This window comes from Quercus suber, unplaced genomic scaffold (genome assembly GCF_002906115.3).
Source record: "Quercus suber isolate HL8 unplaced genomic scaffold, Cork oak 2.0 scaffold_207, whole genome shotgun sequence".
NCBI classification, from domain to species: domain Eukaryota; kingdom Viridiplantae; phylum Streptophyta; class Magnoliopsida; order Fagales; family Fagaceae; genus Quercus; species Quercus suber.
The window spans coordinates 656,188-728,276 of record NW_027069665.1 but is presented as its reverse complement, the minus strand read 5'-3'; the positions used below and the strand labels follow the sequence as shown (position 1 = coordinate 728,276).

Here is a 72,089-nt window from a genome sequence, read left to right as displayed (position 1 = left end):
GGCTGGCGGATTGGCCTCGCGACTTGACTGAGCCGCGAGTTCAAGCCACGAGGTAACTTAACGGTCAGTCTGGACTTTTTGTCCTGTAATGCTCCAGCTAGCATGAAACTTCAACTTCTTCGCATGCTTGGCACGTGAGCATCTTCTGGTGGCTTGTAAGTCGCGAGCTACCCATGAGATCCAGTTGCGAGTCCCTGCTTCACTGCACAATCTTATGCATTTCTTCACACTCTCTCACACACTACCCTTACATGAATCCCACATAAATACTGGGTTTTTAAATGCTAAAATTCAAGTAAATTTGGCATGGAATAAAACCAACAGAATGGTTGATTAAATTCAACCTTACAAGGTGTAATATAAATATATAATAAGTAACTTTTAAAACATCATTAGTCCATGATCAATTATGCATATATATTATATTGTGTGTATCTATCTTATATACTACTAAAAACATTATGAGTAACTTTTTCTTAAGAAAAAAATCTTATGTAATACAAACATGAGAGTAAATTCATATAAATTACACTTTCCATCCCCTCATTTTTTTTTTCAACCAAACAAAAGAAATTTATATTAGTGTTTTAAATTTCTTTTTTAATTTATTTCACTTTTCCATCCTTCTAACTAAGCACATACAATATGGTGGAAAACTAAAATGTTTTTTATTTTTATATTTTTCTATCCTTCCAACATTTTCTATTCTCTTATTTTTCCATCATCTTGACTAAACAAGGTGTTAAGTAGTTAAAAAATTATAAATTAATTATTTAACAATTATTCTAATGGAAGATTGCACGTGTGGAATCGTGCCAAACACCAATTGTGAGCGATGGTGGGCTACAAGACGATGTGGCTTCTAATTTAAATGATGAGATTGTTTTGCTAGACAAAAAAGGCCATTGTTTGAGCTCCCATGACGTTTCTAGTGAAGATAGTATGGAAATAGATTAGTTAAAGAAATTAAGACTTGCTTAATATGTAAACGTGGACAGGTGGGTTTGTAGAGAAATTGGCTGCCCAATTGCTCTCCATAAGAAGTGTGCTAGTTGCGAACCTAAATTTAATGACTTCTACTGCCCCTGTTGTTATTACAAACAAGCAATAGTTACAGTCTTACAGATTCAACAATTGAGGGAAAAGGCTATGGTGGCAAAGAAAACTTTATTGAATGCTGTAGGTACAAATGCAGAAAGATGGGGAAGCTAAAAGGAAAGAGCCCTTAAGAATTGGCAAGATGATGGTGGTGTCCATAAGGATTCTGTTCTAGTGGGGGGTCAAAACAATGAAAGGGATGGTGTACAATTAACCACCCATGCCATTATCAACATCAGTTAGTGGTTGATGATGAAGTGCAAGCAAATCCTTCTGCACCCATTGCCAATGATAGTATTATTCATAGAGAAGAAAGATTTGCACTGGAGATTTAGGCCATCTGGAAATCCATAACAAAAGAAAATTCCAATGAGGAAAACATTTTCTATGCATATTAGTCAGAATTTGCAGAAGATGAAAAATTACAAGCGGAGGTATCATGACAAATAGATGACAGTCACGACGGGGAAATTGTTGAAGATGAAGAGCAGGCAGAGCCTTTGAGTACCAGCTACGTAGATAAAGAGATGATTGTAGTAGGTGCACTTTATGCATCAAAAGAAGGATCTCAGGATGGTCTAAAGGTAATTAGAGTAATGCTAGGGATGCAACATTTTGTACAACATTTTTCACAAGCGCTAACATAGCTTAAGAGCAATCACATTACTGGTTGTGGTTGCAAAAATTTGCAAAATACAAAAAGTGCTCAATTTTGCACATTTTGAACCAAAAAACACTCACATCAGTACTTGTAAAAATCTGCAAATATACAAAACTACTACAGTAACCGTGCATATATGCATGGTTACTGTTCATGTGCACATGATTTTTTAATTATTTTTTTCTCTCTCCCCTTCATCTTGCTCTCTCATTTGTCTTCTTCTCACAACAAGGAAAGAAAGAGGTGGGTGGGGCCATGTGGGTAGTGGTTTGCTTGATATAATTAAAAAATTAAAGAAATATTATTATTTAAATAAAATAGATGATAGAATAGATAAATTGATGTGAGTGTTTTGTAAAAGTGGATGTGTAAAATAGAAAAAAATATGTTTTTTCTTGTAAAATAGACAAGAATTTTGCATGGACTGATGCGGTTGTTCTAATGTGATTAGAATAATATTACTTTCACTCGAGTTCACCGCTTATACTATTTATATTATGCATCAAACATAATGGATTATGTCAACAATTGTGAAAAGAAGGTGCGCCTCTAAACTTATTGTTTGAAGAATGGGCAAGATTTAAGTACAGTACTTAGGTGCTGTTCCTTAGGTTCCCCTCTTAAAATTCTGCCATGTGGATTTTTTGTTATGAGATGGAAGTGTATTTTTTAGTTAAGTAGTCACATGTCTGAATCTTAAGAGGAGAACCTAAGAAACAGCACCTAAAGTACTATACATAAATTTTGTCCTTGAGGAAAACCATGGTAGTAGGAAGGTTAAAGAACAAATGCAGCCAGAAGCACTAAAGGTGGCTTATGCTAGTGTTGGATTTGGAACTAATTGATTTAGATACAGATACACTCTTAACTTTAGGCTTCTTGGAAAAAATTGACATTTTTAATCTTCCAAATTAGAGGAAAATTTGTTCAAAATAATAGGTGTTAAGTTAGATTGGGCTAGTTCATGGTTGAAGCTTCAGACACTCATGTTAGAAGTTGGATCCTGATGAGGATAATTTTTGATTGATTGACACAGGGTGCAAAACCTTCCCAATACTATCGTCGGTCTCTTACCTTAACTGATCCTAAGGGGATGACCGACCCCATGGGTTGTCGGGTCAGGATGGTGGTGGCGATCCACTCCCCAATACCGATGACCCATCACCCTAGCGTTTCTTATGGGACTCGCGTGGGGCCCACTCATATGTCCCTACATGGAAATGACTTGCACACCATGACGAAAGGTTGTATCACACAATTAGATCTCCTATATATGGGAAGATGATCCCTAATATCTTGGGATCCTTTTCTCTATAAGGAAATTCTCCCCGTATCAAGGGATTTGAGTAAGCTTTCCGCTACTATATAAACAACAAACCCTAACCTTGTTGAGGTATGTGAATTCTCCCTAACTTTGGTACTCTAGAGTTTTTAGAGATTCTTTTATCATTGACTTAACCTTCAGAGGGTCTTTGGCCAGCTCCCCACCAGTGCTCTCTATTTGGTTCTTTTCTTTTGTTCTTTAGGTGCACCCATTAGCATGTATGTAGACAATCAACTCACTGACAATTTTTGTGCATCATTAGATCCAATGATGGTTGTAGCTAGAGGATGCCAAGATAGAGGGGGATTGAGTCTCAGAGAAGTAGACACCCCATTTTACAACCTGCATTTAATTTAACCTCATAAAGAGGGTAAAATGGTAATTTCACACCCAGAGGTAGCATCTTAATTCTAGCCGTTTGATCCTTAATATTTCCTTATCAAAATGACTGGTCATGGGCTTTTAATTTTAGGTGCTTTCCACCTGTAGTAGAGTTTTCATATATATTTTTTCATAGTCTTTCAACTTACTTTTTGCAATGGTTAGATATTTATTTATTTCTTTTCTTTTCTTTTAGAATAGGTAATAAAAGAACCTTTCTTGAATAGCTAATAATGTAGACACCCCATTTTTGCAACTCCCATTTGACCTAACTTGTATTGCATTGTATATCATCACTATCTCATGTCTTCAAGGCAAGACTGTAATTTTGGTAATTTAATCTCCAAATACATTTGATAAAACAAATTTTGTGATCATGACAATCAAGAGGATAGTTCATGAGCATTAATTGGACCACCAAATTAAAAGATATCAATGAAATAAGTTTTAATGGTTAAGTGCACTTGCATGAATCAAATTTTGATCATAGGTAATTATGATTGGCCTATTTTTAGTCCAATTTAAATTAAATGATGTGTCATAATCCTATTGACTGAGGGTAGGATTTATGGTGAGATTGCATGCACCAAATTTAATCCAGGTCAAAGCATTTATTGATTTCCAATAGAATAGAAAAATATTGATTAATTATATAAATAAATAAATAATTATACATTTTTTTTGGAATTAATTTACTGAGAAAAAGGAATTCAAAATTCGGAGGAAATTAAGTTTATATTGAAAATGTAAATAAACGAAACAAAATAGGAAAAGATCTAGAGGTTCTGAGATCAAGTTGGCACTTGGTCAGAACCTCTAGATTTTCTTCCTTGTTCTATTTGACTTGCTCCCCCCATAAGTTGATCTTAATTCTTACATTTTTTTTGCTAAAAAAGCCTAAATTTTCCTAAGTCCCACATTACTTAGTGTAAAGTTATTATTTACAGTTATTTGTTTTTGTTGGCTTATATTCTGTGCCAAATATGATTGTAATTATATTCAATTTGTTGTACCTTGTATTTGTTGTGGGATTTCTTTGTAAGGATTATGTGTTAGAAAGAGAGAGTGTGAAGACTCAAGCATTTGAAGATTGAAGAATTCTCGCGGGTGTCTTATGACTTAGCTTCCTGCGAAGTGATACATGTGCCCTGCACATGCTGGAATGCGAAGATTCTGTCCAGGTGGAGACAGTTGTGTCTCACGAGTATCTCGCAGGTAAGACCTTCCCGCGAGACACCTGTGAGGCATTCTGTTCTGCCAGCCTGCCTAACCTGGGTCACACTTTTTGTACCCACACTATTTATACCCATATTACCCACATTTGAGATGAGAGCCTCTGAGAGAAAAACCCTAGCCAAACACGTTGAGAGTTAGAGATTGTTATACTCACAATCCTCTACACATTTGTTTTGAGAATTTCCTCATCTCCTACCTCTTCATTTCCATACCATTGAGAGGTTGATAGCCCAAACACTTATCATACATTTTCAGAGTGTGAAGTGATGTTTTGGTGCTACTGGGAAGCATTAGAAGAAGCCGATGATGGCAGATGCAACATGGAGCTTGTTACGGGATCTGGAGAACTAAGACAAGACACGGTTCCGAGAAGCCTTGTTGGAGTAGGAGCTTGGAGAGCTTAGGTACATCGAGTAGATTAGGCTTGGAGGGTCTCTTGCTAACCCATATATCCCAACTGATTGTCTAGTGAATCGATTTTCGCTTAGAGGGCGGCAGAGAGGTTTTTCTTCGAGTTCTTCAGTTTCCTCTTCGATAATACGTCTCGGTGTTATCTGTGTTTGCATTTCTCTTCCCTACTCTTGTTCATTTCATTTTTTTTGTTGTGTTACTTTAAATATGGATTAGAGTAGTTGTTGTGCTTATACGCTTGTATTTACACTATTCCACACTTAGTACTAAGTTAGTGTAAAATCAACCAAGCCGTAACTTTAATTTGGGGGTCTAAATCGCTCATGTGTTTACGACACATTTCCAAGCTTTCAATTGGTATCAGAGCGGGTACACTCGCTATGGTTTAAATACCTGAGTGTGATCCTTGACTCTTTTTGAGATGGATAGGTCTCAATCCCTAAATGTTCCACCATTTTTTGATGGTAACAATTATGCTTTTTGGAAAGTCAAAATGAGGGCATTTTTATGCTCTATTGATGATACCGTTTGGGATGCGGTTGAAGTAGGTTGGACCAGGCCGGAGGCTACAAAATCCACTTGGGATAAGGCAGCTCTTGCGGTGGCTAATGCTAATAGTAAAGCCTTAAATGTTATTTTCTGTGGCGTGTCTCCAGATGAATTCCACAGGATATCTCACATGATAGTTGCTAAGGAAGCTTGGGAGATTTTGGAGACTACATATGAAGGTACAAAGAAGATTAAGGACATAAAGTTCCAGATGCTTACCACCAAATTTGAAGAGCTCAAGATGGGTGATGATGAATCGTTCGATTCGTTCTATGGGAAGCTCAACGAAATTGTAATTGCTAAGCTCAATCTAAGGTGGTGAGAAAAATCTTGAGGTCCTTACCGGAGAGCTTTCGAGCAAAAGTCACAGCCATAGAGGAAAGCAAAGATTTGGATGAAATTAAGATCCAAGAGCTCATTGGGTCTCTTCAAACGTATGAACTTGGACTGCCTTCCCATAAGACGAGTAATCACTTGCTCTCAAAACCATCACCGAAAGAATGAATGATTCCTTCGAAGAAGATGGAGTGGAGAAGGAAGTAGCATTTCTTGCAAAGAACTTCCGCAAATTTCTGAAGATGAAGAACAGTGGGAAACCATTCAACAGAGGGAAGTTTTCATTTTTAAGAGGTGATAGGAAAGAGTTTAAGAGGAAAGAGGGGAAGGATTCTCAATCTCCTTCAGACATTGTGTGTTATGAATGCAAAGACCATGGACATCTCAAGAAAGAGTGTCCAAATTATCTAAGAGGAAAGTGTAAGACGTATGCCACAACGTTGAGTGATTCAGATTCTTCAAATTCGGATTCTAAAGAGAGCTGTGACGGAGAAGGAAACTACTCCGCATTCATGACCATTGCTCATGTGGATTCCTCAGATGATTTGAGTGCATTTGTGAAGGAGCTTGGTGAGCACTCTGATTTGGAATCAATCAGAATAGTTGAGGAATCTAAAGACGAGGTAGACGGAGAAGAAGTAGGTCTGCAAGAGACTTATAATTCCCTCCTTGAGAAGACCGGTGGATATGCAAAGGTGGCTAATGCAGCCATCGAAAAGATGAAGAGGGCTGAGGAGGATTACAAAAGCCTTCTGATGCGATATAAAGAGGTAAAGTGTGAGATTGAAACACTAAATGGTGAGCTATCAGAAGCTTACACAAAAGTGAGATTTCTTGAGCAAGAGGTAGTGCAAGCACAAGCCAAGATAGAAAGAGTCTCTTCCAAGAAGGTAAATGATGTTATTTCATCTCAGAAACACGCTTAGACAAGTCCGGACTGGGATATACCGGAGAGAGCAGCTCATCAGCCAGTGTCACCAAAGAAGTGAAGTTCGTGAAGGCCAAAGATACGGTTGTAGAAGAGCCGACACCTGAGAAAGTTAAGGCTGAAAAGAAGAAGAATGTGGCTGATCAACGGGTGTTTAATTAGTCCCGTAATCAATCAGAAGCTAGATTTGGATCTAGAGGAAGATCATTTCCAAGATCTCAATAGGGTCCTAGAACGAACCATGTGTGTCACTTTTGTGGATTACAAGGACATACAAGACCCAAATGTCATAAGCTGAGAGCATTGAACAATGCAAGTGCTCCTCGGTTACGAGGAAGGAGAAATGACGAGAGGACTTAGGGTGGTGAGCAACCAAGAAGTCAAAACTGTGATCTCGGGATGATGGACATGATGAAGATGATTGGTGCCTTTACTAATTGTTTGGAAAGCTTTACAGGGAGGTTTGAAAGTCCTAACTCTCGTACCCAATCCGTCAAGGATATCACCCCAAATGCACGTGATGTGTGGGTGAAGAGGGGTACTCATGCATAAGCATTATAACATGTCCATGGACTAATTTTTTCAATGATTAGGGACATTTGCTGTTGCATCCTTTCATGCATTGCCTTCATTTTATAGTATGTTATCTTTTACTTGTTTTGGTTTGTACCAGTTGTTTTCTGTTGATCTTACTTTTCTTGTTCTGTTTTGGGTGTGTTCAAAAAATTCAAAAATCCATAAAAAATTGAAAAATCTCAAAAAGTTTGATCACTTGTATTGTGTATGTCACATGTGAGTTTGGCCTAGTACCTTCGTACTCATGGCGTAGTGCATTTACAGACTTAGCTTGTTATGTATGCACTCTTGTCTATGTGGAAGAAATCTTGAAAATTATGTGTGATTCTTGTAAATAGATCTTCAAACTTGTCATGAATGATTGGCCAATAGTCCTGATGGTCTTGATACATGCATAGACTTGTGTCTATATCTCTTCCCACTTTATTTATTTTTGCAAAATAGCTCACTTAATGTAAATTTCCAAATGAAAAGAGATATAGAGCTGTAAAAGCTTGTCACACATATTAGTATTTGACTAGGAAAAAGGGAAAGTGACTTGTGTTCTGAATTGTATGGTGCTCAAAAAGTCAAAGGCTAATCATCAATATTGAAATATCAAAAATTTCAACCACCGATCTCAAAAAGGAGATGTATCATCCAAAATGGATCAAAAGTAATCAGTTTATGATTTATACAGAAGCTAAATGAAAAGCTTCTAAGCTATGTATTTAATTTGTGGGAGGTCATAAATACTCATTTCTATAATTGAGATAGTTCACTTGATTTTGTATTAGTTGAGTATGATTCGATTGAATTGATCATTGAAGTTTTACTTTGGTTTAAGGACTATTTCACACTTGACACTCACCCACAACACACAAGACTTTGATTCAATGAATGTTTATCTCATTTGTGTGATTGTACATGTTCAAATGTGATGTGTATGCTCAAGAACTTGTTGATCAAACCCAAAAAGATTTTTGAGTGTTTTATATGTTTTTGAAAGTGATTTTATACTTTCGTGTTTTTTGTTTTTGTTCAAAATGCGTTTTTGTGTTTTTCTTCAAAAAAATTGGTTCAGGGGTTGTTTCGCGAGAAGCTCGCGACTTAGAGCTTCTCGCAAAAAGTGTTTGAGGGAAATTAATTTTTTGCAAATTTACACAGAGACTTTCGCGACTGTCTCACGACTGTTTCGCGACCAACAGCCTCTCGCGAAATGCTGTTAGGCAAAAACTGGATTTTTTTCAAATTCAGACAGAAGTATCGCGACCTATAGCTTCTCGCGAAATTTCATGTGCTTCAGTGGCCATTTTCGCGACTGTCTCGTTATTGTCTCGCTACTCTCTAACCCGTGAAAAACGCGTGTTTTTAGTTTTATATAGCAGATGTGACAGTTTTTCAAATTTCAAACACTTCCCTCGCATAACCTCATTCGAACCCCTTTTCAACCCAAAATCAATTTCTTTCAAAATCCCTTCAATCTCAAGCATTCTTTTGCAATTTCTACTTCAAGGTTTGTTTTCTTCACCATTTTCTTCATAATTTTCTTGGTTTTTGCAGTAATGTTGTTAGGGTTTCAAAATTTGGGTATTTTTCGAAATTGATTTGGGTTTCGTTCTAAAGTGAATTTTTGTTTTTTTTTAATTTCTTTGATTGGGCTGTGTCCCACTTGTCTTTTGTGCATCTGTGTTGGCCCCTTGAGGTATTGTAACTTGTATTGAGGGTAGATTTTCCCATGTTCATGCATTATTCATGCTTAGAGCACATTTGTGCATGCTAGGTGTTTGACAAAATGTCCGTGTGACATTTTTGTGCCCAATTGGAATCAAGTGATTTCAATCTATGGGTTGTGTGACCATGTTTCACTTGGTGTGGTCATTATTCATATGTTTCATACACTTTGCTCATGGTGAACACACTAGGCACACACCTAGGCACCCCTCATGCATCTGGTGCTGCAGTCTCATGCATCAACACACGCACCCACATGCATCAGCACATGCACACATTAGCACACACATGCACAGTTACTTATTTTCATGCATTGTGTTTTTGTTTTATAGATTTGTATGTTTAAGCATGTTGTTAAGAGTCAACTATGCTTTGTTTTAAATTCGTTTAACTTTGTTTTGAACTAACTTGAATCTAATCAAGCTTTTTGTGTTCTGTTTTTGGTGTTTGTGCACATGTTCTCTTTCTGCTTTGTGAAATTGTGCATATGTCTCCCACCAAGCATGCAGCTAAGAAGAAATCATCTTCTAAACGTGCACGCACCGATTCTGAGCATTTCAAATCAGCAGATGCTGATATGAAGTTCAATGACTGTTAAAAGCACAGAATAATCATCATGGAAAGGGTAGTTCAAATGGAATCTCTAGAGGACACATTTATTCCCGATATTTTCAAAGAAAGGACATGGACCAAATTGTTGACACCAAGTGGAGTGGTCTACTCAGAAATAATTAGAGAATTCTTCTCAAATGCCTTCGTAGAAGATGATCACATCAACTACTGGGTGAGAAGGAAATAGTTTGTCATTACGAAGGATAGCATTCAAGATTTTCTTGAAGTTCGTCCTCCATCTCAGCCTATCACCACCCAATATGAGGATAAGTTAGGTTCGATTGCAGAAATGGTGGAAACACTTGGTGGACCAATGACAAAGAATGCCATGAACACAATACCATTCTCACCAAAGATGAGAACCTTAGCCTATGTGATGATTCACAATTTGTACCTAGTAACAAATCTAACTACACTGTCTGCGCCGAAGACCTTCTTCCTATATGATCTCTTCACTCACAAATAGATTGATATCTGTGGGCACATCTTTCACTTACTAAAGAAGAGTATTAGTAAGCAGAACTCCAGGACTATCATGCCCTTCCCCACTCTTATTATGGGCCTTATTGCAAAAGAGAGACTCAAACTTCCAAGTGGTCTTATGGTTGTTCAGAGGGACTATCCTATTGGTGCTCATACCTTATCTAGGAGCACAGCCCACATCAGAGGTTCCAGGATTGGTGTGCATACCATCCCACAACCTCGTGTTGAGCAAGATGAGGGTGGAGATACAGAGGAGGAGATTGATAGATTCACTTCTGCTCCAGAGACTTCAACACAGCCATCGTCTTCTGCTCTATCACAAGGTTTAAGCAAACTTGATCAATTATTGGCTAAAATGGATCAGATGTCTACAGTGCTGGATTTCATGTACAGCACACCGTGAACCAGTTTGCATACCTTCAAGGACAGATCACCGCATTATCATCACAGATTTAGGACTTGTCCTCCGCACATGGATCAGACTCCGAGTCGGATCAGTTCTAGCCTCTTTGGCCATTCCGGTCAAAAAGGGGGAGAAAATTTTGAGGGGGAGCTGAGGAAGAGCTTGCACAGTGATAAGGGGAGCATAGTTTTAGACTTTTAGCATTGGTTATTGGTTTATAAACGGTTTAGTTTCTGTTTTTATAACTGCTGTTTTATGTTTATAGTCTTTATTGGTATTGCTTTTGTTTAAAGCTTTAAATACTTTGTTTTAATCTCAGTTTTATTTTAGTCTATTTTGTGATTCTCTCAATGCTTTTGTAGCATTTCTTTTGTACTTTTAAGATATTGTTATTATGTCTTAAGTATCTCACTCTTGTGCCCATGTAAGACTTTTCCTAGATGCACATACTTCATGTACTGTGCATTGGTTGAGTGGTGGTCATTCAAGTGATTTGCCTTGTGTTTGTTAACTTGAATGTCCGGATGTTCATTCCAAGTGTGAATGAGCATTGTGATCACTTTTGTATAAGTGATTGCATGTTTGGTCAAGCCATGGTCTAGTACTTTATTCCATTTTGCTTAATCGCATTATGCTTGTTCCATTTTTCATTACAAGTTTTCTGCATAACCATGAACTTATTGTGTTGTTATGTTTCAGGAGATACTTGTCACTATGGTTCAAGAGCTTCACAGTTTCTAGATTAGGTGTGAGTGAGTTTTGCTAATGTTTCCAAACTCACGTTTAAGTCTAGAGTATGTTTTAGGGGTTTTGTCACGGAATAGCTAAAGGGGGAGATTGTAAAGTTATTATTTACAAATATTTGTTTTTTTTCGCTTATATTCTGTGCCAAATATGATTGTAATTATATTCAATCTGTTGTACCTTGTATTTGTTGTGGGATTTCTTTGTAAGGGTTGTGTGTTAGAAAGAGAGAGTGTGAAGACTCAGGCATTTGAAGATTGAAGAATTCTTACGGGTGTCTCGCGACTTAGCTTCTCGTGAAGTGATACATGTGCCCTGCATATGCTGGAATGCAAAGAGTGAGGCCAGGTGGAGATAGCTTTGTCTCGCGAGTATTTTGCGGGTAAGACCTTCTCGCGAGACACCCGCGAGGCATTCTGTTCTGCCAGCCTATCCAGCCTGAGTCACACTTTTTGTACCCATACTATTTATACCCACATTACCCACATTTGAGATGAGAGCCTCTGAGAGAAAAACCTTAGCCAAACACCTTGAGAGTTAGAGATCGTTATACCCACAATCCTCTACACATTTGTTTTGGGAATTTCCTCATCTCCTACCTCTCCATTTCCATACCATTGAGAGGTTGATAGCCCAAACACTTATCATACCCTTTCAGAGTGTGAAGTAATGTTTTGGTGCTATTGGGAAGTATTGGAAGAAGCCGATGATGGTAGATGCAACATGGAGCGTGTTGCGGGATCCGGAGAACTAAGAGAAGACATGGTTCCGAGAAGCCTTGTTGGAGTAGGAGCTTGGAGGGCTTAGGTACATTGGGTAGATTAGGCTTGGAGGGTCTCTTGCTAACCCATGTATCCCAATTGATTGTCTAGTGGATCGATTTCTGCTTGGAGGGCGACAGAGAGGTTTTTCACCGAGTTCTTTGGTTTCCTCTTCAATAACACGTCTCGGTGTTATCTGTGTTTGCATCTCTCTTCCCTACTCTTGTTCATTTCCTTTTTGCTACTGTGTTGCTTTAAATATGGATTAGAGTAGTTGTTATGCTTATACGCTTGTGTTTACACTATTCTGCACTTAGTACTAAGTTAGTGTAAAATCAACCAAGCCGTAACTTTAATTTGGGGGTCTAAATCGCTCATGTGTTTTCGACACATTTCCGAGCTTTCACCTAGAGACATAACCCTAGCTCCCCTACGCCTACTATAAATACCCCCCTTTCACGAACACAAAAAGTAGGCTGAATTCCTTTGAAGCTCCAAAAATTTCAGATTTCTTCTCTCTTTTAAGGTGTTGTGCATGTCTGTAAGGTTTCTAAACCTCCTCTTTAGCTTTTTGTCTTAGTTATATAGATTCAAGCATGTTTAGTTTCTATGTTTTTTACATGTTTTTGTTTGATTAGCATTTTAGATCTAGGTTACTTTCAGTCTTTGCATGATTACAATTATTCAATTCAATAACATGTTTACATGGTCTTAGAATTAGGGTGTTAGTAGATTAATAATGTTTTGGATGATATAAACTCTTGAATGATATGATATGATTAATCTACTCTTGAATGATTTGAAAGAGAATATTACAAGCTCTTAGACCAATGGTTAGTAGATTAGATTTATCCTTATAATCTTCTCTTTATAGAATATTGTAGCTAGAAATCAAAGCGATGTACTTTTGTTTTAGATTGTATCTAGGATCAAAGCCATGTAATTTTGTTTTATTATCAAAGAGATGTACATTTTCAATTCATCAATAAGAATGATACACTTTTCAATTTGGTTTTCTTATTTTTCCAATTAAATAAGTGGCGATACCATTGTAAAACTCTTAACTTAGGAGAGATAATAACAACAATAGAATATTAACACTATCTTTTGAGAGGCAACCAACATGACTCCACCCCATTTTCGTGGGACAAGTGGTTGTTAGATTCTAAGGATTTAGGATCTAAATGTTTTAGAACTTCAATATGTAATGTTGGCAAACTATGATCAAAACTTAGAGTCTAGATTTAGGCTACTTAAAGTATGTTTATTGTAAAGTTGGAATCGAGTAATTGCAGAAAATTACTGTTCACTTTTTGCAAGTCTTGTTTGATCGAAAATTAGACTCGATCGAAAATTAGACTCGATCGATTGAACCTTGTGCATAATGTTTTTTTTGCAAAATTTTCCAACTCATCCTAAGCCCATATGACATGTAGGGTTTTATGTTTTACCTTAAGTATAAAAGGAAAAACCCTAGCCACATTTTGAAGTTGTTGTTTATGCTGTGTGTGTGAATCTCTTGTGAGATCTAGAGGTGTTTGCCTTCATTCATACTTAGGGTTATCAAGATCAAGATTGATGTCGAGAGCTTGGTGATCACTTCAGTTGCTGCATAAAGAGCTTAAAGAAAAACACAAGTGGAAGTACTTGTGGTTGCTGTAAATCCAAGAAAGAAGTAGTCCATGCCTTGGAGCTGTCACATGGTCGTAGTAGTAAGTTTTCTACTCGAGGTAGCAATAGGATGTTAGTGGTCTAAGTCACTATTGTAAAACTTCAATTCTTTCATAGTGGATCTGTTTTACCTTGAGGATAGCTAGGTTAAATGCTTCCCGGGTTTTTTACAAGTTTGGTTTTCCTGGGTTATCATGTCGTTGTATTCTTTATTTTCTGCATTGTTTACTTGATATGATTTACTTGTTTTAACCTAGATTTGTATAATTTACCTAAGTAATTACTTGGCTAAATAACTAGGTTAAAAAACTTGTGTTTTAAGGAGTCTAAAAACGTTTAGTGGCCAAAACCACATTTGAAAAGGTTTGGGCCTAGGGGCATGGTCTCTCACAAATAACAACACAAGCTTGTAATTGATCAACATGCTGATCATTAATACTACAATAACAAGATTCCAAACTGACACAATATCAATATAGGTTCAAATAGAGAGGAACTTATTACAAATACATAAAAAATATCTATGGTACCATTGTCACGAACTTAACAATAATTGACCTACAGAATAAAAACAACCACCCAAACCAAGTCAATAATATAATCAAAGTTCCACTTTGTTTAATAAATACAACACTTGCAAAATAATTGCTGCTTAAAACAACTATGTAGTAGTCAACAAAGCCCTCAAACCACCAAAATTACTATGAGAAGTTAGTTTATTGATGGGATGCAATTGATGATCTTTAGGGAGTTGGAGATTGTTAATTCGAAGTAGCACCACACTAAATAAAAATTATGATTAGTTAATAAATTCATATAAAAACCATATTGAATAACACTACAATACTAACTATAACCAAAAAAAAAAAAAAAAAAATGAAAATGATCTGGAGAACTAAGACAAGACACGGTTCCGAGAAGCCTTGTTGGAGTAGGAGCTTGGAGAGCTTAGGTACATCGAGTAGATTAGGCTTGGAGGGTCTCTTGCTAACCCATATATCCCAACTGATTGTCTAGTGAATCGATTTTCGCTTAGAGGGCGGCAGAGAGGTTTTTCTTCGAGTTCTTCAGTTTCCTCTTCGATAATACGTCTCGGTGTTATCTGTGTTTGCATTTCTCTTCCCTACTCTTGTTCATTTCATTTTTTTTGTTGTGTTACTTTAAATATGGATTAGAGTAGTTGTTGTGCTTATACGCTTGTATTTACACTATTCCACACTTAGTACTAAGTTAGTGTAAAATCAACCAAGCCGTAACTTTAATTTGGGGGTCTAAATCGCTCATGTGTTTTCGACACATTTCCAAGCTTTCAATTGGTATCAGAGCGGGTACACTCGCTATGGTTTAAATACCTGAGTGTGATCCTTGACTCTTTTTGAGATGGATAGGTCTCAATCCCTAAATGTTCCACCATTTTTTGATGGTAACAATTATGCTTTTTGGAAAGTCAAAATGAGGGCATTTTTATGCTCTATTGATGATACCGTTTGGGATGCGGTTGAAGTAGGTTGGACCAGGCCGGAGGCTACAAAATCCACTTGGGATAAGGCAGCTCTTGCGGTGGCTAATGCTAATAGTAAAGCCTTAAATGTTATTTTCTGTGGCGTGTCTCCAGATGAATTCCACAGGATATCTCACATGATAGTTGCTAAGGAAGCTTGGGAGATTTTGGAGACTACATATGAAGGTACAAAGAAGATTAAGGACATAAAGTTCCAGATGCTTACCACCAAATTTGAAGAGCTCAAGATGGGTGATGATGAATCGTTCGATTCGTTCTATGGGAAGCTCAACGAAATTGTAATTGCTAAGCTCAATCTAAGGTGGTGAGAAAAATCTTGAGGTCCTTACCGGAGAGCTTTCGAGCAAAAGTCACAGCCATAGAGGAAAGCAAAGATTTGGATGAAATTAAGATCCAAGAGCTCATTGGGTCTCTTCAAACGTATGAACTTGGACTGCCTTCCCATAAGACGAGTAATCACTTGCTCTCAAAACCATCACCGAAAGAATGAATGATTCCTTCGAAGAAGATGGAGTGGAGAAGGAAGTAGCATTTCTTGCAAAGAACTTCCGCAAATTTCTGAAGATGAAGAACAGTGGGAAACCATTCAACAGAGGGAAGTTTTCATTTTTAAGAGGTGATAGGAAAGAGTTTAAGAGGAAAGAGGGGAAGGATTCTCAATCTCCTTCAGACATTGTGTGTTATGAATGCAATGACCATGGACATCTCAAGAAAGAGTGTCCAAATTATCTAAGAGGAAAGTGTAAGACGTATGCCACAACGTTGAGTGATTCAGATTCTTCAAATTCGGATTCTAAAGAGAGCTGTGACGGAGAAGGAAACTACTCCGCATTCATGACCATTGCTCATGTGGATTCCTCAGATGATTTGAGTGCATTTGTGAAGGAGCTTGGTGAGCACTCTGATTTGGAATCAATCAGAATAGTTGAGGAATCTAAAGACGAGGTAGACGGAGAAGAAGTAGGTCTGCAAGAGACTTATAATTCCCTCCTTGAGAAGACCGGTGGATATGCAAAGGTGGCTAATGCAGCCATCGAAAAGATGAAGAGGGCTGAGGAGGATTACAAAAGCCTTCTGATGCGATATAAAGAGGTAAAGTGTGAGATTGAAACACTAAATGGTGAGCTATCAGAAGCTTACACAAAAGTGAGATTTCTTGAGCAAGAGGTAGTGCAAGCACAAGCCAAGATAGAAAGAGTCTCTTCCAAGAAGGTAAATGATGTTATTTCATCTCAGAAACACGCTTAGACAAGTCCGGACTGGGATATACCGGAGAGAGCAGCTCATCAGCCAGTGTCACCAAAGAAGTGAAGTTCGTGAAGGCCAAAGATACGGTTGTAGAAGAGCCGACACCTGAGAAAGTTAAGGCTGAAAAGAAGAAGAATGTGGCTGATCAACGGGTGTTTAATTAGTCCCGTAATCAATCAGAAGCTAGATTTGGATCTAGAGGAAGATCATTTCCAAGATCTCAATAGGGTCCTAGAACGAACCATGTGTGTCACTTTTGTGGATTACAAGGACATACAAGACCCAAATGTCATAAGCTGAGAGCATTGAACAATGCAAGTGCTCCTCGGTTACGAGGAAGGAGAAATGACGAGAGGACTTAGGGTGGTGAGCAACCAAGAAGTCAAAACTGTGATCTCGGGATGATGGACATGATGAAGATGATTGGTGCCTTTACTAATTGTTTGGAAAGCTTTACAGGGAGGTTTGAAAGTCCTAACTCTCGTACCCAATCCGTCAAGGATATCACCCCAAATGCACGTGATGTGTGGGTGAAGAGGGGTACTCATGCATAAGCATTATAACATGTCCATGGACTAATTTTTTCAATGATTAGGGACATTTGCTGTTGCATCCTTTCATGCATTGCCTTCATTTTATAGTATGTTATCTTTTACTTGTTTTGGTTTGTACCAGTTGTTTTCTGTTGATCTTACTTTTCTTGTTCTGTTTTGGGTGTGTTCAAAAAATTCAAAAATCCATAAAAAATTGAAAAATCTCAAAAAGTTTGATCACTTGTATTGTGTATGTCACATGTGAGTTTGGCCTAGTACCTTCGTACTCATGGCGTAGTGCATTTACAGACTTAGCTTGTTATGTATGCACTCTTGTCTATGTGGAAGAAATCTTGAAAATTATGTGTGATTCTTGTAAATAGATCTTCAAACTTGTCATGAATGATTGGCCAATAGTCCTGATGGTCTTGATACATGCATAGACTTGTGTCTATATCTCTTCCCACTTTATTTATTTTTGCAAAATAGCTCACTTAATGTAAATCTCCAAATGAAAAGAGATATAGAGCTGTAAAAGCTTGTCACACATATTAGTATTTGACTAGGAAAAAGGGAAAGTGACTTGTGTTCTGAATTGTATGGTGCTCAAAAAGTCAAAGGCTAATCATCAATATTGAAATATCAAAAATTTCAACCACCGATCTCAAAAAGGAGATGTATCATCCAAAATGGATCAAAAGTAATCAGTTTATGATTTATACAGAAGCTAAATGAAAAGCTTCTAAGCTATGTATTTAATTTGTGGGAGGTCATAAATACTCATTTCTATAATTGAGATAGTTCACTTGATTTTGTATTAGTTGAGTATGATTCGATTGAATTGATCATTGAAGTTTTACTTTGGTTTAAGGACTATTTCACACTTGACACTCACCCACAACACACAAGACTTTGATTCAATGAATGTTTATCTCATTTGTGTGATTGTACATGTTCAAATGTGATGTGTATGCTCAAGAACTTGTTGATCAAACCCAAAAAGATTTTTGAGTGTTTTATATGTTTTTGAAAGTGATTTTATACTTTCGTGTTTTTTGTTTTTGTTCAAAATGCGTTTTTGTGTTTTTCTTCAAAAAAATTGGTTCAGGGGTTGTTTCGCGAGAAGCTCGCGACTTAGAGCTTCTCGCAAAAAGTGTTTGAGGGAAATTAATTTTTTGCAAATTTACACAGAGACTTTCGCGACTGTCTCACGACTGTTTCGCGACCAACAGCCTCTCGCGAAATGCTGTTAGGCAAAAACTGGATTTTTTTCAAATTCAGACAGAAGTATCGCGACCTATAGCTTCTCGCGAAATTTCATGTGCTTCAGTGTTCATTTTCGCGACTGTCTCGTTATTGTCTCGCTACTCTCTAACCCGTGAAAAACGCGTGTTTTTAGTTTTATATAGCAGATGTGACAGTTTTTCAAATTTCAAACACTTCCCTCGCATAACCTCATTCGAACCCCTTTTCAACCCAAAATCAATTTCTTTCAAAATCCCTTCAATCTCAAGCATTCTTTTGCAATTTCTACTTCAAGGTTTGTTTTCTTCACCATTTTCTTCATAATTTTCTTGGTTTTTGCAGTAATGTTGTTAGGGTTTCAAAATTTGGGTATTTTTCGAAATTGATTTGGGTTTCGTTCTAAAGTGAATTTTTGTTTTTTTTTAATTTCTTTGATTGGGCTGTGTCCCACTTGTCTTTTGTGCATCTGTGTTGGCCCCTTGAGGTATTGTAACTTGTATTGAGGGTAGATTTTCCCATGTTCATGCATTATTCATGCTTAGAGCACATTTGTGCATGCTAGGTGTTTGACAAAATGTCCGTGTGACATTTTTGTGCCCAATTGGAATCAAGTGATTTCAATCTATGGGTTGTGTGACCATGTTTCACTTGGTGTGGTCATTATTCATATGTTTCATACACTTTGCTCATGGTGAACACACTAGGCACACACCTAGGCACCCCTCATGCATCTGGTGCTGCAGTCTCATGCATCAACACACGCACCCACATGCATCAGCACATGCACACATTAGCACACACATGCACAGTTACTTATTTTCATGCATTGTGTTTATGTTTTATAGATTTGTATGTTTAAGCATGTTGTTAAGAGTCAACTATGCTTTGTTTTAAATTCGTTTAACTTTGTTTTGAACTAACTTGAATCTAATCAAGCTTTTTGTGTTCTGTTTTTGGTGTTTGTGCACATGTTCTCTTTCTGCTTTGTGAAATTGTGCATATGTCTCCCACCAAGCATGCAGCTAAGAAGAAATCATCTTCTAAACGTGCACGCACCGATTCTGAGCATTTCAAATCAGCAGATGCTGATATGAAGTTCAATGACTGTTAAAAGCACAGAATAATCATCATGGAAAGGGTAGTTCAAATGGAATCTCTAGAGGACACATTTATTCCCGATATTTTCAAAGAAAGGACATGGACCAAATTGTTGACACCAAGTGGAGTGGTCTACTCAGAAATAATTAGAGAATTCTTCTCAAATGCCTTCGTAGAAGATGATCACATCAACTACTGGGTGAGAAGGAAATAGTTTGTCATTACGAAGGATAGCATTCAAGATTTTCTTGAAGTTCGTCCTCCATCTCAGCCTATCACCACCCAATATGAGGATAAGTTAGGTTCGATTGCAGAAATGGTGGAAACACTTGGTGGACCAATGACAAAGAATGCCATGAACACAATACCATTCTCACCAAAGATGAGAACCTTAGCCTATGTGATGATTCACAATTTGTACCTAGTAACAAATCTAACTACACTGTCTGCGCCGAAGACCTTCTTCCTATATGATCTCTTCACTCACAAATAGATTGATATCTGTGGGCACATCTTTCACTTACTAAAGAAGAGTATTAGTAAGCAGAACTCCAGGACTATCATGCCCTTCCCCACTCTTATTATGGGCCTTATTGCAAAAGAGAGACTCAAACTTCCAAGTGGTCTTATGGTTGTTCAGAGGGACTATCCTATTGGTGCTCATACCTTATCTAGGAGCACAGCCCACATCAGAGGTTCCAGGATTGGTGTGCATACCATCCCACAACCTCGTGTTGAGCAAGATGAGGGTGGAGATACAGAGGAGGAGATTGATAGATTCACTTCTGCTCCAGAGACTTCAACACAGCCATCGTCTTCTGCTCTATCACAAGGTTTAAGCAAACTTGATCAATTATTGGCTAAAATGGATCAGATGTCTACAGTGCTGGATTTCATGTACAGCACACCGTGAACCAGTTTGCATACCTTCAAGGACAGATCACCGCATTATCATCACAGATTTAGGACTTGTCCTCCGCACATGGATCAGACTCCGAGTCGGATCAGTTCTAGCCTCTTTGGCCATTCCGGTCAAAAAGGGGGAGAAAATTTTGAGGGGGAGCTGAGGAAGAGCTTGCACAGTGATAAGGGGAGCATAGTTTTAGACTTTTAGCATTGGTTATTGGTTTATAAACGGTTTAGTTTCTGTTTTTATAACTGCTGTTTTATGTTTATAGTCTTTATTGGTATTGCTTTTGTTTAAAGCTTTAAATACTTTGTTTTAATCTCAGTTTTATTTTAGTCTATTTTGTGATTCTCTCAATGCTTTTGTAGCATTTCTTTTGTACTTTTAAGATATTGTTATTATGTCTTAAGTATCTCACTCTTGTGCCCATGTAAGACTTTTCCTAGATGCACATACTTCATGTACTGTGCATTGGTTGAGTGGTGGTCATTCAAGTGATTTGCCTTGTGTTTGTTAACTTGAATGTCCGGATGTTCATTCCAAGTGTGAATGAGCATTGTGATCACTTTTGTATAAGTGATTGCATGTTTGGTCAAGCCATGGTCTAGTACTTTATTCCATTTTGCTTAATCGCATTATGCTTGTTCCATTTTTCATTACAAGTTTTCTGCATAACCATGAACTTATTGTGTTGTTATGTTTCAGGAGATACTTGTCACTATGGTTCAAGAGCTTCACAGTTTCTAGATTAGGTGTGAGTGAGTTTTGCTAATGTTTCCAAACTCACGTTTAAGTCTAGAGTATGTTTTAGGGGTTTTGTCACGGAATAGCTAAAGGGGGAGATTGTAAAGTTATTATTTACAAATATTTGTTTTTTTTCGCTTATATTCTGTGCCAAATATGATTGTAATTATATTCAATCTGTTGTACCTTGTATTTGTTGTGGGATTTCTTTGTAAGGGTTGTGTGTTAGAAAGAGAGAGTGTGAAGACTCAGGCATTTGAAGATTGAAGAATTCTTACGGGTGTCTCGCGACTTAGCTTCTCGTGAAGTGATACATGTGCCCTGCATATGCTGGAATGCAAAGAGTGAGGCCAGGTGGAGATAGCTTTGTCTCGCGAGTATTTTGCGGGTAAGACCTTCTCGCGAGACACCCGCGAGGCATTCTGTTCTGCCAGCCTATCCAGCCTGAGTCACACTTTTTGTACCCATACTATTTATACCCACATTACCCACATTTGAGATGAGAGCCTCTGAGAGAAAAACCTTAGCCAAACACCTTGAGAGTTAGAGATCGTTATACCCACAATCCTCTACACATTTGTTTTGGGAATTTCCTCATCTCCTACCTCTCCATTTCCATACCATTGAGAGGTTGATAGCCCAAACACTTATCATACCCTTTCAGAGTGTGAAGTAATGTTTTGGTGCTATTGGGAAGTATTGGAAGAAGCCGATGATGGTAGATGCAACATGGAGCGTGTTGCGGGATCCGGAGAACTAAGAGAAGACATGGTTCCGAGAAGCCTTGTTGGAGTAGGAGCTTGGAGGGCTTAGGTACATTGGGTAGATTAGGCTTGGAGGGTCTCTTGCTAACCCATGTATCCCAATTGATTGTCTAGTGGATCGATTTCTGCTTGGAGGGCGACAGAGAGGTTTTTCACCGAGTTCTTTGGTTTCCTCTTCAATAACACGTCTCGGTGTTATCTGTGTTTGCATCTCTCTTCCCTACTCTTGTTCATTTCCTTTTTGCTACTGTGTTGCTTTAAATATGGATTAGAGTAGTTGTTATGCTTATACGCTTGTGTTTACACTATTCTGCACTTAGTACTAAGTTAGTGTAAAATCAACCAAGCCGTAACTTTAATTTGGGGGTCTAAATCGCTCATGTGTTTTCGACACATTTCCGAGCTTTCACCTAGAGACATAACCCTAGCTCCCCTACGCCTACTATAAATACCCCCCTTTCACGAACACAAAAAGTAGGCTGAATTCCTTTGAAGCTCCAAAAATTTCAGATTTCTTCTCTCTTTTAAGGTGTTGTGCATGTCTGTAAGGTTTCTAAACCTCCTCTTTAGCTTTTTGTCTTAGTTATATAGATTCAAGCATGTTTAGTTTCTATGTTTTTTACATGTTTTTGTTTGATTAGCATTTTAGATCTAGGTTACTTTCAGTCTTTGCATGATTACAATTATTCAATTCAATAACATGTTTACATGGTCTTAGAATTAGGGTGTTAGTAGATTAATAATGTTTTGGATGATATAAACTCTTGAATGATATGATATGATTAATCTACTCTTGAATGATTTGAAAGAGAATATTACAAGCTCTTAGACCAATGGTTAGTAGATTAGATTTATCCTTATAATCTTCTCTTTATAGAATATTGTAGCTAGAAATCAAAGCGATGTACTTTTGTTTTAGATTGTATCTAGGATCAAAGCCATGTAATTTTGTTTTATTATCAAAGAGATGTACATTTTCAATTCATCAATAAGAATGATACACTTTTCAATTTGGTTTTCTTATTTTTCCAATTAAATAAGTGGCGATACCATTGTAAAACTCTTAACTTAGGAGAGATAATAACAACAATAGAATATTAACACTATCTTTTGAGAGGCAACCAACATGACTCCACCCCATTTTCGTGGGACAAGTGGTTGTTAGATTCTAAGGATTTAGGATCTAAATGTTTTAGAACTTCAATATGTAATGTTGGCAAACTATGATCAAAACTTAGAGTCTAGATTTAGGCTACTTAAAGTATGTTTATTGTAAAGTTGGAATCGAGTAATTGCAGAAAATTACTGTTCACTTTTTGCAAGTCTTGTTTGATCGAAAATTAGACTCGATCGAAAATTAGACTCGATCGATTGAACCTTGTGCATAATGTTTTTTTTGCAAAATTTTCCAACTCATCCTAAGCCCATATGACATGTAGGGTTTTATGTTTTACCTTAAGTATAAAAGGAAAAACCCTAGCCACATTTTGAAGTTGTTGTTTATGCTGTGTGTGTGAATCTCTTGTGAGATCTAGAGGTGTTTGCCTTCATTCATACTTAGGGTTATCAAGATCAAGATTGATGTCGAGAGCTTGGTGATCACTTCAGTTGCTGCATAAAGAGCTTAAAGAAAAACACAAGTGGAAGTACTTGTGGTTGCTGTAAATCCAAGAAAGAAGTAGTCCATGCCTTGGAGCTGTCACATGGTCGTAGTAGTAAGTTTTCTACTCGAGGTAGCAATAGGATGTTAGTGGTCTAAGTCACTATTGTAAAACTTCAATTCTTTCATAGTGGATCTGTTTTACCTTGAGGATAGCTAGGTTAAATGCTTCCCGGGTTTTTTACAAGTTTGGTTTTCCTGGGTTATCATGTCGTTGTATTCTTTATTTTCTGCATTGTTTACTTGATATGATTTACTTGTTTTAACCTAGATTTGTATAATTTACCTAAGTAATTACTTGGCTAAATAACTAGGTTAAAAAACTTGTGTTTTAAGGAGTCTAAAAACGTTTAGTGGCCAAAACCACATTTGAAAAGGTTTGGGCCTAGGGGCATGGTCTCTCACAAATAACAACACAAGCTTGTAATTGATCAACATGCTGATCATTAATACTACAATAACAAGATTCCAAACTGACACAATATCAATATAGGTTCAAATAGAGAGGAACTTATTACAAATACATAAAAAATATCTATGGTACCATTGTCACGAACTTAACAATAATTGACCTACAGAATAAAAACAACCACCCAAACCAAGTCAATAATATAATCAAAGTTCCACTTTGTTTAATAAATACAACACTTGCAAAATAATTGCTGCTTAAAACAACTATGTAGTAGTCAACAAAGCCCTCAAACCACCAAAATTACTATGAGAAGTTAGTTTATTGATGGGATGCAATTGATGATCTTTAGGGAGTTGGAGATTGTTAATTCGAAGTAGCACCACACTAAATAAAAATTATGATTAGTTAATAAATTCATATAAAAACCATATTGAATAACACTACAATACTAACTATAACCAAAAAAAAAAAAAAAAAATGTAAACATCAAATATATTTATAAATAAAACATTAAAATTTAATACTGAACTAAATTATGAAGCATAACGATTTTGCATTTGTTGAAGCATACTATCCATCTGGGTCATTCGCTCCTCTATTTGCTTAGAATGAGTAATTTTCTCTTTCAAAGTAGCCACTCCATTCTTCAATTGAGTTATTTCAGTGTCCCTTTCTTAAGTTGATTGTATATGAATGTCCACAGTAGTATTCTAGCTACACTTATTACCCATCACTTTAGCAAAGTCTCCATCTGGTGCCCATGCAATATATATATCACTCAAGTAAGCACAATAATTATAAGCAAATAAATTCTATATACATTTTTAAAATCTAACCCTTTTAGCTAGGTTTTCAATTTTTAATCTTATAAACACCCATCTACATTTCAATAATTGTTAGGAAAGAAAAAAGAAAAACTGTAGAAGCGAAATCAAATGACTAATGAAACTATCTATCTATAATCTATAATCAATTAATATATATATATATATATATAAAAGCAAAGACCTTATGTGAGTGAGCACGAGATTCTTCCATGTGGCATTTTGTATGAGTAGTATTTCATTTAGCCTTTCACCTCACCCCATCTTCTTATCAATTACCAGTTTAAACCATAAACATAGAAGATTAAGAGATTTGGTTCTACTCCCTTTTCCAACTTCTTGAACTGTTCCACTTTTAATTTCATTAATTTTAAAAATAAAAGGTTTTCTCAATTCAATGTTAGTTTTTCATGTTATAACACATGTTATTTTATATATTCCAATTTCACAAAATATTGAAGGGCAAAAAGAAAAGGGGAGAGGAGAGAGAGAGAGAGAGAGAGAGAGAGAGAGAGAGAGAGAGAGAGAGAGAGAGAGAGAGAGAGAGAGAGAGAGAGAGAATTAGTGTCAAGAAGAATATAAATTTGGCTTTGGTTTTTAGTGCATATGATCTAAGCCTTTTAACAACAATGTCAAAACTTAATATATTGTTTCAGCGACATTTAGAGTTTCTAAAAGGTATGTTTAGGGAGATATAGAGCCTTTATCTATTCAAGCTCTCTCTCTCTCTCTCTCTCTCTCTCTCTCTCTCTCTCTCTCTCTCTTCTTCATGTCTGATGTGTCTCTTTCTCTATCTCATCATCTTTCTCTTTCCCTCTCTAAACCCATGGTTGAAAACCTAGATCGATAGTGATTGGGTGGTCTGATCAGTTCAAATTTGAAAGAGATAGAAGCATAGAGGGGATATTGATTATAGGAGGGTTGCTTCGATTGGGCTTTTTAAGGTCTGTGGCAGATCAGTGGTACCAGGTGGTTGAATCTAGGTTTGATGATGTTAGTTGAAATTTATGGAAGCACAAAGGCCTTTATCCTGATCAATGTTCTCTCTCTTTTTTCAAGTCTAAAGCAAATTCGTCTATAAATCAAGTTGAAAGGTTCCGTTGTGGTTTACTAGAGACATAAGCAAAAGCAAAGCAAATGGTGGGTATCACACGATCCATTGAGTGTTTTGCTGTTGATTGTATTTCTTATGGTTTCTATATAATGGGTGTTTTGTTGTTTTTAAGGTTGGGTTTTGATTGACTAGGTTTAGAGATATGTTGGGATGAAACTTCATTACCTGAAATTTTATGTATTTGGTTGAAGTTATGTTATGGGAAATGTTGTATTAGGATAACAATTTTTGGTTGAATGTATGATTGATTTTCGTGGAAGAATGCATACAAATTTTGGAATTGAAATTCTGTGAGCTACTATGTTCCTTGTTCTTCCTGTTAGTATTTTTTTTTTTTTTGTTTGCATTTTTGAGTTCTTATGTTTGTGTCCTGGGTTTGTGTTCTTGTGTGTTTATGTTCAAGATAAACCTCTAAATTTGTGTGTTTTTATATTTTTTTAATTAATTCAATTTTTATTTGGGTTAAAATTAATAAATTAAGTTTTTAAAATCAGATGCTAATGTGGATGCTGACATAGGCACTTTATGTGCCATTTAAGCAATTTTTGTTAATAAGATGACGATAGGGATTGAATTGAAAATTATTTCAAAATTTAGAGGCCTAAATATGAATACAAAAAATGTGGGGACTAAAGTGGAAATTGTCCCAAAATATAGGAATCAAATAGGTATTTCATCTTGAATAAGCAAAAAACTAGATTGTGATTAGTTGCCAAATACATAGTCAAAGGGTAGCAAATTGTATATTGTAGTATGACATGTTACTTTGGTGCTTGGCCTTTGTTGATGCCCACTTTGGCAAGAAGGCCCAATAATAGGAAGAAACCTAACAATATGAGAGGGAATAAAGAACAAGAATTAGCAAATTGAGAAGGAAATCACTGAGCCCGAATGGCAGGAATAGTGGATTATAGGCTAGTAAAATAGCAAAAGGGTCTCAAAGAAAGCAAGTGAGCCCAAAGAAGGCCAAAGAAAGAAGTAGTAAACCCATGGGCATTATGAGAAATGGAAAGCAAGCAAGAATAGGCCGAAGGAACCCAAAGGAAGGAATTAAGTAAACAGGGGTTGGTGGAAATGCCTATAAGCCTCGAAAGTAAAGGATATGGTAATTGGGTCGAGGAAGCCCAAAAAAACTTAGCAAAAGCCCATGGGAATGAAGAATTGGAATGGGCCGGGGATGCCCAAGGAAATGAAACGGGTTGAGGATGCCCAAAATAATAAAATGGGCTAAGGGAGCTTAAAGGGGATGAAATGGGCCAAGGAAGCCCAAAACAACATGAGTACAAGCCCATTGGTAGTACTGGGCTACTGGAATTGAGTAGAAGGAAAGCATATAGCAAGCCCAAAAGAGGCCCAACAAGGACAAGTCAAATAATAACATGACAAGAACAATGGGGTGGCATGACAGGGGTGTCTATTGACCAGCAAAGAGGTTAAGGGATGGATTGAAGAAGGAAAGGCCCACAACCAAGCAAGACCTAGCCTAGGAAAGAAGTAAGACATAAAGAATGAAAGCCCAAAGACTCATTCAAGCCACAAGAGGTCAAGAACAAGTAGCAAAATATGCAAACAAGCCCTCAAGTTATGGGAAACGCATGAACAACAGACAAGCCATGGACACACATGGAAGTGGAGCACGCATAAGGCTCAGGCACCACCCACTTGTACCCAGCCAATATATGAGTGGTGGGCCATGGGTCAGAGGTAAGAGAGGGTATGTTCTAGCGGTGGGGAGAAAGAGGAAAGCCTATTTTGGGGTTCCCGCTCAAGTTCTTTTAGGGGAAATGTCCTGCTGGGATGACATACCATCCAAAGAAGGGAAAGGTGAGCTGGAATCACTAAGTGCATGCCATAAGGGATAGTAAGAGAGGATGTCCACCCTTGTTCGGATGGGAATGCCACGGTGAGCAAAAAAACAAAATGAAACTCTTTTGTCTGGGAATGGGATGTGGCACGGCCAACACATATAAGTGGTGATAGTTGGGCAGCCAACAGGCCAGTGAGTGGTATGGGAAGGACACATATACCAGGACAAAATGGTTAAGGGGAAAAATAGTAAAAACTCATCATGGTAGGTAGTATAAAAAGGGCCTTAACTGTGCACAGGAGAGGGAGAACAAGGGAGAACAGAGGAGAACAGAGAAAATGGGAAGAAAAACACGAGATAAAAAAAAAAAAAAAAAAAAAAAAAAAAAGGGAAAAAGAAGTAACAAAAAGAGTGAAAGATAGAAGGGAAAACGGAGAGCGAGGAAGAGTGTGATGGTAGGTATGTACCAATAAGCTATCCCTTTCGCTCCCTCTAAAAGCCTACTCTCTAGTGATGATTAAGGAATTGGAGTAAAAGTCATCTAGGCCCATTCTTTCAAAGTGGGCAATTTCTATGGCAAGACGTCCTAGTGAGATTGCCCACATTGAAGGGTGGTTCCCTTTTTGGACTTGACTTCGTTGAGAAATCAAGCACAACAGACTAACCATCCTTTCTTTTATTTTATTAATCAAGCATTAATATTATTTCCTTTTCTTTTTATCATTGTTATTAACTCACTTCTGCTACATTTGTATCACTGTATTATCTCCTCCTTTACTAAGATCATGATTAAGCTTTGGCTGACAGTAAACATATTCTTCTTATTATTGTCATATTGTACCTGTTTGCCATAACTTTTTTGTAATAGTTTCCTTCGCCATAGGCACGTATCCAAGGTCTTAGCAAAGGGGTTCTAACTTGTGCACAAGCTGGCTTGGGGTGTGTTGCAGGCAAGCTAGTCCTAACTCTCCTACCCAGAACCATTAGGTCGTAACGTGACAGGAGACAGCCCAGCCTACAATTGCAAAAAAGGCCCACCACAACCCTTTAATAAAATGGGAAGATCACCAATTCACTCACAAAAAGGAATATTTGCAATTATTTTTTTGATTGGAAATCTATGAGTTTTTATTCAACTTGAAAAGTAGAAGCTACATCTTAAGTGCACGCATGCTTAATAAGGCTAGGAGTTTTCTCTAACCAAACAACTAAGTCCCCAACCTATTTAGCAAATTGGGCTAAAATACGGGCAGGTTTGTTACCAATAAAAAGAAAAAGGAATCTTTGCATAACCATATATATATATATATATATAAAAGGCCAAATTGAGCATTTAGATTGTGTTTGGGAAGTGATGAAAGCTTAAGCTTATTAGAGTTTTTAGCTTATTTTTAGTACTATTCATGAGTTTTATTGCACTTTTTAGTACTATTTATGAGTTACACTGTACTATTCAGCTAACTTTAGCTTTTATTTATTTATTTATTTATTTTTTTACAGTATTTTTAGCAAAAAAAATTCAGTTTCAACTAAATAAGTTATTACCAAACAGACCCTCTAATATGCCAAAGTTTAATTCACACTAATTGAATCCCCAACGACTTGTTTAGTTAATTGATAGGTTCAAGAGAATTTGACTGGGTAGAGTCAAATAACCATAAGAAAAATTTTGAGGACATTGGAATGAGAGAGATAAGAAAGCATGGAATTAATATAAGGGTCCTGTTAACGGGTACTCTTAGGGAATTTGTTAATAGACTATTTTTAAAAAGTTTTAATACAACTTTCAAAGAAAATATAAAAAGTTATCAAATATTCAGTTACTTTTTTCTTTTACTATAATTTTTTTTAAAAAAAAAAATGTAATAAACCAATATCCTTAAAGCATTGTATAAATAGGAATCCAGTCTCTTATGAAATAATTAAATTGAGTCTCTGACAGAATCTTGGCAATGACAATGATTCGTTTGTGATCTTAGGGGTTTATGGCAAATGCATGGTGAAATTTAAGAACAAACTTCTCCATGGTCATTACAATTGGCTGTAGCTCTAAAAGCATAGAAAATCCCAACACCCACTTTAGTGATATCAAAAACCCAACAAATATAAGAAATGAGAACATTTTTTTCTAGATGAAAGATCAGGAATCAAATCCAATGCTCTTGGATGGATGTAATCTAAATGATACTTATTTGCTGGAGGGATCAAATTGGCATATACCATTGGATAATTTCACTTGAACCCAAATATAAATTTCTTTAGGATCAGTTTGGATGGAGGGAGAGTAGAGTAGAGCTTGCCGGAAATTTCATTACTTCTTAAAAATAAAAGAGTAATATTTCATCCTTGAAACTTAAGAGCCCATTTGGATGGAAGGGGAAGGATGAGGATTGGAGGAGAGTAAATTAGATTTAGCTAAAAATAGTTTAATTTTGGGTTAAATCTACTATATTTTACTCTATTCCCCCTCTCTCCCTCTCAATTCAAACAAGTCATGAAGGAAGTTCAATAATTATTAATTAAGATGGTTTGTTGAATGTTTCTTAAAAAAAAAAAAGACCTGTTTCATAATGACAGTGGTCTGTTTCATGGCTTATATAATTAACTCCAATAAAATTTCATTGACCAGCAAGGGCGCAATCTAGGAGTGGAGGTTGGAATATTCGATGTGGTTAATTATGCTTTGATTCAGTCCATTAGAAAAGTCAAAGTAAACGAAGGAAGAAAATCGGAAAGTGCGGAAAAGTATTCCTGTCTAGCTATACGTTTCTGGTAAGACTAGGCATATACCTTTTTCGTTTAACTCTAAAGATACCCAGAAATGGCTATGCAATTTGTAATGCGAATTACTTTATTACTTCTGCTGACATATGGATTAGCAGAAGCAGCACTACCGCCTATGGCAAAACCCAATCGAACAAGTAGTGGTGGCTTTAGGAATTTTGTTCAGGATGTTTCTTAGGAAGCATAAATTACATAATCTCATTTCTTTTTAGCCTTTAGGTAATTAGGTTTGATTCAACGTTATTAATTCCATTCCGTTCCAGCCATAACGGTCAGAAAATACTGTGCTAGTAAAGAAACTGGAACAGTAACCCACCCTATTTCACTTCAGAAAAAATTGCAGATCATTCCGGTCTATTTTGGGTGTTTTGGGGTGTTTCGGTAAATACCGACCGAAATTCAATATTCAGCCGGCATGAAGTTTATGCTTAAAAAAAAAAAAATTGTTCTTAAAACCAAAACAAATTTGCATTCTGTAAACCAAAAAACCTTAAAAGGAAAAAAAAAAAAATGAAAAGAAAAGAAATGAACAAAGGTACTGTACAGCTAAAAAAAAATCATATTGAGAAATTTGAGACTCAAAACTTGAGAAAAGGCACTGCCGCATTGGTACTGGTAGAAGACACAGAAGTTATGAACAAGGAGGAAGGCAAAACGTAGATGTAAAAGTGTAGATGAAGATGTGATAAAATTTAAAAGTATGAAGTGTAAAAATCGAGGAGACAGAAGACATGTGTGGTTAAAAATAAACAAGAAAAAATAATTAAAAATAAGAAGTAAGTAACATATGTTTGGTGAGGAAAAATAATACTGTAATAAAAAATAATAGAAGATTGAAAATTGTGTTGTATTGGGTAGTGTGCTTAGTCAAACAAAGGAATCAAGCCACTACCCAGCCTGTAGTAGTTTTATTATAATTTTTTTTTTCAAATTTTAGTTCAAATTTTTTTTTTTGAGTTTTTCATTTTTGCTTGAAAGATTCCAATATATTGTTAAATTACTCAAACTATGGACCAAAATTTAATTTTATTGGAATAAAAAAAATTCAGGGTGGTCCCAATTTTTTTTTTAAAGGTAAATAAATATAAACTTTTAAATTATTATTTTTTTTTTCAGGTCAAGGTGGTTCTGGGATCACTGGCCTTAAGATGGCGCCGCCACTGCATGCATCAATCATAAATTAGCAACGTTAAAGTTAGGCATGGTAAAATTAGAGCTGTTTGTGTATTTGAAGTTTACCTTCTTCACATCCTGCAGGAAGATAAGGATTTCCTTCGTATCCCCAATCACATTGAACATAATAGCTAAACATCTTGGCGCTACTATACATAGTTGTTAGTATTGTATGATACGTATCGTGTCATGTACAAAAAGTTTCATATCGTAAGGGCGTATTGTAAGTGTTCGTGAATCATCTTATACATAGGTACGTATCATATGAATCGTATTGTATTGGTGAATCTTGCGTATCGTACGATACATAGACATATGAGTTTAAAGTGAGGTTTATTTGGTTAAAATTTGTGATTTTATTTGATTTAAACAAGTTGTTAGACTTTGTTAACACAAAATTATTGAGAAACTTAATTGAGTTTAGTAAAATAGCAAGTCCACGAGTTTTTTTCCTCCCTTTTTTTCTCCTACAAAATTTAGACTATACTCATAACACTCACTTTCATATATGCAAATTTATTTTCTATGCTATTAATAATGTATTAAATGAAAATATAATTATTTTTTATTTTGTTATTATTATTTTGAGTCTAAAAAGCTAGAATGCCAAAAAAAAAATATAAAGAAAAATTATTAGAATAAAAAAACCAAAAAAGAAGAAGAAGTAAATGTTGATAATAATAAAGAAAATGCCTATGAAAAAAATTAATTTTGCAAGATACTGAACATGATGATAACATTGACTAATTAAATGGAGTTGATTAGTCAAGATGATGAAAAGTTATTATTATTTTGGTTCATATATCATGTATTACTTCTGAGTTTAATCAATTTGAATATGCATGTTATAAACATAAGTTAATTTGATTTATTTAGTTAGCTTTGTTAAGTTCTATTATATAAGTAATGATTAAATTGGTCATTAGTTGAATATATTTTGAATTTATAATGAATATATATTTTATATATGTATATCTATAATTATTTTATAATTTTATTAAATGTTTGTGTATCTTACAATACACGATACAAAAAAATAAAAAATTGATTCATGATTTGACAACTATGCTACCATATATGGTGTCAATATGACGGTGTCTATGTTGGAAGGAGTTAAACAACTCATTTGAATTATTGATCAAGTCAGATATATCATATATGCCATTCCAGCACCACAAGAACGTATTCCCAATATTGCACAGAAGAGGGATTTCGCTTGCTGTTGTCCAACCAATCTTGGTCTGCCAGGAAGGCATATTTGCAAGCTTCAATTGCTCCCCCACTTCCTTTCATTTCACGTCGCGCAGCAGTTGAAACCCGAGCAAGTAAGTCCACCACTCTATCTTTTTCACGTCTGTATTGCAATCAGACGTGCACCCAAATACTTTAGGATCAATATCGGCTATTGTTGCAGTGTTGTCGCAACCAACCGAAATGAATATATTATATAACCCAGAGAAGGAAAAAGGACTTCCTGTAAAGTTCATACTTCTAGTGCTTGTAGTCGTATTCATGCAATATTGGAATGATTGGCATTTGGACTTGAACCGTAGGCGGCCAACCAAATGATGAGCCGTAATAAGTGGTACTAATATTGATTTGCCGCACCATGTCAATACTAGTTAAGAACGCACCACTTCCATTGCAAACAATTTCGAACGACTGGTCCATGTAGCAACCGCCCCCGATCCCAAATGGATATGGAATTTCAAGATTTCCACACATAGAAATTGTTTCCATGAATTGGGTAAGTCAAAATTGTTTCCATGAATGTGGAGATACATAGAAATTATGTTCCCAAGAGAAGTTCTCATGCTGCCTCCTACATCTAACAACTCCTTTACCTCTTCAAAAGCCACGATACACCTTAAGTACCTCATCCAAGAATAGTTTTGCGCTATGTGTCATAAATTCTTGGATTAGTTTATCAAACTTTGTTTCCTTTGCCATGTGCTCATAAAAATTTGCAACATAGGTTGAGTAGAAAGTTGAGATCTTCTCAACAATCTCAGCAGCAGAAAGTTGAGCTTCAGAACCTGCATTGGCAATGATATTGAAGATTGATGTCTAGCTCAGTTGCAGCTCTTAGAGACATTTGAATGAAAATCAAATTTCCCAATACCCAAGATGATAGATGATCTTCTGTTGGGAATAATACACAAAGTAGTAAAGGAAGAACAAAGATAACACAAAAGACAAACAAAAATTAATAACTTGAAGGCACAAAATTATAATCCTTAAACAATATTTGCCCCTACACTTTTGTTGCTAAAGGGTTATCGCAAATTTGTCCTCAGGATACAATCAAGTTGTTGGGTTCTATAGATAGCATACTCTTATTTTTCAAGTGAACATAAACCTCTATTTATACCCATAGGGTTATATTTTATTAAAAGGCACGTATGGTGAGTTAAAATGTTTCATAAAACCGTTCATAAGGCTTGAAATCTTTTCAAAATTTCCGAACAGTCACCATAAAATTCTTTTAAAAATTCAGTTTTACAAGTTTCGATCGGTCGAGAGTTCCTTTTGATCGATCAAATACTCTTTTCGATCAATCAAATAGGAATCGAGCATCGATCGAAATAGGCAGAGGCTCCAAGATAGATTTCCTTACCAATTTGAGCGATCGAGCAAAAGTTTTGACTGATCGAAAATACTGAATTTCGAATTTTCACTTTGAAAATTCCAAAATTTTAATCGACTTTATAAAACAATACTCTCCAAACTTAAATATCATTATTACAACCTATCCATGGATATACCTATAAATACAACATCTTCACCTCTTTGGTATTCCATGTCTTTGGAGTTTGCTTTGATACGTTTCCCTCACTTGGTGTAATGGAACATTTATAATATTACTTTGTATAATTGTTCATTCATTGAGATTAACAAATGGACAAAGTTTAGTTACAAAATAAACGCTATTACATATTTTAAAAATCTAACCGTTGAATTGCATGTTCTTTACGCTCTTAATACACATGTCAAAATTTGTGTCAATCGGATATTATTTACTATATGATCTAGGAGCTTATATTTTATATATAATTTTAAGTTGCAAAAATTTGCAATTTAAACAATTTATTGATGACATAACTATTAATTTTTAATTTTTTAGAAATTTTGCGAGTATGGAGGATATAAGAAAAATATGTAATTCAATGGTAGATTTGTCAAGATTCACCTTTAATAAGAAGATATTGAGTAAGGTTGTAACATAATTAAGGCTATAACCAATTTTGTAGCTAACTTTGTCCTTAACAAATTGTCCGCTTATTTACAAATAAAAACAAAAAACTACTCCAAAAAATGTCAATCAAGTCGATTCAAGGGTAATTAAGTTAGATGTCAATTAGACACTTCTCCAAAAAATAAAAAAGGTGAGAAGTTAGAATGAGAATGAAATGACCAAAAAACATAAAAACTGTACCCAAGATGGGACCAACTCGATTCAAGGGTAATTAAGTTAGATTTTAGGAGGAGAATGAAATAACAAAAAAAACAAGAAACTGTCCTCAAGATGGCGCCAGCTTGATTCAAGGGTAATTAAGTTAGATGTTTGAATGAGAATGAAAGGGAAAAAAATAGTAAACCGAGTAGTATCATGATCTTTCTTACTAAATTAAGGTAATTTATAAGCTTTTTGCTCTCTAAAATATACCGTAAATTTAATTTTGATCGTTTCAAATATTTGATATTTGAAATGTAACAATTTAGTAATTATGTTATTTAATATAAATAATTTTTATAAACAAAATGGACAGGTGTTGCAGCACTTTTTTTAAAACTATTATTACATTTTATAATGGATGATAAATAACAGTTATCATGAAGTAAATATTATAGATTAAGATTTAAGTCCAATATTGATCGTTATGGAAATGTAAAATGGTGATTTTACATTTGGATGTATAAAATGACTACTTTACGTACCTTTAATTTGTAAGATTTGACATCGCTTGAAAATTAATGATGCATACATTTTTACTCAACCGAAAGTTTTAAAATCCCTCTCTTTTTTAAGTTCTTACCAACACCGAAAGAACATATTATTTATGAAAGGGAGATTCAATAATACATATAATGACTTTATTTCAACATCGATCCCTAGAGGGGACTCATACTATTTAATATTCAATTGATTTCTTAATATTTAAGAAATTCAATAACATTAATGCCTCGACCAATCGGGAATGTCTTTATTTCAGCAAACCCTACAGCTTTTCCTAGGCCTTCAAATTCAGCTATTGTTCGCACCTTGCCCCCATGCAAGAGCATCATGTAGAAGTCATCAATTATTGCATTCACTGAGACGAAGTCGTTTCCCAATACTTGAGGGATTAGAATTTCCAATGCTATCACCTTCCCATGAATTGGTAATGCTTCCCAGCAATTTTTCAACAACTTCTTGCAGTGTTCATCATCCCAGTTATGGAGTATCCACTGCTTGCATAAAAATTACAACACAATTTGTTAATTATTATTCTTAAAAACAGGTTGCCATGCATTATTATATTTTCCAATGGAAGAAGTGGCCCGATTATATTATTATCTAGTAGAAGTTGGCCATGTTATTTTCTAGCGGATTATAATTTTGATTTTCCATTTTATTTCTCACGGATGATAATTAATTTCGATCTTCCGTTTTATTTAGATATTTATATCCTTGTATTCTGCTGATGTAAATTTATTGGAATTGCTTTGCATGGATTACCCATTTTTTTAATTTACCATATGCATCCGTCGACTGCATATTCATGTATAATTCCGATATCCGCTTTACTATATAGGCAAGTAAGGCAATTGCCTTAGGCCCCCAAATATAAAAAAGCTTCTCAAATATTAACCAATTTTTTTTAAAAAATATGCCAAGAGAACAAGCCAGCCCATCTTTTAGCTAAATATGCCAAGAGCATTGATAATGTTTTAGTTTGGATTGAAGAGATTCCTTGTGTTATAGAGCAAGCTCTTATCCAAGATGTAATGTCTTTCCAATGATTTAATGAAAATTTCAATCTTCTTACATAAAAAAAAAAAAATATATATATATATATATATATAGATAAAAAGAGAAACAAAAATTTAGGCTAATAATGACTATTAATTAAGCTTAAAATTTAGCCAATGCATGAAAATCTGTGTGTAGTAAGCGTGCACTCTAGGAAAATTTTGTTAAATAACATAATTTTAGGAAAAAATTGCTAAATGGCATTTGAACAAAGTTATTTAGTTATGTAGCATCTTTTTGGAACTCGAGTTTGTTAAACTAGAGTTTCAAGTGAAACTTGAGTTTATCAAACTCAAGTTCCAAAAATTATGTTTGATCAGACTATCCTTATATTTATAAACCCAATATCAATTTTTCTTTTTAAAATTTCCTCCAAATAAATAATAGCAAACAAAATATATACTATAAATTGTCACAAATTCATTAAAACTATATTCTAAAATTTCAAAATGACATGTATAATACAAAATAACTATTTAATTTTTTTTTATATTTTATTTTATGGAAATCATGACATTATGTTTGTTATGTTTGTTAATAAAAATAAATATTTTATTTTATTTTAGCATCTAACCAATCTCAAATAGGAGATATAAATATTTTATTTTATTTTAGCATTTAATCAATCTCAAATAGGAGATATAAATATTTTATTTTATTTTTGCATTTAAGTTGTTGTGGCGGGAAGCAATAAAGATAAGGGAATGGATATAGATAATTTGTTTTATGTTTTTCTTTGTTTGTTAAATGATAAGTGAAAAATGGTAAAATTGTCAGTTTATAACAAATGTAATTTTTTTAAGATTGAAAATCTAGATACCCATCTGTTTAAAATGAAATTCGCATTCCTAAAATAAAAGTTTGAGTGGAAATCTAGATACTTGTAACATCTATTTAGGGCATTCTGGCCTTTTGCCCTTAATTTTAAAAAAATTTAGCAATATGCCCCTGTTTTGAAACTATATAGGTTCGTGCCCCTGTTTCGATACTCGATGACCTTAAAATCGAGTTACTTAAAGTACTTGATTGGTCTAAAATCGAGTTATACTTGATCAAACTTAAAAAAAAAAAAAAAAAAATTGCATGAAACTCGATTAAATGGAAATCGAGTTCCAAAACGTCACTATAGGGGTTAAAAACGCCACTATAGGAATAAAAAACGCCGCTATAGGTCCACTGAAACCTGGTATAAAAAAATTTTCCAAAAAAACGCCACTATAGGGATTAAAAAACGCCGCTATAGGGCCACTGAAATCTGGTATAAAAAAATTTTCCAGAAAAACGCCACTATATGACTTAAAAACGTCACTATAGGGCTTAAAAACGCCGCTATAGGTCTCCCTAAATATTGGGCAATCACACTTGTAAAATTTTTTTGCATGAAACTCGATTTCCCTAAGCTCGAGTTACATACAAATTTTTTTTTTTTTTTTTTTTTTTTTTATGGAAGTTTTCCCTTATGTTGAATTAATAATAAGGAAAACATATAATTTTTACTATGTAAATATACTTATTAACTTGTCAGATGTCTACTGCTGGAGGTCTGTAATATTCACTGCTGGACAGTTTTTCCTCTTGCATACTTGTTATAATGAGTCCATTTTTATATTAACCAACATTGGAGGAAATGCAAAATTTTTACCATGCAAATACATTTATTGACTTTCCAAACATCTATCGTTGGACGTTCCTTTTGCTTACCACTAAACTATTATTTAAGCATTTGTTATGGTGGGCCACTCTTTGTGCTAGTTTATCTTTGTAGGAGGTATTTTTGGGGCCTTATTACAATCTCTGTTGGATGCAACCTAGACCTTGAGCAAAATAGGCCTTTCACACTTCACTGATAACCTTTGGGCCATGTTCCGAGCTTTAAGTCGAATCTCAGTGTTGACTCCCCTAACATCATGTGGGCAACGATGAAAAAACAACAGGTGTGTAATCCTATTTTCAATTGATAAAAAGATTGTTCCAAAAAAAAAAATGATAAAAACATGTATTTAATTTTTTTAAATGATAAAAAAAAAAAAAAATCTCACAAGAAAAATCAAGTAAATGAAGAATTTTTAGAGGCAGGAAATCATAGTGCGCGGTGCCTATCCTATTCTAAAAAAAATATTATAAAAAATAAAAAATAAAATCTTAGTGCCAATATAACCCCTCGAGTGTTAATGGGCATATAGAGGGCTAAATCAGCACTTCAAGGCCTTTCAAATTTTTTTTTTTTACTCCAAATTTCGGTAATTTTTAAAAGATATATAAATCCATAGTTTTTTTTTTTTATTTACAACTGACTCTTCTTTGGTTGAGGGTGATTCCAATTGGATTGACTTTTACAAATTATCAAATATTTATTTGTTTATGAAAAATGATTAATTAATTCCAGTTGGATGTACAAAATAACCATTTTGTAATTGTAATTTGTCCGAATGGACATCACCTAAATATTTTCTTTTCCCTCTAGTTTTACTCAACCGAACCATGAAAGGTTTGGTAACTTTGATGAGAGCACTAGCATATGAGAATGCAACATAAAAAATAAAAAATAAAAAAATCTATTTTACATTTTTAAATACTATTTTATCTATTTTACCAACTTATTTTACAACTCACCCTACATCTCAGTTTTTATTTTTACATATAACTCAATAAAATAATAAAAAATATTCTTATTTCTCTCTTTCATAGATTGCAAATTCTTTTAGGTATACAAGCCTGGATGGAGTGGGTTTACACCCCCCAATTGCTAGTGCTCTGAGTTTTGAAAAATGTTCTTACCAAAAGAGCATTTTATTGATGAAATGGAGTATTTTCTTTCTTGGAACAGCATATCTAGCTTTTTGATGAATTTTTTTTTGGCTAAAATGCTATATATAAAAGGTAAAAGTTAAATAAAATAAATAAATAACTCACATGAAACTCACAAATAGTAAAAAAAAAAAAAAAAAAGGGTAAAAGATAAATAAAATAAGTACGTGACTCACATTGAACCTGCAAATATAAAAAAAAAATAAATAAATAAATTGGCTTATAATTTAGTGCATCCCAAATGGGCACTTCATTTCATCATTCCTAAAGGGAACTTGTACCATTAATCAAATTGTTTTCTTATAAAATAAGTATGCAACTCATGTGGCACTCGCAAATAGAATGAAATAAACAATAAGTTTACTTATAAATGCATCCCAAATGGGCTCTTCAGAGTTCATCGTCACTAAAGGGAGCTCGTACCACTAATCAAATTTCTTTCTTAATTTTTAAGAAATTCAATAACATTAATGCCTTGACCAATCGCGAATATCTTTGTTTCAGCAAACCCTACAGCTTTTCCTAGGGTCTCAAATTCAGCTAATGTTCGCACCTTGCCCTCATGGAAGAGCATCATGTAGAAGTCATCAATTATTGTATTCACTGAGGTGAAGTCGTTTCCCAATGCTTGAGGGATTAGAGTTTCCAATGCTATTACTTTCCCATGAATTGGCAATGCTTCCCAACAATTTTTCAACAACTTCTTGCAGTGTTCATCATCCCAGTTATGGAGTATCCACTACTTGCATAAAAATTAGAATACACATGTAAAGTTTGTTATTATTCATAAAATAGGTTGCCATTCATTATTATATTTTCAAATATTGGAAGAAATGGCATGATTATTTTAGTATCTAGCTAGTAGAAGCTGGCCATGTTATTTTATAGCTGATGAAATTTTTGATCTTTCATTTTATTTTTCTTGGATGATAATTAATTTCAATCTTCCATTTTATTTATACATCTATATCCTTGTGTTCCGCTGATGTAAATTTATTGGAATTGCTTTGCATGGATTTTCCTTCTTTTTTTTTTTTCTTTTTTTTTTTTTTTTTGCCATAGCAACCTTCGACTTCATGTATAAATCAACCAAATGATTTTTTTTTTTTTTAAATGAAAGAATAACCAACCTTCAATAAAATTGCTTCAGCTCTTGGTAAAGATTCAAACATATTTCCACTGATATGCTCCACACCTAACAAGGGATAAGAATACAAGTTAATTATTAAAAAGGGAAAAATTTTAGTTTTGGAAAATAAATAATGCATGTTATAATTTATAACGCGGCAATTTTCCTCAAGAAAAACCACCTTAAGTGGCATTATAATAATAATAATAATAATTATTATTATTATTATTATTATTATTATTAAACAGTGTAAAACAAAACAAAAATAACAAAATCATGGAAATCAATAATTGAAAAATAGAAAATAAAACAACCACCTTTTGTTTTCTTTTGATGACATTTTTGAGTTGTAATTTGATACGTATATTTCAAATGAGCAGGTGTAACATATCATTTTAGAACTAAAATGTATATCGTAAGTATTTTTGTTTGAGTAAAATTTTTGATGCTCATTCAATCATGCATTTGTAATTTTTAGCAAACAATTTATACAAACCATTGTTTTCCAAATCCACATTCTAAATAATCAAATCCAAATTCAATCTATATTATATTAGGTAAGTTTAACATTTGGTCCTCAACTTTTACATACCCTCTGTTTCAAAATTGTTCCTAATCTTTCAAATGTTTCAATTTAGTTATGAACATTTTTAATACGTGTCAAAAAAGAATTTGCCAATAACTAGTGGATGGAAAAAAAACGATGCAACAAACAAAAACAGTAAATTTAAGAATAAATATCAACATTGAACCTAGGTAGTAGCTAATGATGGCAGGCAGACATGTCTTTTTGAAACTCAATGCTAATGTCAAAAAGGTTCCTAACAGGTTTTTCTGACAACTATCGTGTCCTTTCTTTTTTAATGCTTAAACTTATTTTGTATGTGTACATATTCACATACAAAATTTTCGTACTTTCATAGTTAAAAAAAAAAAAAACCAGAAAGAGGAAAATAACTTTTACACACGCGTTTGTTACATTTTTGTTTTTTAACTCATTATTTGCGGGCAAATGTGACATGCGTGTAAGATGTATGTAACAAGTCTGTGTAATAGATATTGCCAAAAAAAAAAAAATTAAATGTCAAACCTGATAGCTTGGGAGCAACACTAATTACATTGGGTAAGTCAAAATTTTTTCCATGAATGTGAGGATACATAGAAATTATGTTCCCAAGGGAAGTTCCCATGCCGCCCCCTACATCCAACAACTCCTTTACCTCTTCAAAGCCACGATACACCTGAAGTACCTTATCCAAGAATAGTTTTGCGCTATGGGTCATAAATTCTTGGAATTGTTTATCAAACCTTGGCTCCTTTGCCATGTGCTCATAAAAATTTGCACCATAGGTAGAGTAGAAAGGCTTGCACTCTGGTTCAAGCACCATGTTCTTAAGCATGTATAGGGGTTCAACCATCATTCTTTCACTTAAAAAGAGTACCGTTGAGGCCGAGGAAACTCCGTCCTTATTAGTTGCTAAGTGACGAGTTAACTGTGTTAGGCCATAACACATTTCCTGATGTGTGGCATCATCCCCACTTTGGCATGGCCTTTGAGACATTGACAAGAGAGAGTTTACGCTGAGCAGCCTTAGTATCCGGTCCAAAGTGATAGCCGCACTCGGATTGGTTGTTGGGATCTTCTCAACAATCTCAGCTGCAGAAAGTTGAGCTTCAGAACCTGCATTGGCAATGATATTGAAGATGTCTAGCTCAATTGCAGCTCTTAGAGACATTTGAATGACAATTGAATTTCCCAACACCCAAGATGATAGATGATCTTCACCTCTTTGGTCTTCCATGTTTTTGGAGTTTTCTTTGATATGTTTCCCTTGCTCGGTGTAATGGAACATTTATAATACTACATGTTTGTTAAGAATAGTTTATTTAACTGAAACAAAAAATTTTTGTTGAAATTTAGTACCGTAAATAGAGCTAAAAAATAACTGAAATAATACAGTGAGATTTGTGAATAGTACTAAAAATAAACTAAATAGTAAAAAAAACTGATTTTTTAAGCGAATGCTAAATGCACACTACTTTGTATAATTGGCTGTTCATTGTGAAATTAAGAAATTGTCCACTTATTTAAAAAAATAATAATAAATAAAAATAAAAAACTCTCAATATGGCGTCAAGTCGATTTAAGGGTAATTAAATTAGATGTCAATTAGACACCTCTCCAAAAAAAAAAAAAATTAAATTAGATGTCAATTAGACACCTCTCCAAAAAAAAAAAAAGGTGAGAAGTTAGAATGAGAAATGACAACAACAACAGCAAAATCCAAAACCAGAAAAACCAAAAAAACTGTACCCAAGATGGGACCAACTCGATTCAAGGGTAATTAAGTTAGATGTTAGAAGGAGAATGAAATGACAAAGAAACAAGAAACTGTCCTCAAGATGGCGCCAACTTGATTCAAGGGTAATTAAGTTAGGGGTCCGTTTGGATACAATTTATTTTTGCTGAAACTGAAAACTGAAAACTGAAAATATTGTAACAAAATAATTTTTAAATGTCTAAATAGTACCATGAGATCTATTTTTAATATATTTTTTTCTGAATAAAGTAACTGTGGCTCTCATGAACAGTGCGTAAACAATGATATTTGTCTCATAAACAGTAAATTTTGTCTCAATACGCATGAAAGCAAAAAAAAAAAAAAAAACCAGCAACGCAGGATTCAGCAGAAACGCTGAATCCAAACCCACACTTAGAATGAGAATGAAATGGCAAAAAATAGTAAGCCAAGTAGTATCAAGATCTTTCTTATACTAAATTAAGGTAATTTAAAAGCTTTTGCTCACTAAAATATACCGTAAATTTGATTTTGACTTTAGTAATTATGTTATTTAATATATATATATATATATAATTTTTATTTATCATGCGTCTAACAACATACAAAATGGACTGGCCATGCATTACTATATTTTCCAATGGAAGAAGTGGCAACGATTATATTATTATCTAGTAGAAGTTGGCCATTTATTTTCTAGCGGATGATAATTTTGATTTTCCATTTTATTTCTCACGGATGATAATTAATTTCGATCTTCCGTTTTATTTAGATATTTATATCCTTGTATTCTGCTGATGTAAATTTATTGGAATTGCTTTGCATGGATTACCCATTTTTTTAATTACCATATGCAACCTTTGACTGCATATTCATGTATGCTTTACTATATAGGCAAGTAAGGCAATTGCCTTAGGTCCCCAAATATAAAAAGGTTCCTCAAATATAACCAAAAAATTTTAAATAATAAATAAATAAAAGAGAAACAAAAATTTAGGCTAATAATGACTATTAATTAAGCTCAAAATTTAGCTAATGCATGAAAATTTCTGTGTTTAGTAAGCGTACACTTGGGAAAAAATTTGCTAAATAACATAATTTTAGGAAAAATTGGCTAAATAGAATTTGACCAAAGTTATTTAATTATGTAGCATATTTTTAAAACTCAACTTCCTAGTATTATGTTTGATCAAACTATCCTTATATTTATAAACCCAATATCAATTTTTTTTTTTAAATCCTCCAAATAAATAATAACAATCAAAATATACACTATAAATTATGACAAATTCATTTAAACTATAGTCTAAAATTTCAAAATGATATGTATAATACAAAAATAACTATTTAATTTTTTTTTTTATGGAAATCATGACATTATGTTTGTTATGTTTGTTAATAAAAATAAATATTTTATTTTATTTTAGCATCTAACCAATCTCAAATAGGAGATATAGATATTTTATTTTATTTTTGTATTTAAGTTGTTATGGCAGGAAGTGAACAAGATAAGGAAATAGATATTGATAATTTGTTTTATGTTTTATCTTCATTCGTTAAATGATAAGTGAAAAATGGTAAAATTGTCAATTTATAACAAATATAATTTTTTTTAAACTTGGAAATTTGGATACTCAACTATTTTAAATGAAATCAACATTCCTAAAAGAAAGGGTTGAGTGGGAATCTAGATACTTTTGGCATCTGATTCATTTATGTGATTTACAACCAAACGTGAAAATCTTTTAATATTCTAAAACTTTATTCCGTACCAAACGCCACCTTATTGATTTGATTTTGTCTTTGCTGTTGGGTTAAGTATTTACCGATTTCTCCAAAAAAAAAAAAAAAAAAGTGTTTACCGAATGAAGATGTGGTGTGGGTTAAGTCTTTACTCTTTAGTTAATAGTGTTTGATATTTAGGGCCCGTTTGTTACTATTGATTAAATAACAGTTTTCAGTATTTAAATAATATTACACATTTTTATACACTTTTTTACTTACACATACTTTCACAAAATACAAACATCATTACTAAAAATCTTTTGCCAACGCACTCAAACATTTATATATTTGCCTGAATGAAAATAAGGCTTATTCAGCAAAACAAAGGAAACAAGGCTTTGACCACCGGGCCTTCTGGCCCAAGTGGTACCCGGCCTCCTAATGACCTAACAACTCAGGGTTTCTATCCCCTGCATAAACACTTACCCAGCAAAAAAACAAAAAAAAAAAAAAATCTTCATTTTTTTTCCTTTTGAGGTTTTTTGGTTTACAGAATGCAAATTTATGTGTGTGTGTGTGTGTGTGTGTGTGTTTTTTTTTAAGCACAAACTTCATGCCGACCGAATCTTGAATTTCAGCTGATATTTACTGGAACACCCTGAAATAGACTAGAATGACCCGAAATTTTTTTCCGAAGTAGAATGGGGTGGGTTATTGTTCTAGTTTGTTTACCGACACAGTATTTTCCAGCTGTTACGGCCTGAATGGAATGTAATTAATAATATTGAATCAAACCTACTTGCCTAAAGGCTAAAAAGAAATAAGATTGTGTAATTTATGCTTTCTAAGGAACACCCTAAAAAAAATTCCTGGAACCGCCGTTGGATGCATGTCACACTTGTAGTCTACGTATGCATATCAGCATGTATATGTTTTTTAATAAAAACAAAAAGCATGTTTATGGTTTTTATTTTTTCCTTCCTTTTAGTGATATATATATATATACATATATTTATTTATTTGTTTATAATGAGCTACTTTCTGGTTTATGCAATGATAGTTCAAGTTTTATTATATTAAAATATAAAATTATAATTTTGGTAATAATTTTAAGTTTTCATTGTTACAAAATAATTTTAAACTTTTTGAAAATCAGATAATAAAGTTTTAACAAAATTAATAAAATATATATTAGGCTATAGTAAAATTTTTTATTTTATCATTATTATTATTTTTTTTATATTATTATTACTATTTTGGAGAATCAAAATTTTTTATTTCTTGAAACTTAAGTAAAAGAGTTTTAGATAAATTATAAAAAGACTTTATAATCGTAAGGTTAGAAGAAATAGATTTCATTGATATCTGGCTTGATTGAAATACGAATATCTCACTCTCTTAATGCCATGGTCCACAAGATACTATTCTACATAAATAACAAGTTCACTAGCATGTCACTCTCAAGTTACAACAACCTAGTACGAGCTTCATAATTCTTCACTACAATATAGACAGTGGGGGCGCCACCTTATGGCCAGGGTGGTCTGACCTGAAAAAAAAAAATTATATATAATATATAGTTTAAAATTTTATATTTATTTACCTTTAGAATTTTTTTTGGAACCACCTTGAATTTTTTTATACCAATAAAATTAAATTTTGGTCTATAATTTGAGTAACTTAACAATATATTGGGGACTTTCAAGCAAAAAGGAAAACCTTAAAAAAAAAAAAATTGAACTAAAATCTGAAAAAAAAAATTTATAATAAAATTACTACAGGTTAGGTAGTGACTTGATTCCTTCGACTAAGTACACTGCCTAATACAACACAATTTTCAATCTTTTATTATTTTTTATTACAGTATTATTTTTCCTCACCAGACATATATTACTTACTTCTAATTTTTAATTAATTTTATTTATTTATTCTTAACCATACACATTTTCTGTCTCCTCAATTTTTACACTTCATACTGTTAAATTTTATCACATCTTCATCTACACTTTTACATCTACGTTTTGCCTTTCTCCCTGTTCGTAACTTCTGTGTATTGTACCAGTACTAGTAGGGCAGTGCCTCTTCTCAAGTTTTGAGTCTCAAATTTCTTAATACGATTATTTTTTTTTTTGGCTGTACACAGTGGCGGCTCTAGGAATTTTTTTTAGGGTGTTCCATAGGAAGAATAAATTACACAATCTTATTTCTTTTTAGCCTTTAGGTAATTAGGTTTGATTCAAAGTTATTAATTCCATCCTGTTCCGGCCGTAACGACCAAAAAATACTGTGCCGGTATACAAATTAGAACAGTAACCCACCCTTTTCCACTTCGGAAAAAATTTCGGGTCATTCCGGTCTATTTCGGGTGTTTTGAGGTGTTTCAGTAAATATAGGCCGTAATTCCAGATTTGGCCAGCATGAAGTTTGTGCTTTAAAAAAGAAAAAATTTTGTTTTTTAAACCAAAACAAATTTGTATTCTGTAAACCAAAAAATCTCAAAAGGAAAAAAAAAATGAAAATAAAAGAAATGAACAAAGGTACCTATACAACCAGTGGCGGCGCCACCTTATGGCTAGGGTGGGGTCGTAGGACCACCCTAACCTGAAAAAAAAAATTATATATAATAATTTAAAATTTTATAATTATTTACCTTTAAAATTTTTTTTTGGGACCACCCTGAATTTTTTATGCTAATAAAATTAAATTTTGGTCCACAATTTGATCAACTTAACAATATATTGGGGTATTTCAAGCAAAAAAGAAAATTTTATCACATCTTCATCTACACTTTTACATCTACGTTTTGCCTTCCTCCCTGTTCGTAACTCTTATGTCTTCTACCAGTACCAGTGTGTCAGTGCCTCTTCTCAAGTTTTGAATCTCAAATTTTTCAATGCCATTTTTTTTAGCTGTACAAGTACCTTTGCTCATTTCTTTTCATTTCATTTTTTTTCCTATTGAGGTTTTTTGGTTTACAGAATGCAAATTTGTTTTGGTTTTAAGAACAATTTTTTTTTTTTTTTTAGCACAAACTTCATGCCGACTGAATTTTGAATTTTGGCCAGTATTTACCGAAACACCCGAAATAGACCGGAAAGACCTGAAATTTTTTCCAAAGTGGAATAGGGTGCATTACTCAGTTTTTTTATCGGCACAATGTTTTTCAACCGGAACAGAATGAAATTAATAACTTTGAATCAAACCTAATTACCTAAAGGCTAAAAAGAAATAAGATTGGGTAATTTATGCTTCCTAAGGAACACCCTAAACAAAATTCCTAGAGCCGCCACTGGATGCATGTCACTCTTGCAGTCTACGTACACATATCAGCATGTATATGTTTTTAATAAAAACAAAAATCAATTTTTCAATTTTTCTCTTTGCACTTTATTTCTTGCAAAAACTTTGTGACAATTTCTCCATACAAGTTTTTACCTATTTTCAAGCAAAGCCTCAAAGCAAGAAAAACATCTTTAAGGCACATCGAGAAGAAATAGACACTCGGAGAGAGAAGTTTGAGGGCTGCCAACATTTTCAAGCCAACACTCACTTTCAGTCGGCATCCCACCACCGTAATACCGCTGACAGGACATCAGTTAAAGGTACTTTCTTATGTTCAAAAAATTTGATATGAATTGTTTAGTTTTGATTTACATATGTAGCCTAGAATTGGTTTTGATTAAGGTTTCAAATTTAAAATTGGTTTGAGAGACTTAGAAAGATGAGAAAAATAAGGGCACGATTGGAGGATTTTGAAAAGGGTTGCCTGCCATGTGTTTGATGAAATTTCTCTTTAGACAGATGGTACATAATTTTTGGATTCAATTCTTTCTTTTTCCCATATTGATATAAATTTTGGCCTTCTGTTGTATTCACAAAATCCTTTTGAGTTGTCGTTGATTTCTTGGCTTGGATTGTTTGCAGCAGACTAGCAGTTTTGTTGCTTTTGGGATTTGGTATAAATATGTTGATTTTATTGGTTTATTTGTTGTTCAATTCTAAGATTCCAACATAATCAAACAAAGAAATATGTGGAATATCTGTACAAATATTGGCACACCTTTGAGGTTTGTAAGTTGGAATATTTGTAGTTGTAGTTTTTTTATTGACAAGATTTGATTCCAAAAGATTTGGCAAGTTTTTATCACCTTGATTTAAAAAAAAAAAAAAAAAAAAAAAAAAACCTTTTTTAAGATTTGGCAAGTTTTTATCACCTTGATTTAAAAAAAAAAAAAAAAAAAAACCTTTTTTTGTCGTCTCATAGTGGAATTGATAACTATTAATGCCTATTTCTTAATTTTTTAATTGTTGAAATTATTTTAGTTATTGGATTAAAAATAAATAAATTGTTTTAGTTATCTTTATATGGAGATTTTGTAGTTCTATACCTTTGAATTAAATTAGTTTAAACCTCTATCATATTGCACTCAACATAACTTGCATACTTAAGTACTGTGTATCTAGGGATATTTTTGACACCTACACTTTGATATATGGATTTCATAGAGAGTTTGTAATGGTTAAATTGTTAAGGAGATGTGACATTTACTATTCTTTTGATCTTTTATTTAATTTGATTAGTACTTAATGCATTTAATCATTTGTTTAAATACGTTTTGGAAGTAGATTAGAACTTGATTTTTAAGTATGATTTGTTCCAATTGATCATGAATGCACTTTTCTACTTTATTTCACTAAAATATTGGTCATCTTGGTTGCTTGATATTTATATCCTAACGTGTGCTATAATTTGGTTGATAGTTTTGGTATGTGGCCATATTTATAGGCTCTAGAATTTATTTTTTGCTATGTGGATAAAACAAAGTTATGAAATTTAGTAATTTTGTTGTTAATTGCTTGTGTTGAGATGTAATTTTTCTTAACTCTCTAGGATCTTTTGTTTGTTATGTTTCTCTTCTGAGTTGTAATTTTGTTGTTGTTTGCTTTTGTGATGTGTCTTTAAGGTTTTGCTCTTAGGAAGTTTTGTTGGCTAAATGCATGACCTATGTTTATATTAAACATGTTGGTGAGATCTTGCTTATTTACATTAAAAAAGTTTTGTTGGGTAAGTGTTTGATTTGTGGTTATATTAAACATGTTGGTGAGATTCTGCTTATTTATATTTAACTCACATTATTGTCAATGGAGGAAGTCACATTAGTTATACATTAATTTTTTCATCTTTGTTGTGTTTCAAAATTTTAATTTATTCTTCACATTTGAGGGAAGAATAAGATAAAAAGATAGGAAAAAAATGTCGTTTCTTCTCCTACAAAAATCTGAGTTGGATCATATGTTGTTCCTTAGAATCAAATTTTGGCTTGGAATTATACTTTGCTATATAATTTTCCATTGATTATGCTACTGATATTTGTAGTCCAACTTGCAATTGAGTCTGAATGTAAAGCTTGACATCAAATGAATTCAGTGGTCTACAATTTGTAGTTGGATTGTCATCTCTTTTACCTCATGGAATGTTAGATGTTGTAGGTTGTTTCTATTGTCATGATCCAAGGGGAAACGGTGTTTATCATCATCCCAGGTTGTCTACAATAGCTAGCACTTTAGTGCATAGCATATGAAAAGAGTCCAACCTCATCACCCCTAAGTGTTTGTGATGATACCTAAGCCAAATTGAAGTGTTTCAATTATAGGAGAGAGTCCCTTTTTTCTCTGACTCTTATTTTTTTTTGAGTTTGAGTTGCAGGGAATGATGATAATGCCAATTATTCACTCCCACCGCCAAGTGAAACCTAGCAGAGGGTGTGGTTTCCTTCAAAGAGAAGTGCTCCATAGTTGCCTGTTGGACAAGTTACATGTCATGTAATTATGTTTATATGTTAATCTAAAGTCAAAAGTTGCCTATTATTTCATAGACATGTTTCCTTACCTTCAACTTAGATCTCACTATAATGCTATTAATTAGCTATCAGAATATGCTTTGCCATCACACAAAGAAAAGTAAATGAATATGTCATCTGATAGTTCCAATGTTACACTTGACAAATATGGGTTAATAATAAACCTGACCTGACTACCTCACATAATCAAGGTTTCATTTAATTTTGTTGTTTTTAATTTAAAGGTGAAAATACGTTGAAGAAGTTAATGGTAGTCATTGCAATGGAATGGTACGTTGCTTTCTCTCTAAACTAAGAAACATGTTCGTTACGTTGTTTCTATATTATTCTATTCTTAGTTGGTTATCTTTTTGGCATGTTATACAATCTGTTAGATTTGGGAGAGTTGCATACTATGGCCTAGACTTCAGGATGTTCACTCTTTATTTCTCAAGGGAGTAATTGAATTCATGTTTGAGTACAGCAAATGACACAGAAATTTTTACTGCAATGCATGGAGAATTTGGCAACCAAAAATCAACAATGGACTAAAATTACAAAGCATCCACTTTGGTCCATGGAGCATCTCACTGTTGGCACAAGAATACTTGATTGAGTACACTGGATTAAGAAACATAGCAAATTGATTTAAGCTTCTTCTTCTTTTTTTTTTTTCTTTTTTTTTTTTTTTGGGTTTAGTTTCCATGAAAGCCAATAAAATACAGAGTAATTGGGCGTGATGTAGATGTAGGGAAATCATATTGACGGTAAAGTTGTGTTATTTTATATTTATTTTGTTACAATTTTAATTATTCCTCACTACTAGAATTTTGTCTGTTTGATTTCTTAATTAGATATGCTCTCTATTTGTTCTTTATTCTAGATTTGTTCTTTTCTTCTTCTTTTTTTTCTTTTCTTTTTTTTTTCTTTTCTTTTTTTCTTGCAATAATGTAGAGTACAACTCCTAGCCTTATACTCATATTGGATTATGCATTATAATAATTCTCTTGGTTCTATTGTGGTGTAAAAGAATTTTGTTATTATATCTAATTTTAATTTTCTCTTTCTACATGGTTGCAGTTCCAATTTTATGTGATACACTACAATTGTGGGGCTAAATTTTACTCAAGATAATATAAAATAGTTGTCATCTATCTTAACATTTACCAAGGAATTGTATTTGTGTAATAGCATGTTATGATTATGTAATATATTACTATATAAAATTTGAATGTTTCTCATTTTTAACAATCTTTAAAATTTTGACAATTTGTCATATGAGATGTTTAATTACTTTCTCTCCATTTCATATTGGAGATTATTTAACTTTAAAATAGTCGAAATTAGATAAATATTTAGACTTGGACATGTTAACATTTTGAGCTAAAAGTTATTTGTGCATCGCACGGGTTAACAACTTATATTTTTTAATGTCAGCCTATCCACGTCCTTCACTCTAATTAGCTTTTGATTGAGCCATCAACATTTTTCGGTAGTTTCTGTTTATTTCTTTATTTTTTGTTGCTGAGTTTCTGTTTATGTTTATGGTCTGCTTATGTTACCCCATGTTGGAGAAAGAATGCTTAAGAGCCTATACAATTCTAGTACTAATGATTTCCCTAATTAACATGTCAGTTTGTGGGAATACAGTAGGCAGTTACAATTGCTACAGGCGAAAATCTCTACCAAAGATAGCCATTATAGGTATGTTCTTTTTTCTTTTTTAAATGCACTGTAGGCATGCCTTTAAATTTTGGAAAATGAATAAAGTAAAAATAATAACAAGATCATGATAATGTGACTTAAGAGGTGCTATAGCTTAAGGTTCATGACATTTAAGAGGAACTGAACAACTGTCATCGATCGTAACTCCATGGTGATAAATTCTTTCTAATTTCCATTTAATTGTCGTAGAATTCTTTTTATTTTTTAGTTAAATTTTTTTAATGGATTTGTGGATCTTTCTCTATGAGTGAATAAGCATCTATCTTTACTTCTCTTTTTATTTGGCAAATGGATTTGTGCTTTTAGTTTATTGGCTTTTCTCAGCTCAATATAGATCATGACAGGGAATGACTTTATCAAACCTTTCCGAGCTAGATCATGGATATATAAACTTTTAGTTTACTAAATTACATGCCCGTGTAGAAGATGAAGAATCTATTAGCTTTTAATTTTTTGTTCTTTTAGTAATCTATCACTAAAGGATTATGCATCCTATAAATTGATAGTTTCATAATTTTAGTTGAATTGCATTACTGTTTTTCTAATTAAAATTTCACTAAAATCACAATATTGTCTATTATCAAATATTAGAAATCTGTGGAGAAAGACAAGTTTTCCCTATTAAGTTGTATAATTCTTAATTCATTTAATTTAGATTTTTGAATCAATTACTATATACAATTTTAAAGTAAGCTTTACTGTTATATTAAGATTACGAGAGGATCCCATAAAAAATAAGTTTAAGAGTGGACGTGAAAAGCCTTGTAGCTAAACTTGATTGGTACTTTTTGGTGTTTCCAATTGAGTAGTTAATATAATATACATGGATACTACTAAATTCAAAAGACTTAAGCCTATGAATTTGTGTCCAATTATGTTATATTAATCACTCCCTCTTGTTGTTTTTATTCTAAATGGGACTTAACTAACACATGTATTTCCAACTATCTTCCCCTCATGTGTGAGTCTCTATCTCTTTGTGGGTTTTAACCAAGTCCTACTTGCTCCCCTTTGCCATGGGTTTTTCCCATCACCAGCACGTCATCCATGGGCCTTTTGTACGCTATCCATAAGTACCACGTGTCAACCCCACACACTCATCCATCGAAACCAGCCTCTATATTCCTATCCATTGGAACCATGCACTTCACCATAATCTAGCACCATTGGCAATACTCTATTGTGAGTCTTTGCCTCCCTATGGGATTTGACCAAGTCTTACTTGCTCCTCCATTGCCTATTGGCTTTTTCCATCATTAGCACAGAGCTTAAGTGGTGTGCAACAAAGGTGGTGAGATTGTTCAGGGTCCCTTTCCCAATAGGGACAAAGCAAGCCTAAAGGGCCCACACAAAAGATCCTAAAAAAGTCTAAACACAAAGCAGTATTCCAATGGTGCTAGATCAGAGTGAAGCACGCAATTCCAATGGACAAGAATGTATAGGCCGGTTCTCATGGATGAGCATGCGGGTTTACATGTGATTCCCATGGATGACATACGAAAGGCTCATTGTGGGCGCAAGTCTCACACCCACTGTGCTTTGATCTTTTGTTTTACTCTCCTTGCTGTTGGGTTAAGATAGCTTGACCCCAATAAATTAATTCAATTACCTAAGTTGATTAATTAAGTCAAATTACATGCAAATCGTAGAGGCACCAACACATCACCAAATAAACTAAATGCAGCAGAAATTAAATTGACAAGGTATTTTTTGACAAATAAGGAAAACTTTTTGCAAGGAAAAACTACACCGGGTGAATTTAAGGTCACCACTCTCAAGAATCCACTAATCAATAATCAAGCGGTTATAAGTATGATGAATCTTACCACTCCCCTAGCCTATCCCAAAATACCCAATTGACTTGATTTTGTAGTAGCCTTCTTTCCTTTAATGCACAAATCTTCAATCTGTGACTAACTGTTTGCACAGATCCCAGTACGTAACTAACTCCAGCAACTTGAATGATTGTTGTTGGCTGCAAAGTTCTTCACTTCATAAACAATGAAGATCAAAAAACACTTGGTTAAAAAACCCTATGGCTTACAAACGCAGTAGCTTCTCACAGCTTGGTCTCTTTATCCGTGTGTGACAGCTCTTAAAATAAGCCTTATATATGTCTAGGGTTGTGAGAGAAGAAACCCTAAACAAATACATCAACATGGGCCGAAATTCAGATATGAAATTATTGAATTCATAAAGCTCAATAGATTGAGTTAGTATCGAGCTAGTGTTGAGCTTGCCCAGTAAATCTTGATAGATGCCTTCTATCGAGTTTCAGTAAAATAGCTTTTCTTCACTTTTTTATTGGATCGTTTCTTATGTCTTTAATACAACAACTTGACATGTATCAAATCCAACTTAGATTACCTAATTTACAAGTAAAGTGCATTTTACCAAAGGATAAACCAATTACATAGAAAATATGACTCTAACACTTGCTATGCACAATTTCCAGACTCTAGGGAATATGCCTCAGTCGAGCAAATTGATGACGAAGGGTTCATGGAATCGCCACCTAGATTAGGTCTAGGAGCCATGTATATGCCCCTTATAAAAGGCATGATCTATCAGAGTTTGTGTTCGGTGTTAAGATACAAAGATGGAAAGATGTTAGGCACCAAACTCTACCCAACCCATGGGTCGACCTCCACTAATTGTGTTTTATATCCTAATTCAATAAAATGGTCCTCTAATAAACTATCCTACACAGACACACACACACACACACACAAACATATTAATCCTACCCTAGCATACATACCCCTAGTTAATCTTAGCATGGCAAATCATATACATCTCATATTCATCATCCATCTCATCATATGGCATCTAACCACATCCTAACATACATTTAGACATGGCATTCATCACATCCACATGCATAACGTAACATTCATATCTAAGCATTTCATGTTCTTTCTCATGGCATAACACATCACATAACACAAGGGGAGCAAGCATGTCATTATCTCAAGGCAGTAATAAGGCAGCAAGCATATCATCCTTAAACCATCATACTCACAAATGTTCATCATATTCATTTCATGTTTATCAAATATATCATATTCATCTTCAAGTTCATATGCATGTTCATATTGTAATGCATGCCTTACCTTTACTTATCTCAGTGCATCATGCAATCATAGCACCTATGCATCAAATGCATGATAATGTTCTTAGGAAGGCTCATGTCTTTATCCAAGCATAGTCTCTAATTCAAAACAAGATAGTGTTAAAAACATGTTAAGCTACCAACTACTAACCTAATCATGCATAAAAGACTTAAACAGAACCTAAACATGGACATAAACTAGGAAAATCAGAAAGAAAATCAAATATAAACAAATCTGGGTTTCTGGGTTGAACATGCATGTGCATGTATGAGCATGTGCATGCATCCTTGCCAAGAAACACATAGCAGGCAACGCACAAAGATTACATCCTATCTAACCTATCATGCTTCAAATTATTAAAGTGGGAAACCTAAGCTACACAGAAGGATATTAAGGCTATAATTTTTTTTTTTTTTAAAGAACTTGAAAGAAATGAAAAGAAAAGGAAGAACTATATCTCAAACAAAGACCTCATGGAGCTTTGATTTTGACTGTTTCCTTAATCAATCTACAAAAAAAATACCTAGAAAGGGTTAGTAAGTTTAACTAGTGGGCTTAGACCTGAATAGGTCCAAACCAAGAACTTTAAATTTAGGATTTTTTTTTTGAAGTAAAAAGCTTCTCTTTGAATCACTTTTTTGGAGTAGATTCGTGGTGTTTTTAGTGTTCAAAGAGGGGTGCATGTCTTTTCCTAGCTGATGTGGTATTAACTTTGTACGCATGCTCAAGGGTGCATCCGCATGGTTGAAGCATGCGTGCATAGGCAAAGAGCTCGCGTAAGCATGCCTAGAGTTTATGTAAGGTTTTTTTCTTCCCAAACATCCTTCAAGTTAAAGAGTTTCTTTAGCCAAGCCCTAGACCAATCATAGACCCTTCTAATGATGTTGTCATTGGGGAATGAGGCTTAAGTTATAAGGAGTACAAAATGAGGTGTCTACACTCATGGATGTTCTAGTCATGGAAAAAGGCCATAGGCTTGGAAGAGCAAGCACTGCTTGGTCAATGCCCACAAAGAGGAACTCGAGTAATTTCTTGAAAACTTGCTACGGATATAAAACTTTGAGATTCACACATAAGGGGGAGATTGTTAGGAATATATACATGTGACCGAAGTTCTACATTGAATAGGAATGTCAAGAGGGAGTGGTTAATATAATATAGTTAAGCCCAAAATCAAAGGTTTTAAGTCTTTTGGGTTATGTGATGCCCTATATGTTATATTAACAACTCATTTTGAAGCTCCCCAAGGTGTTATCTTCCCAACAAATACTTGTTTTTTAAAATAATTAGTAAGAATCTGTCAACTAGGTTTTTAAGCTCATTTAAGGCAAGACTACCCAGGGACATATTGCAAAATTAGATTAGGGAGAAACTTTTGTTGGGTGACAAAATGTCCCAAACTTTGAACCCCTTTACTATGCCATTTAAAACACGGAAAAAATTGTAGCGTTTTGCCCTCTTTCTCAAATTAATTAGAGAAATGCCCATCTTTTATAACTCGATTTGAGATAAGTGGAGTTTAAAAAATAAAAAATAAAAAATTCTAGAGCCCTATAATGACATTTTAAGGAGCTTATAGTGACGTTTTAAGGATCTATAGTAGCGTTTTGTAACTCGACCTCTATGAAGTCGAGTTATATTTTTTAATTTTTTAATTTTTTACCTATAACTCGACTTCGTGGAGGTCGAATTACAAAACGCCACTACAGGTCCTTAAAACATCACTGTAGGCTTCTTAAAAACGCCGCTATAAGGCCTAATTTGATTTATCTCAAATCGAGTTTCAAAAAAGGGCCATTTGCGCGAAAAGGGCATTTGCCCATTTTCTCCTTTGAAACACAATACATCATTGTATTGTTACCTGAAAAAATGATAAAATAAATCAAGTACCTATTAGTTAAATTTCCCTTTGCCTAAGAAATTAAGTAGGAGCTAACACTTATTTATTTAGGCTGTGGGATATTGTGAGAACATATTTGTTTGGACTACAAACTAAAATAACTGGGTTGTTCGTACTATGATACCTCACAGGACTTCACACTAAAAGGATTAGGCTTGACCACTACCTAACTTAATATAACTTTAAATGCACAAAACAACCAAATTTTGAGGAACAAAATATATAACTTTATTGATAATAAAGTGGACTACAAACAATGAACTAAAGCTTTCTCAGGAAAAAAAAAAAACAATGAACTAAATATTAAGATTAAAAGTGCCTAGATTACAAAAGATTAATTGATTAAGTTACAAGAGCCTACTCCTACTCCTAAATAGTCACATGAGAGGCGATGAAGCGCTTACAAACATGGGGGATAACTATGCAATTGCTCATGAATGGGTCTGGATTTTAGTTGATATGTGTGTATGTCCTTTTTTTCTTTACCATCGAAGGGTGTGGTCTAGTGATCTTGGGTGATGCATAAGATGCGGTGAGTGTGAGGTCCAAGGTTTGAGTCCGAATATGAACTCACTTGGGTTGCCTCCCTCAACAGCTCAAGGTTCACTAGTATCCCTCGTGGGGCTGGAAAGCTATGGCTCTTTGTGGTCCTTTTGCACCCCAGCAGGGTCCCAGACCCAACGGGTAGAGTACTACCATAATCATGCTTGAGTAGGATTGCCACGTTGTTCGCCCCCCTACCCATTTTTCTTTCATAAAAAAAAGAAAAAAAGAAAAAAAAAAGTGTGCATGTCCTTTTATATATATATATATATATATAGAAAAACCGACCTCTATTTATACTCAACTTTGACAGTTATCGCAATACGTTTCTTCTTCAAATAAATGTTTGCACACACTGTGCTCTTCATGTGCTTTAATTAGATGACTCTACGATTCATTCTATCGCACACTATGAGTTCGTTTGGATAGAACTTATTTTGCTAAAACTGAAAATTGAAAACACTGTAATAAAATAATTTTTAAATGTGCAAATAGTGATGTGTGACCCATTTTTAATGAAAAAATTGTTGAAAAGTAAAGTTTGTGGGTCCCATAAACAGTGCACGGGACTCACTGATGTGGCTGATAAGTCAAATAATGCGGCTGAAAAAAAAAAAAAAAAAAAAAAAAAAGCTGAGAACGCGAAGGTGGGACATGGACACGCAAACCAAACAGATACCATGTGGTCTTCATATGCTTTAATTAGATGACTCTACGATTCATTCTCATAAGCTTTTAAGTAATTGATGAAGGATAAATTAATCAATACCATGTTGCCACTTATACATATTTATTAAAACACACATTCATGCCACGTGTGCCATTTCCTTAATTGCTGGACTAACAATATTAATTGTAAAAAAAAAAACGTTAGTAAATTATTTTAAAATGTGGGGAAAATGTTTCCAATTCATCGTACTTTTGTTCAAATCTATTTTACACTTATTCATATTTTTATATAACCCAATTTTAGGTTTATCTGATATTTCTATTTTATTTGTTTGTTGTTTGCAGTTATTTATTTGTACAAGCTTTGGGGTATTGTTTCTACTCCTTATTACATGGTGGTTATACAAAGTGATAAAGAAAAGAAAGGAAATCAAGCTTAAGAAAAAATTCTTCAAAAGGAATGGTGGTTTATTATTACAAGAACAATTATCTTCAAATGAAAACAATATTCAAAAGACAAAATTATTCAATTCAAAGGAGTTAGAAAATGCGTCTAACCATTTTAATGAAAATAGAATTCTTGGTAAGGATGGACAAGGTATAGTTTATAAAGGAATGTTAGTGGATGCAAGAATTGTGGCAATTAAAAAGTGCAACACAGTGGATGAGGGAAATCTTGAACAATTCATTAATGAGATTATCATTCTTTCTCGAATCAACCACAGAAATGTGGTTAAACTACTTGGGTGTTGTTTAGAAACATAAGTTCCTTTGTTAGTTTATGAATTCATTCCCAATGGCACACTTTTTCATTATCTCCATGAAGAAAATGAAGAATTTCCATTGCTAACATGGGACATGCGCTTAAGAATTGCCACAGAAGTTGCAAGAGCTCTTTCTTACTTACACTTAACAGCTTTACTACCCATTTACCATCGAGACATAAAATCGTCAAACATACTCCTTGATGGCAAATATAGAGCAAAAGTAGCAGGTTTCGGGACTTCAAAATCAATGACCATTGACCAAACTCGTGTGACCACATTGGTATATGGTACATTTGGGTACTTGGATCCAGAATACTTTCAAACAAGCCAATTTACAAAAAAGAGTGATTTTTATAGTTTTGGAGTAGTCCTTATTGAGCTTTTAATAGGAGAAAAACCAGTTTCTTCAAAGAGATCACAAGAAGCTTGGAATCTTGCTACATATTTCATTCATTCACTAAAAGAGAATCATCTCTTTGATATACTTGATACCCAAGTTATGAAGGATGGTAATACAGATGACATCATGACAATTGCTAACGTTGCAAAAAGATGATTGCACTTGCATGGAAAGAAACGACCTACGATGATAGAGATCATGATAGAGTTGGAGGGAGTTCAAAAAGTTCCTCATGCTCAACCAAATTTTGAAGAACTTGAATATGTCAAAAATGAAGAAATGGGGCTTTGGAATGATATTTCTTTTTAAGTTCAAGTTTAGATGTTGGCGTAACTTCATCATAAGACGTCCTACCACTTATATACATCAAATCACTTTGATTAATAAACTATGTACTTGCTTATTTTGTTTCATGTTGTAAGAATAATCTTAAAGACAACCAATTATACAGTCAATTTCACAACATGCTAATTTGTGTAGTTATGAGTGATGGACATTTTCTGTCTTGTGTGACCTATCACTTTACGTTAACTACTCACTATCACACAAATCACCAAGTTGTGAAATTATGTGTGAGAATTGTTGTGTTCATAGGCGGGCTCATGTTGTAAAATATTATAAATTCTCTTTGGGCATTTTTTTTTTTTTACTCAAAAACTAAAACACATTGGCATATAAAAGAAGCAAAGCTTATCAATGGGGATTGGGGAGTTGGATGAATCTCAAGAGTGGATTAAAAAAAACAGGAGAAATACGTGTAGGAAATGTTAGAGGAGATGGGAGGTATTAAATAATGGAAGAAGAAAAAGGTAAGGACATTGGTTAATCCCAGGAAATACAAATGCTTTTTTTTTTTTAGAAAATAATTTGGTCAAAATTCACCAATTAGGTTTTTAAGCAATGTATAGAAGGACAACCCAGGTACAGGGGAAAGATGTTTCCAATTCATTTTACTTTTTTTCAAATCTATTTACACTTACTTGTATACGTCTACGAATAAAGTTTGACTCCAAATATATTTCAACTACCAATAGGAACATAATATGTGTCCTACTCCTACAATGTGCAATACATATGACTCACTTAATCCAACTAATTAATTGAGTTATGTGCATTGCATATGACGGGATACATGTCATGTTCTAATTGTGGTTGATAGTGATGGCTCTAGGATTTTTTTATAGGAAAGTTAACATTGGCGGAGTTAGGAATTTATCGTGGGTCAGGAAGTAAAAAATAAAATGACTAATTTTTTTTTCTTTATATACCAGATACATACAATTTAGTATACGATACATCTATATTTTACAATAGTCTAAAAACTTATTAATAGTTTATAGATTTGTAAGGCAACAACAAATAAAATTAAATAACTAATCCTGCATTATTGTCAAATAAGTAATCATACATTTAATAAAACATAAATGTAGATATAGATATTTTTGTTGCAAGAGAATTAATTATGTACTGTACTGATCGGTATGGTCGATATTTTTCATTCCTCCACCTTTGCCAGTACAAAAAAACTTTTGTTTCATTTCCGATTTAAATACTAGATCATTGCAGGTCATTTCGTCCATTTTAGATAAAATATTGGATTCTGGCCGAAAAATATGTACCGGACCGAAACACTAACAAAACCAAATTTAGATCTAAAATGTAGAAAGCCATCTCTTAGTAACTTACTGCTGCTCACGTTAATGTTGTTGCCTCCATTTCTGCTCCATGTTGACAGTTGTAAATTATAATTCCCAGGTTTCGGTGAGCTCCTCCTCTCTCCTTCTTCTTTCTCTTTGCTCTCTTACCTAGATGCCTTCTGTTTTGTCTTCTATTTTAGTTCATTTTAACTTTTCTAATTCTTTTTTATTTTTCCTCTTTGTTTTGTGTGTCTGTCATGTGGAATTCAACTCGAAATTCCCAACCTGTGAGAAACAAAAATATAGAAAAAACACGGCAAAAAAAAAAAAAAAAAATCATACGCATAAGACAGTATTTATGTGATTCGGCAATTTGCTTACGTCCACAGAGTTGCAGGGATTTCACTATTATCAGAAAATTACAGAGTGCGGCTACAGTTTTTCTCTCTTTCAAAAACAACAAGAAGACCAAAACCCTAATCACCAAAAACGGTTTCTATATCCTGTGCACAAGATTCACAATGGGCTACAAAACGAGCCAAAAAATTTTCCGCCCAAGCCTCCGCTCCATGGATTAAGCCTCAGAAAATCTCCCATTAAAAACCATGCAACATTATTTAGAGTCAGGTCGGGTCATCAACCAGATCAAACACAACTAGGCTCCACAAAGCCCAACATGTCAATCTGTTGCCTTAACCCACGTGAAGGTTAGTTTAAACTTCAAATTTCAGCTATTGAGTACCATATAATAGTGCCATGATGTCATTGATGTGCCATTGATCTAGAAGAAAATAGTTTATATTAGGCATATAACTTTCAAATTTCAACTATTGAGTACCATATAACTTTTAATTTTTGTCAATTCAAGGCTCCGTTACAACTCAGTTAGTGTTGTCGTCAAATATGCTTGAAACGACGCCGTTTTGCTCTTTTCTTTTCTCTTTTTATTTTTTTATTTTTTTATTTTTTTAACTTGGAATTAAAATAAAATAAGAAAAATCTAAAAAAAGAAAAAGAAAAAAAGAAAAAATTAAGGGAACGATCCGTGCAAGAAGACTTCAACTGGAGAAAAAACCCGTAGACCATCTCTGCTGTTTTGCCTGGAGGTGGACCCCAGAACTCACCGGTTGAAGAAACCAACAACACCGGTCCCAGTTCGCACCCCATCGGTGCTTTCAATTTACGACGCGCTGGCCCTAGGGCCTTCTCTAGCTCCAGCTTCGGCTTCAACGCCAGGCCCTGGTGGCCCCCATGGCCACTTCAACGATATGAAGCAAGTCAAGGACTTTATCCACACACTTTTATATTACAATGGCTACAATGAAATGGTAGATATTCTAGTCAATTTAACCTCTTTAGCAATCGAGATGGGTCAGTTGGTTTCAGAAGTGTATGTATTGACGGTTTTGGCACCCAATGACAAAGCCATGGCTAAATTAACCACGGACTAGTTGAGTGAGCCTAGTGCACCGGAGCAGATTATATATTAGCATATCATACCAGAGTATCAGACTGAGGAAGGTATGTACAGTGCAATGAGGAGGTTCGGGAAGGTCTGGTATGATACTCTACGGTTACCACATAAGGTTGTGGCTCAAGAAGCTGATGGCTTTGTGAAATTCGGGCAAGGAGATGGGTCAGCTTACTTGTTTGACCCAAATATTTACATTGATGGTCGAATTTTGATGCAAGTGATTGATGGTGTTTTGTTCCCACCGGAGGAGGAGACCAAGTAGTGAAGTAAGCAATGATTCAAGAAAGGGGAACGACGATGTCGTTCCCTTAATTTTTTTTTTTTTTCCAGATTTTTCTTATTTTATTTTAATTCTGAGTTTTAAAAAAAAAAAAAAAAGCAAAACGGCATCGTTTCAAGCATATCTAACGGCAACACTAACTGAGTTGTAACAGAGTCTTGAATTGACAAAAATTGAAAGTTAGAGGACTAAATTGACAAAACTAAAAGTTAGAGTATTGAAATGAAAAACAGTGAAAGTTAGAGGGTCAGTTTTGCATTTATGCCTTTATATTATTATTTTTATTATAATAATTATTATTATTATTATTAATTTGTTAAGTATTATTATTATTATTATTATTATTATTTGGCTGAATCATTGTTGCTTTTAAAAAATAAAAAAACAAACACACACACGAGGGAGAGAGAAAGGGATTCTAACATAAAGGCACACCGACTTTTGATTTGTTAGTTAAGCTAGAGGTTTATTATTGTTATATAAATCTCTATTATATATATATATATATATAAATTAATTATAATTTTGAAATGGTATACTGATACTAACTGGTATTTAAACATTTTGTTTTCTTAACCAAACATAAATAACCTCTAATATGGTATTGACCAAACATAAATTAATGTAATTTTTTATCAATGGAGAAGAAAAGTGCAACGAAAAACAACTTTATTCTGTTGTCAATGCCAAAGTAAGCAAAGTTTGAGAGAATTTTTTTAAACAAATGAGTAAAAATTTAAAACATTTTTTTAAAATTTTTTATAAAATTAAATATTTTAAGAGTAGTATTATTGACATAACACGTTCACAAAATTTTCCCCAAATAGTTAAATATTGAAAAGTCACATAAGCATTTTAATAAAAAAAAAAAAAAAATCCATGTGACACAAAATTTCTGAAAAGATTAATTAAAAGAAAAAAAAAAGAATTTCTATATTTAAAATCCTAACTTTCTTTTATTTTCTATGAATTCTTACACTTTCTTATTTTCCAAACACAATACCTAACAACACCCAACACCCAGCAACACCACAGTATGAAATCAAATCTTAATCCCGAGTATTTAGCCCAAAAAAATCCCAATACTAAGCAATTTCTTAGTTTCCCTCACCTCTCCTTCTATATCATTTTGAAGAATCTCACCCATTTTCTCTTTCTTTTTTGTGAATTGTTTTTCTTGGGAAAGTGACGGAAGTTGGGAGGGAATATTTGCAGAGTATGAGATAGTTTGTCAGTGTTTGTGATTATGAATTTAGGTGTTTATGGTGAGGGGTTCAGCCTTCAGTACTTTGGATGTAGACGGTCAAATCTGTGGTGGTTTTGATAGTTGCAGGATTATTATATGGTTGCTAAGAAAATAGATTAAAAGAAAAGAATTGAAAAGAATATTGAGTCTTGATATTTGATAAATGGGTAATTTTGCAATACCCCTTTTTGTTTTTTTGGTAAGGTACCACTAGTAGGCAACCTACTATATTAAGTTATCAAAATATTATGTTTGATAGTATCATTCTCATATTATGTAGTATTAACATCACATATAATTGTACTTTTATCACATTTGATGATTCTCTTATTTTTTCTCACATTTGATGGTATCATCCTCACATTGTACAGTACCAACATCACATGTGACTGTACTTTTGTCACATTCGGTGATTTCTTTATTTTTTTTTCTCACATTTGATGGTACTATCCTCATATTGTGTAGTATTAACATCACATGTGATTGTACTTTTGTCATATTTTGTGGTTCTTTTATTTTTTTCTCACATTTGATGGTACCATTCTCACATTGCGCAGTATCAACATCACATATGATTATACTTTTGTCATATTCAGTGATTCTTTTATTTTTTTTCTCACATTTGAAGGTACCATCATCACATTGTGCAATATTAACATTACATGTGATTGTACTTTTGTCATATTTGGTGGTTCTCTTATTTTTTTTTCTCATATTTAATGGTATCATCCTCACATTACACAGTATCAACATCACATGTGACTATACTTTTGTCACATTCTGTTATTTCCTTATTTTTTTCTCACATTTGATAGTACTATCTACACATTGCGCAATACCAACACCACATATGATTGTACTTTTGTTACATTTGGTGATTTCTTTATTTTTTTTTCTCACATTTGATGGTATCATCCTCCCATTGTGCAGTACCAACATCACATGTGACAGTACTATTGTCACATTCGACGATTTCTTTATTTTGTCTCACATTTTATGGTACTATTCTCACATTATGCAGTAACAACATCACATATAACTGTATTTTTATTGTATTCAATAGTTTTTTTTTTTTTTCACCCATTTGATGGTCTCATTCTCATATTATAGGGTAGCAAATTATATGTAACTGCACTTTTGTCTCATGGTTCCTTTATTTTTTCCCACTTTGATGGTACCATCTTCTGATAGGGGAGTACTCAGTTCCTGAGTCTCTGACTTTCTTCTTTGCTCTCTCAGTTTTTCTATAGCCTACGCTTCTCTCTTTAGTTTCTTCTCTCTCAAATTCTTCTCGTCCAAACTATTCACAAGAACCTATCTAGAGCGACGATTACTAAACAAAACCCTAAGCAAGACCCACAAAAGAAGGAATAGATCCCTAAGCCATGAACGGTACCTCACCAGCTCCAGTGAGGGAATTGTACTTGCCAAACAATAAAAATCCATTGTTTATTTGCGTTCCCTCTCTCTCTCAACCATGCTCTCTTTCTTCTCTCTTCTACTTCGCTCCATTTTCAAAAAGGACCTCACCATTAATTGACCTCCCTGGCACAGGGAAAGGGGTTTTACATGGTGACGATCGAAACCCATTTTAGGTGCTGTAGAGTTGGTTTGAAATTTCCCCAAATTTTTTTGATTTGTGCTTCACTTTTTCACCAAAATTGCTTGATGATGGCATTTCTGAGGTTTGTTCTTTCCAAGTTGACTTTTTTTACCCCTCTGTTCTGTTAGAAGAATTTGATAAAGTTTGCATTTTTATTGATTTTTCGTGAGGATTTGTGTTTGTTTGGGGTTTGATTTTGATGGTTATTTATCGTTTTGGTGATTGGTTGTTTTGTTTATGGTTATTTAATTTTGCATGCGTTTCATACTTTTGGTATCCTCTGTTTGGTTGCTAAGAATGTATTGGGAAAAGAGAATAAAATGGAATCTCAAATTTCAGTGTTTCCTGTATGACTTGTGATTGATCATGTTCTTGCAAAAATAATTGGAGTTTATAGGAATGATTAGCTTCTGGGAATACACATAAACATCTAGAGTTTGTGTTGGATCATTTGCATAATTGGCTTAATATACTCTTTCCTATTAGATTGAGTGAGCTCTTTCCAGTTTCGATTTGATTCTTTTTAATAATAATTTCAATAAAAGCTAACATAAAAATTTAATCACTCTATTATTATAAATATTAATTTCAATAAAAAGAAAGATGGTAATCAGTATGCACTGTACCAGACTACACCTAAATGATTACAAACTCATACTTACGGAGTCAATGAAATCTATAAAAAAAAATGTTAGGAATGAATGTTGACAATAGCAGTCTTCCATTCATAAGACCATCTCAGCATAGACTTTTTGAGAACATGAATAGGATGTTCAACATCAACCCCATCAAAAGTCCTACTACACTAACGCCACAGTGTCCACATATAACATTACGGGACTGCCTTCCATATTTTGCCACCACTATTGACTATGGAAATTTTCTTTCCAACAAGAAAACATTCTGGGACACCATCGTTGGCGTAACCAAGAGTCTCCAAATGATGCAAATATCTTGGGCCAGATATCCTTGCCACTGAACGACTCAAAAGATCAGTTTCAAAATGATTTTTTCTACTTCTTTTATTGTTTTTTGTTTCCCTTTACTTTGATACGTTATTATGGGTAGGTTAACTAACAAGTTGCAATTTTATTTGCATCAATTTCTCCTTTCATGTCGTTACTTAACAAATAAAGGAACTATTTTGTTTTTTTGGTTGCAAAATTTAAGTTTCAGACTAATATTTTAAACTACCTTCTTATCCATAATTTTTATGGGCTTTTAGTAAAATGTATTTACTTACTTAGTGAAAGTCTTTGTTGGTTTCAGGGAGGCCTTATTGCTACAGATGTTTTTGCGGTTGAGTGGATTCAGACTGGTGTTATTCACTTTGGGATGACAGTCTCATATTTTGGTTTTGTTAGTGATGGTAAATCATGATCCTTGGAATTGCCTGTTTTTAAAATCTCGACTTGTATTGTGGTCAATTAATTTCACATCAGGTCTACATTCCAAGTAGCGAACACAGTGAAATAGAGCACAGTCACAATTTGGTGCTACAAGTACCTGCATTTTGTTTTTTCGTGTTTATGGATCACCTGTATTTTTGAATTTTCTTGTTCCTTGAAGTTTGCTTTCTAGTGAAGTTTGAAGAAGAAATGCTTTGTCGCCATGCTTTTGAAGTTTCAGACTTGTAAGCGTGTTTGACACTTGATGCTTGCCTTACATCATTGTCAGGCATTTACCCTAGAAGTGATTCATAAGCTTACTTATTTTGTTAAAAATAGAATTGGTGAATACATTTTGTGGTTAATTTCACACTATGCTTTATTGGGTGCTATAGTAGGAAAAGGAATAAATTATTGTTTTATAATTCTAGACAATAACGTCCTCAACAATGCATACTAAATTATCCTAATGTAGTTGACGATTAATTTCACATATTTTTCCATTTGGGAGCTGGAGATATTTGTATTTATCGTTCGAATTCAATCAATGGTACAAAACAATTCCTAAGCTTATTTTGTTTTGGTAATGTGACATATAAGTACATGTGTTTGTACTATCAAAACTACGAATCTAAGTTTATTTGCAGTCTTTAGAATTATCTATATGGTTGTATTTGAGCTAATTATGGTGACTATGACTCTTTTGGTAAATGAGTGAACATTAATCCATGTATGATGTAGTCCACTATATCATATGGTAGTTAATATATGTGAGCTTTTCATGAAATGAAGTGTTTCTTCTTCTTTTATTAGCATGGTCATACTGCTTCCAAATTATTTTCTATTTTTATTAAACATGTAAACATGATTGAATTGATCTTTTAGCACAGTTCCAGACCTGCCATTGCTTGTTAGCCTGTTAATGCACATATATACTCCCTTGTTGCACTAATCCATTTTAATTGGTGTCTCCAAGAAGTGAGATTGATTCTTATTCTGTAATCATTGTTCGTTCTGCAGTGTTTGAATTTAAAGCAATGATTTGTTGTCAAAAAGATGCTGATTTTGAATCTCTTGTATACAGGATATTTTTGTCATTTAGAGTGCCTGTAAATTAGCTAATGTTATGTCTGATTAGAAGTCCTTTGATAACATTGAATTATATTGATTGCACTTTGATCCATTATATTAGTTTTTAATGATTGAGTAGTGAAACAGGAATACAATTACCAGCTAAATATTAAATGGAACGAGTTACTTTCTGTCAATGGTTATGTATCACATGCATGTTACAGTAATAATTATCCAAAAAAAAAAAAAAAAGCATGGTTCAGTAATGTCTGATTAGTTTCTGAGTATTCGTTCCTCGTGTGTCTGTATATCGACTTTGTTGCAGTGTTGGAACTTTCTGAGAAATATCAGAAGCGCTTTGGTCCTCTGCGTTATCTTGTTGCTAGATTTCTAGTTCTTATGCTTGCCAAAGTACAACTATGAAATGGAATATCTTCCAGCATCAAAAGAGGATCGAGAGGGAAAGTTCTCAGCTGACTGGAGGTAGTTGACATGTCAGAACTTTACACTGACATTATGAGGAGATCAAGCAAAGACAGCATTCCTAGATCCTTAGTCGAATGTCTGGAGAAGATTTGGATACAACCCGCAGTAGTACCCATGCTAGCACTGAACCATCTGACTATGTGCGTGGCCTAGATCCAAAAGCGAAACGCCTATCATCTGGAAGGAGCAATGTAACAGCAGAGCCAGAGGCTATTCATCCTCAGCCACCTCTGTCAACAACTCCAAAAGGAATGACTCATGGCTACATGATCAAAAGGAATCTATTTTCAAAGTGGGCATATCACATGAACAAAAGTCTAATCGAGTAATGTAATAAGGAGGGCCTTGAAGTGTTATAAAAAAATAATAAAAAAATAAAAAGGAGGGTCTTGAAGTACTAGGGGTGTTTCTCTCTCCTTGTTAAACCCTTTAACCTGATGGTTATATCTTTTATGAGTTATGCATCAACTAATAATTTCTCCCTAATGGGTTGGTTCTTATAAATTTGATTGTGCTGGTATTTGAAATGAAATTAGGAGCAGAGGTAGTAATATGGAATGGTGGCATTTACTGTGGTTTAACTGGGCCATTCCCAAACATTCATTTGTTGGTTGGATGCTTATTATTACTAAGCTTTCAACGAAAGCTAGAATCTTGCAACAGGGTCTTCCAAGTTCCAATGGATGGTTTGTGTGTTTTCTGCTACGCTAGCATTGAGTTCGGCACTACAAGAAAATGTATTTTTAGTGACGAAAATTTTCGTCACTAAAAATCCAGTTTTTCGTCACTAAGAACCTTTAGTGACGAAATTGGACTTTTAGTGACGAAATTCGTTTCGTCGCTGTAGCCCCGTCACTAAAAGTCCTGGCGACTTTTAGCGACGAAAAATTTCGTCACTAAAAGTCCAATTTGGTAATAAAAAAAAAAACTTTTAGCGACGAAAACGTTTCGTCGCTAAATGTTTTCCTCGCTAAAAACAGTATTTAGTGACGAAAATATTTCGTCACCTATACTTGTGATGTTGTGATTGGTTTTGTGGTGGTATGTTGTTTGGAGCAAGCGGGTGGCTTGCATGGTGTTATAAGGTGGTTTAATTATATTGGAAGTGTTTTTCATTTCTTGCAAATGTGAATGAGTATTGTTGATTAGATGTGATGAATATTACTTTATTCGATTTCAATACTTATAAACACTTTATACTTGTGATGTTTGTGATTGGTTTTGTGGTGGGTTGTTGTGTTGGAGCAAGCGGGTGGCTTGCATGGTGTTATAAGGTGGTTTAAATACATATTGGGAGTGTTTTTCATTGCAAATGTGATATTGTATTGTATTAGATATAGACTTGTACATTCATATATGTGATATTGATTTTCAATACTTATAAACTTAGATGTTATAATACATTATGTATGCTTGTTCTTATTTTACTAAAGTAGGATTCATCTTATCATTGTAGTCAAACATGGATAAAAGTTGGATGAATAGGTAAGACACCCGATGGCAGATTAAGTCATCCATATATTGAAGGGGTCAATGCATTTATTGATTCTGCAAGAGGGTTTTAGACTTGAGTGGTAATATTCCATGCCCGTGTATTCATTGTGTGAATTGTATCGACAATCTCCTCAAACTGTGCGTATCTCATCGGTTAGAAAATGAGATACTTGAGCTCAAAGAGGCAAGAGTTAGGGACGAAGAGGAGCGAGCTAAGGAGTAAGAGGCGCGAGCTAAGGAGCAAGAGGCACGAGCTAAGCAAGATGAGATCCAAAAGAATATTCTTAATTTTTTGAGGAGCAAGGGTTATGATGACGGTTTTAACTATGGGGGTGGTTCATCTTCAAGTTAAATCACTTANTATCTTAGTATTACATGTGATTAATTAACTATAAATAACTAACATTCGAATGTTAATTAATTAGACAAATAATAATGGCGGCAAGTTCCTGAATTGCAAAAGTCTACAAAGATGTTCATTTTAATCCAACACAAATAAGTGATACACCATGACGATGAAGCGACATATGTATGTGTATCATTCCATCCCTATTATTCCATTCTTATCATGTTTGTAAAGTTATTACATATGTAGTATTAATGTTTGATTGTTGTTTTTTTTTTTTTTTCCTCTCTCAAATGGAGGAAACTATTCTCAAAGTGCAAGAGGATCATTGTCAAGATCCTAATGCAATTCCCCTTACACAAGAAGAAATCTCAAACTTGGTTTTTAAGAAAAAATCTGGTATTGTAAAAGGACTTGGCATGAGACCTTCTCTTCTCTAGTAACCACTGCCTCATCTAGTACCTCGGTAGAGTATATTCATCGGTTAGAAAATGAGATACTTGAGCTCAAAGAGGCAAGAGTTAGGGACGAAGAGGAGCGAGCTAAGGAGTAAGAGGCGCGAGCTAAGGAGCAAGAGGCACGAGCTAAGCAAGATGAGATCCAAAAGAATATTCTTAATTTTTTGAGGAGCAAGGGTTATGATGACGGTTTTAACTATGGGGGTGGTTCATCTTCAAGTAAATCACTTATAGGTAACACTTCGTTTTTTATGTATCATTTGAAACTAATTGTTAGAAATTTTTTTATAAATAGTTAATGTTTTTACTTTACAATTTTAATGTAATAGTATTTTTATTTGTGCAGATTTCTTATTGGTGACTTTAGGGATTACTTTTGGCATTGTTTGAAGACATATGAGGACATCTTTTGGCTCTAGGGGTTTTAATTATATTATGCTACATTTTTGTATTGTTATAAAACATTTTAAGTTATTGTATGTGTTGCAAACAATTATTGTATGGAAGAGTTTGAATTTGATACTTGTTTTAATTTAACTTGTGAATGTATGGATCGATTTTTATAAAAGTGTTGTTGAAATAATTGTGTTAATCAAATTTGAGGTTTGAATAATGTAATGATAGGTTACAGGTTAGTATCAACGTCATGAAAATAATAAAAACAGAAAATATGTTTTAGTGACAAATTTTTTCGTCACAAATATGGCAACAAAAAATTGTTTTAGTGACGAATTATTTCGTCACTAAATACAGGGAATTTATAAGAAATGGTTTTAGTGACGAAATTTTCGTCACTATATTGCATGGTTTTTAAAATAGTTTTAGTGACGAATATTTTCGTCACTATATTACCCGAAAATAGTTTAGTGACGAAATTTTTCGTCACTAAATATAATTTAATAAACTGAAATGGTTTTGAGTGTTTATAAGTATTGAAATCGAATAAAGTAA

General features: G+C 33.9%; 1 long non-coding RNA gene and 2 pseudogenes across 1 annotated transcript; all 3 read left to right on the top strand.

Moving 5' to 3' along the window:
* Window positions 1-57,684: 57,684 nt before the first annotated feature.
* On the top strand, window positions 57,685-59,964 carry LOC112036197 (wall-associated receptor kinase-like 10; annotated as a pseudogene).
* Window positions 59,965-60,448: 484 nt separating this feature from the next.
* On the top strand, window positions 60,449-63,028 carry LOC112036196 (fasciclin-like arabinogalactan protein 16; annotated as a pseudogene).
* Window positions 63,029-65,437: 2,409 nt separating this feature from the next.
* Window positions 65,438-69,326, top strand: LOC112036207 (uncharacterized). Its single transcript, XR_002885614.2, has 3 exons — window positions 65,438-65,977; window positions 67,165-67,264; window positions 68,680-69,326. It is a non-coding gene; the product is annotated as an uncharacterized LOC112036207 (long non-coding RNA).
* The last annotated feature ends 2,763 nt before the right edge of the window (window positions 69,327-72,089 follow it).